Genomic DNA, 72089 nt, shown 5'->3' with positions numbered 1-72089 from the left:
ATGATCTCGGCAAAAGAGCAGATTGGGGACTTATGTGTGTGGATGTGTGCGCGCTGTGTTTGTGTTATGCTAATAGCCAGATGACCTCATTGAGATCAGGGCCTCAGGTACTAGATGCTATGAAAAATGTAATAAAAGCCAATCCCTGCTGAAAGGAGCTTTAAGTCTAAATACACAGCTATTGAGTAAATGTGGGATGCAGAGAGGTTGATTTGCTCAGTGTCAGAAAGTCTGTAGCAGTTTCCAGCAACTGACTCGATCTCTAGTGCCTCAGCCAATGGCCTCAACCACTACAGCATCCTTCTACTCTATCAATTAAAATGTCAGAAGAGCCCAGCTTTTTTAAATTAATAAATGATTTATGTATATTTGAGGTGTAAAATCTATCAGCTGTGGGAAAATGGACATACCTTTTTTTTTTTTTCTCCCTTAATTTCCTCTTCTGGAAACAGTTCTGAATTAGGGAAACACGCACTGTTTCCTTCCCTGCTTGGTTTAAAATAATGTACACACATAAAAGCTCAAAATAGAGCTCACTGTGTCCATCATGGCTGGGCTGATGCCCAGTTCATAAGAGGGAACATGAATCTTTCAAATGGAAAGAGAGAAATTTCACCTGAGATCTCTAACGATGATAATGTAGAGAGACAGATGTGGTAACCAAGGGTTAGAATCCCTCCCTACGCTTGTTACTTCTGTTATGCCACTGCATCATGTACTACTGACTAGGATAAGCCAGATGAAAAACCAGGATGTTGTTCTGAATTTATACCCCAAACTTCTCCAGTTTTGTGTAACTTGTAGAGAGAAATAATTTTCATCATCAAACTGACACAAAGGTCATTTAAATATGTTCGTATGAAGAGCGAATTGTAAAGCACTCCCTGGAGTTTGTTTCAGCTGCATAACTTTTGTTAAAACATTTGCACTGTGAAAAACGAGACAACTGCAGCTCAGAAATCCTGACTCCAGGCAGGGATGCTGTTTCCTTGCCCATAGTGCAGCCATTCACATGTTTGCAAAGCGGCTGCAACGCAGGGCAGTTGTGGCTCAGAGGTGTTTGGGATTCCATTTTCCACAAATGTAAAGGCTATGAGGATTTTGCAAGGGGAAAGGTGGCAGGGGGAGGCGCAGGGAGCCTGCCCGAGTGTGGAGGATCCACAGCAAGCAACACAGAACATTTCACACCTGGCACAGCCTGTGCCAGCTGGTAAGGCAGGAAGCCAAATGGAAGGAGCTCCATGAGAATTATGAGCAGTCCTTTTTGGCCTGGGTTCTTGCCTCTAATTGAGGCGCTCTCCTCTGCTGATCCTTCAGGTGCGATCTCAGTGATTTTTTCCAGGCTTCAAGAGAGAGCCAATGCCCAAAGAGTGGAGGAAACTTTCTCTATATTATAGTGTTATGCTGGAAGAAAGCTACAGATGCAACTCATGAGTATTCTTAATAGTTTTCAAAGAAAGTGAAATTCCTAAGTGAGGTTTTGATTTTAATTTAGAAAGTGATTTTTATCTGTGTGCTATAAAATGAAAAGAAAACCATATGCATGTTTATATATTTACATTATTAGAACATTAAGCTATTAGATACACATACATACATTCAAATATATATTTAAAAATATTGGTATAAAATAGTAGAAAAAATAAGGCGAGGAATAGTAATCTAAAGAGTATTTTCAATCAGTTTGCCAACTTCATCAATTGTAACAATTGGCTATTTCTTTTTCTATTTTTTTAAGCAGCTCTTCATCTACTCAGACAAGAAGTTTTTAATTTTATTTCTGAATAATGAATTTTATCTTTTGTCATCCTAGAGAGCTCCATCTCATCCATAACACTGAGTTTCAAGAAGATGACACCTCCTTCTGAAAATTTCTTTCTGTTTCTCAACTTCTAACCTTGAAACCATTTTCAAAGGATAATCTATACTTAAGAAAATAATCACACTGATAGTTCAAAGAGTAACCTGGCAATCTCATTAAACTGCATATAGTGGTCACCTAACTCTGCTAACTTTCCACATCCTGGCTTATTGCTCTTAGTATTGGCAGGGGCCTTAGGATGGTTGAAGACTACTTTAACTATCCAATCTATTTTTTAATCTACTCATATTATGGTTTAGTATTGACATCTGAGTTCAGAAGCCTCTTTTAGAAATGTGTCCTCACAAAAACTTTTCAAAAAATTTACAAGATAAGGTAAAAAGGTTTGGTAAAGCACTGAATGTGTAACTGACATACCAGAAAAATAAACAAAAAACCCCAAACAAACAATTGAAGAACACAGAGAACATGCAGGATTAGATACAGATAACTAATGTGTAAAAATCATTTGCTGATCTATACATTTAATTTCATTTCTTTTTCCAAGGATTCAGTGATAGACTGTCATGAAAGGCTGGAATGGTTAACTGAATTTGAACAGGAACTGTAAATTCTAAATGGACTTTACCAGACGTGGGAAAACTGTGTGCTTCAGTCACCAAAAACCAGACCTAGCCATTGCCCTCCACTCTCCTGTGCACGTACACAAGGCACAAACTGCTCCCTCTGTTTCTTACTGCAAATGTTGTTCTGAGAAGACACACTTTTTCTAGGTAACATTAGGTGTGTTATTTCTGTCACAGGACACTTGTGAGTCAAAATATAGGATGGATTTCCTTTGCTGTCCCTAACATCACATTGTTCATTTATCTTGTTCATTTATCTGTTTCATCAGTAAGACCGTCTCCAAAGAAAATGAAAAAAAATGACACTGATAGAAAAACAAAAAGAAAACCCACAAGATTTAATACTAAATCTTTTAGCTACTAGTAAAAGTAGTCTAACAGATCTAATATGGAAGAAGTTACCATGTTGAAAAGAATCTTTCTACCTTGTGGTAACAATAAGACCTGATTTTATCTGCATTCTGTTTTCATGCAGAAGCTTTTCCTGAGAAGCCAAAACCCAAATTATAGTCTGATCTGATAGGAGTGTAGCAAAGCAAATCCATCTTTCTCAGAAGAAACAGTGCTAAAGCAAAATAGCTAGCTCTATAAAACATCACTGCTTCTATGAGAGTTCCTAAAATGAAGTTCCACTGGTATATTAAAACTGGAAGTTTCATACTTTGATTTTATTGTATCCACCTAACTCATGAAGAATCTGTATGAACATTAAAGAACTGGGTTTGCACCTGTTATCTTTATACTACGCTTTGCATTTTTAATGCTTAGCAGAAGCAGTTGGTGTTTAAAAATCTTCATTGAATGTATCTATGCAGCATGAAAAAAATGAAGTCATTAAACTGCATGTCATATAGCAGAATCATCTTGCATTTAATTACTAGATTTCAAAAGCAATTACTAAATTTGGCCCAGGTGCTTGCCTAGAGGGAAGCCAAGTTTTTCCTCCATTTTGAGAAAATAATCTCATTTGTTTTCTCTGTGGATAGGGAGCGTGTAGTCAGAATGTGCCTGGCATGGATACATATAGGATGCAGTGCAGGATGTCTCGGTATAGGCAGGTGCTGCCTGTGCTTATGCCACAAGTGAACAGGTACAGATGTGGACTTCACTTTCCCAGAAGGGTTTGTGAAAAATAAAAAGACAGGATAGTCCTTTTTGTAGAAGTGAGGATCGGTTTTCCCTCTTTGACTGCATATAATGATTTCTGTCTTTATAGAGGAGATCATATCCTTGAATTTTTCCTCGATTTTCCTATATATTCCAATGATAATTGACACAGTATGAATGTAAATTTTGTACTACTAATAGGCATTTACTAAATGCTAAAATCCACTGAATCAAAAATTTTTGAAAACTAATAAATAGCACTTGGAATAAAAGTGTGTTAAAGAATCTGCTTTAAAAGAGTAGAATGACCAAGTTCCAGGATTGAATTATCTGGAGTAAAGCCATGACTTCACCTTGGAGACTACTCACGGAGACTATAATAAGTGCATTTTCAACCCCAGGGACGCATCTTCAAAACATCATTCTTGGAGTGCAAAATATTGTGCACCTCCCATTCCTAGAAAAAGGTTCAGTAAGTAATTTATATTTCTGTTTATGATGAAACTCAATTTACTGGTGAGTTATTTTGCTGCCCAAGAACTTTTTAAAATGTTAATTTTAGGCCAATAAAGGCTAGGAGTAACAGAAATTCAGTTCTCATTGAGACTTGCGATTTCCCTACGCACTCTTAAAAGTTCTGTCTCCAGTAATAAACTCCTTAACTTTCTCAGTCTTCAAGCTTTTATTATTTTATTTCTGATACACCGTTAGGTAGTCTTAAACTGACTCAGATCTTTAGTTTTAGCTTTGTCATTATATTTTTCTAAAAAAAATGTTTACCTATAAAAAATCACAAGAGGGAGGAAACATTTTCTGTCACTTAAAGGCATTTGGCTGTTGGGATATATTTGCTTCTCTTTAGAGGATAACAACCGAGGAACATATTTTATCTGCCTGATGTTTAAATGATCAACACTTAGCTTACAGGTAAAAACTACGTGCTAAATAGTAGGTTCAGGATCAGATTCTTCCTTCAAATACACAGGTCACTTCTGTAGCAGTCACCGGAAGTTACGTACACAGACCAGATGCTAAAATAATAGTCACAGCATCCATTTACTGTGGGCACAGAATAGACAGAAAATGAACTGTAATGCAACTCCTTAGCTCTTCGCCATATTCATGGAAAGTAAGAAGATATTTCACTCATGGCATCTAAAGACAGATTTAATAGGAGGAAAAGGTTGGGAAAACATATGAACACTGTATATGCTTTAGCACATATATCTGCTGAGTAAGTTTGTTTCACTTATGTTACCCTTGAGTAATTTCTGCTGGGAAAAGTAGTGGTCATACATTCCAAAGTTTTGAGCAGAATCCCTCCCCAGTGCTTGTTTACATCCTGCATTTGATCTTATGGCTGCTTCAAAATGAGTGTTTGGCATGAGACAGTATGGTGCTTTATAAAAGAATTGAGTTTGAAAACTCATGGTCTTGAAGTAGCTGTATGAGTCAGAGGAGTGTGTGTGTGTGTGTGTGTGTGTGTGTGTGTGCGTGCGCGCGCGCGCACGCGCGAGTGAAATTGTGGGTGTTAGCTAATTTACCCATATAAATTGAGAATATTTTGATTTATGTTATGAAGCAATCATAAATCCATGTGAAGTTCCTTGCAATTTATTTTCATCTTTGGCTACCAGCAGAGGGAGCACAAATGATTAAACTGCACAAATCTTGGAGATTTTGTGCACTGATATACTCCATATCATTCATCAGCCAAATTCTGTCTTCAGATACTGAGACACAGCTCCGAGTGCTGTCAGCAGGAACTGAGGAAAAATATATGAGGGCAGCATTTATCTGAGAAAGGACTCAAATATTCGTATGTTCCTCAGCATCTTATACATGCCTAGTTAAATAAGCAGCATCATATTTACAGCTTTGTGACCAGTACATGTCACAGAGGAGCAAAAGCCTGAAGAAGATCCGACTGTACAAATAAGGCCATCATGTCCAGTAAGCTGAAGATGTGCTCCAAAGACGTTTAGCAAAACATTTCTGATTTTGCAACTTAAAGCAGAGTTTTGTGGGGAAACACAGGCCAAATAGGAAAACTGTAGTTGCTCTAAGATTCTAAAGAGCATGAAATACATTTCAAATTTACAATTTGTTGCAGTTGTCTCGTGTTTCATAGTGACTTTCCGACAAGGGTTAAGTGTCTGAATTATTAAATTGGCACTTACATAAATATTTTAGCATTTCTATTCAACCATCCAACCCACCTGACCTTTCGGACCAGATCTAACAAGACCTTCAGGGCTGCTGCAATGATATGTAACAGAGGATGGGATATTAAACAGCTTGGCTCATCTCCAAAGCTCAATATTTTGCTGGGTGAGAGCAGTATAGAAAAGCTCTGATAGAAAAAACTCTCATTTGAGTCCTATGCAAAGGTGTCTGTTGGGTGGCAGTGAAACATTTTACCCATCTTAGTATTCTTTTTACCAAATACAAAGAACTGTGTTTTTGTCATCTCATGTAAAGTAACATAAAGCTACACAAGAGCTAGCAGGTTAGACTTAAACTTATTGCTGCATGTTTTCTCACAATAACAGGAGCACTGAATAGGAAAGAAGTCACATTGAAGTATCACTTCAGTCAAATAAATCATTACTTTATAGCTCAGATGATTGTCCATAGATTTGATGGACCTAGATAGGCTTGATGGAAAGGCTGGGCACATTAAAACTTTTTCCCCCTCCACCTTATTATAATCAGCTCTAATGGAAGATACTACCTGTCTTTTTAAGCCTTGTATGTGCTTACAGCCACAGCTAAAACAAACCCAATGTCGCATCAAATATACAATCTCAGTTCATCTCTAAGACAGCAGTCAAAGTTGAAAACCTAACTATTATAATCAGTTTTTCATGATTTCTAATAAATGTTTATAATGAATGAGAAACAATGCTGATGGAGGCTTCATATTACAGACAGTAAATATGAAGAGAGCTTTGAAAACATGAAAATACACTGGTGGCTTTGCAAAAAAGGGTCGGGGATGTTGGAAGGTTTCTGGAGCAGCATTCCCCATCGCTGGGGTATCACACACCCAGCTGCTGGAGGAAGGTGCAAGAGCAGCTAAGGAACCATCAGCCCAAGTTACTTTCAGCCTCTTTCAACGGGGCAAAATGAGTACCTGGTTGCTAAATATATGCAAGGGCTGAGTACATCATACTCAGTACATACTGAGTACATCAGTACATGATGGCTAAGTACATCATACTTAGCCACTGAAATCCCTGGCATTTATCCACTCTTCCTGTGTTTCCCTGTCATGGTCATTCCTCTAGTCTTTACTTAATGCAATAACAAAATTAAATCTTACCTTGGGTAGTGTTAGAATAACAGCAAATCACTCTTCAGTGTGGGGCGCAGCATAGTCTTCCTAGGTGCTTATCTGGTCAAGGGCTATGCTTTAATCCAAACTTCTTAATATACTCAAAGAAAGGACTCGAACTTTCACATTTTCTCAGTTCAATTTTTCTTCTGTGAGAAAGGCCAACATTATCGTGTCTGCATGGCTCATTCAGTATGCTACAGTCCCATATAGGCTAAGCAGAAATCATGAGGCTTTATTTTGCTAGACAAGTATCATTTTAGTCAGCTTTGAAGAAAGGGCAGAGGATAGATCACCAATCTAACTGATCATGTCTTCTGCTTAGCATCATTACAATACCTCTCAATTCTCTGGCTAATTAATTAAATCTACACAGCTTTTCCAAAAATTGTATTCTTGAAAACAGCAGTGCAATTTTTGTTTGCACTATATTATCATTAATTCATGCTTGCTAAGTACTCTGTCATTAATCTTTGTCACTGGATACTCCACTCTTTGAAGGGAATTTAGATTCACTGTTTATGTAGCACATCCAGTTTTTCCCTTTTTCTCTCTGCTTTTGAAATACATTTACCATTTTTATCATTTACCAAAATTACGTACCAGACAAGCAAAGATCCAACAATTTCAGAATTCACAAGGCTAATAAAATAAGTTGTTCAATATTTCAGCTACATAATCTTAAAAATAAATATTATTTCTCTTTCAAATAGCTCTTTGATATTGCTTAGAAGGATGTTAATGAATTGCATAATATTTACTACTGTAGCTGAAGTGGGATTCCCTTTACAGTAGTCCATATTATTGTTGGGTGCATAAAGCCCTGATTGTCTGCGTTTAGGAAGGCAATGGTGATCATTTTGCTGAGAACATTTACTGCTCTATAGTATTGCTTTTGTATCACTGGGTATGCCTTTGTCCTCTGCTCAAAACTACTTTTGCTGCTAATACTAAATTATGTTATTATGGTTAATGTTTCTTCATTTTTAAATGCACATCTATTCCTAAACAACGTAACTATTTAGTGTCTTTCAGCTTAATTTGTCCAGGTATAACAGAACCTGCTATAAACGTTTCATTGAAAATTGCAAATACACAATGATACTGTATCTTTTTTTTTTTTTTTTTTTCTTTTTTTTTTTCCTGTGATCTGTGGGCATATGTGCCATTTAACAACCAATTAAAATATGACAGGCATATATTCAATTCTGTCTGAGCAGGAAAAGAAATTTTATTGCTCAGGTTTTAGTCACACATGCCCTACATAAAGTTGTACAGTTAGATCAGTATTTTATTGTTACTTACCATATGTGTTACACCCCTTAGGCATTCAGGAGCGAGCGAGAGAGAAGGCATTATCTGCAGAAGGAGGACTTGCTCCATATGAGTTTGTAGTCAAGACAGCCTTCTTGGAGAACAACACAGAAGGAGTTGGAAACAAAGGTACGTATCTTGTAAGTAACACAGTAGAAAAGTCAATCTGGCAGTTTAGTTTTTCTCTCTTTTACATATGGTATCCTGTCTTACACACTGAAATCCTTGGTGAAGACCACCATTGAGGTCAAGAAATAAACTACTCACTGTCCTAACTAGTACTCTGTATCCTCCAGAAAAGCTCCTGCCTGGTATTTGGGACTTATTGATCTATGTCAGAGAAAACATTTAAAATTTTATGCCATTATGTGCATAAAGTTTATGTTGGCATTTCTCAATATCAGCAGGTAGGTTGTGCAGGGGCAGGCTAGTTGTGAACAGTCAATGTAGAAAGATACTCTTTACACCCTGGTCAGGCATTTCAGCATCCTTCTACCTCAGATTGTGAGAGGACAAAATGAAGGCCAATGGTTTTGCAATGCTTCTACAGCTGGAGAAGAGTTTCACAGAAAATTCCACTGACTTTTTATCTGTTAATACACAGTTACAATTCATTTAATAAATATATGATCCAGAATTTATTTTTAGTGGTGTACTATCTGCATTTGTCTCTGCAAGTCTAAGTATGTTAACAACCTGCAAAGTATTTAGAAGTCAGGACATGATCCTACACAGGATATGAATATATAGATGCCAAAAGGAGTGTAGTAGTAGGTACGCATAAGTCAAAGTTCCTTAACAGCCAGGAAATATCTTTAGATGAACTGATCCAAAGTAGCAAAGTATTCACAGTTTAGGACAAAACCCAATAATTTTTATGGCAACAAACTACGGAATTGAATAATCTGTAGTCAATGTCCTGACAAACATATACACATAATTGAGGAGAAGGACAGAAAATAACCTGTATTGCACATTCCAGCAAGCAGTACATCCAAAAACACTTGAGTAGCTCTCTGAAAGACAATAAGAAGAACTTTTCAGCTTTTTCTATATCGTACTTTGTCTATCAAGACAAATTGAAAAAAGCAAGAGCTACAATACCTTCATTCACAAACTTCCAGGTATTCCTCTGAAATATTTGTAAACTGAAGGAAATAAAGGAGCAATAATGAAATAGCACCAATAAACTTAAAGACATTTATATTGGAAAAAGTGGCAAATCTCACATTCCAGATAAATTAATGCAGTGCCTAAGGAAAACTTTACCACACGTTCTTCAGAAATAGGGAACAGTTCAGTTTTCTTGTCTGTCACACCTTTTCACACAAAGAATGCATACGCAAATAGCACTTGATGGATTTATGGATGATATATGTGTCTGAAGAATCCAGAATTACTGCTTTAAGAGTGAACACTTGAATTTACTGATTTCAGTTGACAATGTTTCTTCTGATTGTTTTCTTAAATCAAAGCAATTTCCAATTCCTGAGCAACAACCTATAATGGGACACAATCTGTTTGAAACACTTGAGAGTAGAAGTGTTAATTATAACTAAAATGTCTAATTGCCCTCCCCCCGGGGCTAAACTTTATATTTTAAGGTTGCATTCATTTTAGTAACCATTTGATCTTTCCCAGGAGAGGATTGGGAACTGTTTCTTTTAATCTTCGCTGCATACAATACAAAACTGGCTCGCTGAACTCAATTTTAAGTTAATATTTGTGTTTATAAGCACGAAATCGCAGTATCTATAACAACGCAAAAATAATGCTTATAAATTTCAAAATTTCAATTAAAGATAATTGTGTCACGTAAAGTGAGATGCATCTGACACTATTACTCTTTCTGTTTACCATATTGTGTCAGAAAATTTGATTTGGAAAGTTTAGGTCTTTCTAAAATACAACGGACTTTTATCATAATCTCTTTTCAACTACTGCAAGTAGCCAAAGCAAGTAATTTTTAACATATGTTAAAATTAAACAGACAAATGTTTCACTATGTGCATATGAGTATCTCTCTTGACTTCAGTCAGATTAACCAGAGAGGAAAAAAGTTAAAAAGAATATAAGCCTTTGCAGAGCCTACATTCCCTCAGAACCACGGGCATCAGTTAGTGTGCCCTGTGCTAAGTCAGTGAAACATTTTCCACTGAGCCTGATTTTGGCAATAAGATCAGTGCCATATAGGTGTATCTTATAGCTTTTTGAAGCTACAAAACAGAAGTTCTCAAAAGGAAAACTTTTAATTAAACGGAATGAGATTTGAGGTAAAGTGGGAAATGGTCATGTAGTTGTCTGAGAAATTGCAAACGTTTTTTACTCACCTCAAAATATTGTCTCATATCTCATTCTATTTGTTAGAATGTCTACAAATTCAAAAGTTTATTATCTGCTTTAATTATCTTAATAAAGCTAGCATTCCAAAGAGACATTAACTTCCTAACTTCCTTCTAGCAGCACAATTTGCCATAGGACAATTTGGTTTCGGACATGATTGACAAATCATCTGCAAGACCTAGCATGGATGAAGTAGAAATTGCAGCAAGACATGACAAGTGCTTACAATATGAGAACACACTAGCAAAATTATTGAATACAAATTTAGGAAAATAAGGATATATGGAAACCAGAAAATTAAAAAGCAGAAGTGAGAAACGTGGCTGAAGGTTTAGTGCTCTGCACTACACGGAGCAAGGACTTCCATTAACTAATGTGCCAAAATAGAATTAGAAATCTCATCTGGACTATCTCTATATTTAAAACTAAGGGAAGTAAATCCTCACTAAAACCCATTAATTTCAAAGTTGCTGAATTTCGGAGCAGTGCACTCTATAACTAAAAGCAAAAGTTAATGTACTGAGTGCTGTGTTTCAGTAAGATGAAATATTATTTCATTTTTATTCTGAAAGTTGATTGAACCGTGAATGTAGAGACAGAAGAGGAGATGTAATGGTTTGTTTCCATATGTCACAACTAACCCAGTTGCTCTTTTAACTGTAAATTCTGGGAGTATTTTTTTTTCTTACGTAGCAATTCAAGCAAGTGATTTAAAATTAAACCATTTTCCCAGCACCTGTAAAAATGTGTAAATGATAGAACTGGCAGTATGATGATTGCTTTACAGATAAGCATTTTCTTCATCATCTTCAAGGACATTCAGATTTACGATCTAATCACTCAGCCCTTTAACAGAATGCATTTGAGTTTGATTAAAAAAGAAAACAAATAGCAGCGTAGATTTATTAATGAAATCTGTGTGACCTTTTCACATATGGAGCTCTCTCCAAATAGTGAGTTTAAAACAGAGTATGCTCCTCTTAACCACTTTAACTGACACTGTCCTGGGATATGAAAAGCTTTTGGTGCGTTTTTCACATTGGCAAGTGCAAATTTTGTAAGTTATCTCTCCCTCCCCCTCCTCAAACTTTAATTGCTGAACCTACATCCTAATCCCAGTTGCTCATAAACCTTCGCCTTTGTTGTAGGTCCGACAGCTGCAGTTTGTCAGTAGCAAGTAAAACGTTCATAAAGTTCCGGAATGCTGCAAGACATTTTATAGGTGCTGCAATAAAAGGCAAATTGAATTTACAAAAATGCATTTGTCACTGATTAAAAACTTACAAAGTTAATTAGAAACACTGTGTAGGTGTTGCCACACAACTCGAGGTGTAACTGGTGGTTTTAATTCAGTCGGAGCACAGAGGACAGTTGCTGTTTGGTTGCTGTTTGAAATCTTATTTGTATTTCTTCTCCTAGAGAACAAACTGAGGAAATTTAGTGAAAGCTCCGGATCAATATGTAGTAGCATTAAAAATTTTAACCAAGGTGTGGCCATTACTTTCCAGTTTAGTTTTCAAGACTGCATGAAAGTTAAAACTGTAGGTACCGTGCAGTGCTCATGAATAACTGCAGTGACCCACTGGAATGTTTTCTGGGCCTTTCCCCCCTGCCTGTCTCACTTTGGCAAGGGTGAGACAACCCTCCCTTGGGTAACGGAGGAGGAAAGAGGGGGGAGCCAAGAGCCACAGCACTCAGCACCCTCCCCCTGGCACCAAGTGAATTATCTCCCCCTAATCCACTTAACCTTTGCCATTACGAGACCTGGGAAGCTGAAGGTATTTTTAAACTTGAGTCTTTTAATTGCCAGTTTATAGTGTCGCTAGTCCAGCTCAGCTGGAAAGAGGATGATTGGAAAATAGTTCCATGAGGCAATAGCTTTTCACCTCGGCTAGGAGTCCTAATTATTATTACTTCTCTGGCTTGTCCTCTGCATTCATGTGGACAGTGATCTACAGGGAAGCCACAGGTGACATGGTTTCTCTAACAATATTACTCCTGGTTTATGCAGCTGAAACGTCACATTCCAAATTACTTACTCCACTGTTCAACTTGGGTGACACAGATACATTGTCATTAATTGTCAATATGCAGAAAACTCCCTACTCAGGAAATATGTTCTTAAAAAATCTGTAATAGCAATAATGAGAAAAGTTTGTAGCCATTTCTATTTTTAGTAGTCTTCATTTGATAAAATGGTTTATTAAACTCACCCTTATGCCTTTGATTACAAACAAAACTAAAAGCTTTAGGTAATGCTGAAAAATATCTGTTGATAATTTTCCAAAGATAAACTATACGAAAGTTGACGAGAAAGTGATTATTTCAGCAGCCACTAGTAGAGATGAGAACATGTGGGTGTCCTACGCTCTTAGTGGCATTTAACACTTACGTGGCATTTCACTGCAGATCTACAACGTTAATTTTCAGCAGTGCAGATAAACAGAGTCCTTCATGTTTAAACTGCAGATACCTACCCAAGAAAAAAAAAGAAAAAAAAAAAGAAAGAAAGAAAAAAGTACCTGTTCCCAAAGAACTCCTCAGGTATTGATTACTTTTTCACCCATCTCCTGATCAATGTTTGTTGGTGGGTACTTAACCAAAATAAAGCCTTCCTATGTGATATGTTGACATCAATACAGAATAGAATTATTCTGGAAAATTGATGCAAAGAGTCTCACCATTTTTCACCGCAGTCTCTTTGTCATGTGCTTTATCTCTTATTAATGATGAAGAAATAAATAGCAGCAGTCAGAAAGCAAAAGCAAAGATGATCCAAATATTCCATTCCTACTTCTACTATTCTGCAATTCAGCATTATATGATGGGAATACCAGATTATGTTATTTTTCACGTGCAGTCTTTGAAAAGAAACAAAGACTAAAAAGAAGGAAAAAAGAGGGGGAGGGCATAGAGGATGTGCCAACCCAGATGGATTATTTTATCCAGGACTACTCAGCTAGAAAGAAAATCTGCTCCACATTGCTGAATATTCCTTCTTGTTTTACAGCTAAGAGTTTGTGACTCATGCAATTCTCATCAGAGAACGCAAAAAAGAGGAATGAAAGAAGATTTCCCGAAAGATTTTAAGGGTCATCATCACATGCCCGGGTCTGCCAGATCCCCTGTTCGGGTCATCCCAGGATGGAATTTGAGCAGATTTTTATGACAATTCATTCATTCCTCTTAGCCGACATAAGATGCTGACACATAAGTGGCAAAGAAGGGCAAAGTGGGATTAAATGAGAGAGAAGGCGCTTGGGTTGCTTTTCTGCTTTCCCCATAATTTCTCTAGTTAAGACATTAATGAAATGATAGGCATTAATATGACATTTCACAATTAAAGGATAACAGAAAGCGGGGTTTATTGGCCCTGGTGCAATATCTAAAGAAGCAAGCAGAGGAGCCACACCTGTAATTTATTCTCCTTTATCAGTTGACTTCTCTTGAAGCTGATGAAATGATCTTCCACTAACACACGATAAGGCTCTCAGGATTTCAGTCATATTTTTCCCCACTGGAGGGAAAAGAACAAAAAAAAAGAAAAAAGAAAGACACCTTGCACTATCAGCATAATGATTGTAACTTCAGATTAAATATAAAGCAAGAGAGCAGAAATAAAGCCTCTATGAAAGAGCACAATATTTTCTTTTCTGTAGTGGGCTGTAGTTGACTGAACTGCAGAAAGACAGCTCCTAAAATTGGCATGTGCATTATACCATAAACTAAATTGAAAGCTACATAACCATATACCCCTCTCTTTTCATCGCTGCCCTGTATGCATTACTGTCTTTCAGTGCAAAAGGAAAAATTGAATTTAGCAATACTGAAAATACCAGAGAGATGTAGCACACTTTGCTGAGCCCTTCAGTCAATATGCTACATTTGGTTGTCCTTGTATGAACATGGACATGTTATTACTATAACAGGCATGTTATTACTACTATTAATTCAATAAATGTACTTTATAAACAGGTAGTCAAATCCTATGATCCTATTTCTTAAACACAGCTTATAGTCAAGTCAGGTTACCAAAGTGATCTACATGGACATGAACTCAATCAGTTTAGAACAACAGACCTATGTTATGAACTACCATCCTCTTTATATTTGCACTGCCACTATAATTATTATAATTCATATGGTTCTTTTATATTTGTGAGTATATATGTGCTGTATCTGCTCATTTAGGTAGGCATTGCCTGTCATATGCAGGATATTTCCCTTGAGAGAGATTGGAAGTTAGTAATAACAGTGATCAGGTCTATTTCTGAGGTAGGGCATAGGCTGACACGTCAGAAAACCTCTATGAGAAAAAAGTGCAGTGGGAACCCAACTTAACGAAGAGATTTCAGCCTACTTAGCTTATCCACAGAAAGTTAAGAGAAAGTTTGATCTTCGTCCATAATTACCTGCAGATGAAGACATTTAAAACTTATAAAACCTTTAAGCTAGCGACACAGACACAGTAAGATCTAATGATTGGAAAAGGGAAAGTGAGACATACTTAGTGAGCATAAAATGCCAATGGCACTTAATCACTAGAACTATTTCCACATGATGGATTCCTCTTCATTTGGAGAGCTTATATAAAGCTTAGTGTTAGACTAAAGAAGCACTCTTAACTCACCAAGAACCTGCAGGCTTGATGCATAGAACACGAGTTGAACCTCAACTATCTATTATATTCAGGAGGCCAGACAGGGTGATATTCGCTCAATATGGGGTTGATGTAGGCTTAATAGCATTTTGAGATCACTGCTGATAAGATTGAGTGATAAGAGAATGAGTTGGTGACTCTCTATTCCCATGAAGATTAATAAAGAGATTTTGGGGATGTTTATTGGCTTGTCTGAATGATCTGTTGGGTCAGTCAGAGCCAATATAGCTTCCTTTTGAATCAGAAAACAAGGCATATGCTTATCTATTCTTAGTGCCAATGTGAAAGTCTGTTGGCAAGAGACATTGCCCATAAAGTGTACCATATCAATTAGTTCGTTTAAAATAGATCTAATTACTTATATACATTAAAAACCTCACCTTCTAGCTGGTTCTCTTGTTCGGCCAGAGCTCCTTCAGATCCTTCATCTGTGAAAGCTGCCTCAATATGCTGGGCTTCTAATAAATGGAATCTAAATAGAAGTATATGTTTTTAGTGAATTGTTTATTTCTAATACATTATCTCATTATTTCATTGTATGTTACCGTAGTCCTCCTGTTATGAGTATTATGAACAACCTTCACTTTATTATATCACTTTATTACTACATTTTTTTTTTTAAAAAAGTTAAGAACTTAAGAAGCCCCAACCTCATCAATTCTTACCTGCACAGAACCGCTCTGTGTCTGATCATACTGTCATACTTCCTTGAACCTTATCTAGTTCTACAGTAACTTTCTCATAAATGCTGACCAGAACAACAAGCTCTATCCACATTGTGGGCACCTCAGACGTTTAATAAGTTCATTGTTTTGTTTGCAATTTCTTTCCCAATTAATCATTACACTGCCTGCTTTTACGGTCATTGAGAAACATTGAGTTTGTGTTCTTATAAAGCAACCCAAGGTAACTCCGAGATGTCTTTCTTGAGCAGTAATACCCTGCTCAGAGCCAATTTCTCCATATGCTTCTTTTTACCATGTTATTTTGCCCTTATTGCCATGCATTTCAGCTACCAGTTTATTGCCCAGACAGTTATTGTGAAAGTCACAGGCAATTTCTACGCATGGATTCTGATTTGACTACTCTGAATAATTTTATACTGTGTTCAAACTTAGTCATTTGACAATATACATTCCTTTTCATCTTTGTGTTTTCTTAAGAGAAAATAAAAGACAAAATAGGAGAAAAATCTCTTCTTTCTGATAGAAGAGAATTGTATGCATTTAAATACCTGATTTCACCTACTATTTCTTCTTTTTATTTCTCACAGATTTTTGCTATTTTGTATTATAAAAAAAGTTTCATTCTATGGGAAAATTTAGTGACAGATTAAGCATATTTCCTTAATCGCAATTCTCAGTGATGGTAACATTATTTCTAGGGTATATGTTATCTGACTAACAAATCTTACATTTTATTGGCTGTCTCATTTTGTTCTCTTTCATATTTCACATTTATGATATGTTCAGACATACTCTTGTTTTGTTAAGTAGGAATCTGTGTGGTCTTTGATGTAAGACATAATTTATTTGACAAGGAAATATGAGATGGTGCCCTGAATCTGTATTTAATTGATGGATTGAGAATTTTTAGCACTGCAACAAGATATTCTCACCCAACATGTCATGGAAGGAACATGTGGTTAATCTGTTCTCTTGGGAATTAAAATATATGTATTTATATTTTGAGGAATAATTTAAAATATTTTTTATTGAAAGTAATGAACAGCATTTTCATACACATACATGATATCCATACACTGACTGATGTTATTATCTGTTCATAAGGATATTTTTATATCTGTAGAGTACTCCATTGGGACAGGACTACAGTAAATACCACTAACGTTGAAAATGCCACTAGTTCTTGGAATTGCATTAAGGTTTGATATAAATTCAACACTTTTCTCATCAATAGAGACTTACTTGTAATTAAGCTTTCCACCATTTAAGCACCAGGCAATCAACTTCTTTTTCTTTCCAGTATTCTTCCACAGCATTTTATGTAAGGAAGTTTAGTACACCAAGAACTCAGGGACTTCACTTGTCACTTTACACACTCTGCTGCTTGTTAGTCTTTCTGTTTATTGTCACAGACCCTCCAAGTATCGCAAAACTATGGGATGCCAAGACAAAAGACAACTGCCCTTTTTTTTAAAATGCCACTGCAGTCCCTTGCTGTTGATAATCCCTGAGAGATATGGAAGGTGCGAACAGATTTTTGGTCACCTTGTCTCCCATGATTTGTGATTCTGAAATATTAAAAAAAAAAGTTATTTTAGAACCAAATGAATGCTCACAAGTGACCAGGCATCTGAACGGCACATTCTGAATACCCGTTGTCTCATTTCCTCCTACCAGAAGGAAGCATTAGGCATGGCTATTAAATGAACACTGGTATTAAGCCTAAACTCCTGCTCCCATAGGTGTCAATAAAATGTTGCCATCAACTTTAGTGGCAAAAGGATTTAGCCACTGTACCAAAGTTCAATTGCTGGCAAGCAGCCCAATCCTCCACCACTGAAATGAGTGGGAATTTTGCCATCCATGTCAGTGGAAAGTGGATTGATGTCTAATATCTTTAAGTTGATGCCCTCTCCATTTCCCAGAAACAATAAAATTGGATTATAAACTAGATATGCATTTTTGTCACATTATTGTAAATTTGGAAAGCTCCATAAAGCAACCCCTAGATATTCCAAATCAGTAAAGTTAATATAGGAGATCCTAGAACATGTTTGTCCCACAAGTATCAAGATACACACATGCATTGGGGTATATCTGAGTATAGGAACACTTTTAAATCATTTAACCTTAAGTCAGGAAATAAATAATAAACTGTTTTTATTTGTTCAGCTCAAATAGATAACCTCAATACCTTGCTTTATGAATTTGATTAATTTTATACTACTAACAATGAAACTGAACTTTTTAATATTTTTTAATTGTTTCATAGTTACAATAAAAAATACAGAGACTAATTGCTGTCATTTCTTGCTGAGAAAAGAGTAAGAAATTGCCAAGCAATTGCTTGTTTTTCACACAATATGAAATGTTAGCTAATAGACCCTCAAAAATGCAAGAAAACATGACAGTTAAATTACGAAGGACTACTATATTCACGTTTTAAAGGTGTTCTTACCTTTTGAAATCCATACGCAAGGCCTGAGGAAAAAAAATGAAAAAGTAGAATTTCTTGAGAAAATATTATCACTGAAGAATACTCAGGTTTTTACATTTATACTTTACATCAGGCTTAGAAGGTCTCAGGGTTACAAGAGCAGCGAATTAGAAAAAAGAGGGCATGGGAAGCAATCATTACTATTCACTAGTCATTGACTTCTCGATCCTTTTCTCTCCTAGTTCAGATTAAAAAAATCTTCTTTTTTTTTCCTTTTCCTTCAGGATTTGAATATAGCACTAGCATGCTGTCATTCCTTTCCTTCATATTTTGTTTCCTCATATTTTTGTTCCTCATGTTTTGCTTATCCTCAGTGCCTGAATTAGGTAAATTTGACTGTTGCTGGGTATCCCCCAGGATGCTCTCCTCTTTCCCTTTTATTCCCCATTCAACTCCTGTGGCAGAATAGACTATTTACTTATTATTAGGATTTGAATCAGAACAAACCTATATATTTAACCAATGGGTTCCCAAATATTTTCTTAATTATATATACTTTCCTTTTCAAGCCTTAATACAATGAAAACAACACACCTACCTTTTTTGTGCCTGTAATGCTAGTAGACTGTCTCAATAATTCAAATGTGTAGCATACATATAACCTACTTCATCTTTGCATATCCTACTGTAATCCTCTCCTCTCACACTACACTGTATTCCTTTTCTGGACTACACCTGACCAGAACTCACTAGGAATTTTCTCTAGGCCCATGAAATGGCTGCAGTAGTTGTCCTAGTAAATTGTACTAGTTTGGGCTTCGTTTTTTTTCCCCCTGAAAGTATGGCTTAGCTGCTTCATAGAAGACCAAGGTTTCTCTCCTGGCTTTGCCACAATTACGGCTTCATTGAACATGAAATTACCAAAAAAAAAAAAAAAAAAAAAAACCCAAAAAATCCATCCCAACAACCACTGTGGCATTGGCATTCCTCCTGGAGTACATCATATGCATCATATCAATGCAAATACATCATATATATCATGAGGACAGCTACACCCACAGCAGCAGCACTAGTCCCACGGCCCGTGGGCAGAGCGGAGAGCTGCTCTGGGGGCCTGGCAGGGCGGCGGGGCTCCGCGCTGGCGCCAACGAGCTCCGCGGGGGCTCGACGCCGTTCCCGCACGGCCGCCAGCGCGGCGGCTGCGCTGCGAAATCCCTCACCGGGCCCTATCAGACAGTGCGGGCTTTGGTTCTGCGCTGGCTCCAGCCCACTGGCCTACAGGAAAATTGCTTGGTATATAAAAAATATATATCAAATTGCTTGGTATATATTGCTTGGAATATTATTAATTTCCTGAGCCATCCCATTCCGACTCTTTGGAAATTTCTCTACGTAGAAATAAGCTCTACGTAGCATTTTTCCGCTGCAGAGACGTGTGGATGCATTTTATTTTTTCAGTTAGAAAATGACACTATCCCATCTAATGCCTACTAGGGCTCTGTGTCTCCCACTACCATCACAAGACACAGGCAGCAGTGAAGAATCACCCTAGAATCACCCTCAAATCTACCCACCAAACACTGCTATTCACTGGTTAAATCCCACTGTCTAAGGACGAGACAGATAATATCTGTTTACTAATTAAACAAGCAGTAATGAACTCTTCTAATTTCCATTACCTTAACAAAGGTAATTTGGCTTACAGCAAGTTATCATAACTACGCTTTTAAAAACTTCCCAAAAAGCGCATTTTATCCATTCTCATGCTGTCTTACAGAGCCCTTTAGGGAGCAGTCTGCAGCCCACAAAAGCCAGTCAGTTTTTGCCGAAGTAAAGGCTGCAAAAATCAGACCCCATATGACAAAATTAAAAGACAAATAAAGCAGAGGTAATAGACAGCAATTGCCTCCTTCAGTTGTAACAACCTCTCTCTCATTTTTACCTTGCCTGCAAATTTGTGCAATAAAATAATCGACATTTTTCATCATTATATCTTTATATCTTTCATAAGAGCAACGCTCTCCTTGTTATCTTTATTCACAGCTGTAAAAAAAAAGAAAAAGAAAAAAAGAAAAAACATCCCTTACTTCATAAACCAGTGCCTCTTTTAAAGCTTTCATTTTAGAGCTAGTGTTAGGCCATGATGAATTGCTGAATGGTTGATTTCCTGACACTCTTTCTTACTAACCTTTCCTGACAGCTTCTGGATTGCTCTACCTGGTAATTTGCACTATAATAATGGCTACAGTGAGATGTCTCCTAACTATTTCCTGTATTTTTAACAAGATTCTTAACACCCTCTGTAGGTGACAAAATGCAATTACAGACATGAAGTGTCCCCCCGAGAACGGTTGCTCACAGATGCCACCAGTACTTTAGTTGTGCAACTGCTAAATGAAACAAAAGCAAAGAATCAGATTCTCTAAACATTCAGTTCAAATAAAAATTTAATTAAAAGTTATGAAGGCATTTTATTGATTAACAATCTTAGTAATTAAATAGTGGAGCTGACATTTTTTTTTGTTGGATTTGTTCTTCCTTGGAGATCTCTAATTGTTGTATGGCTTTGCATTTATTGATAACTCTGTTTGATGAATACAGATGCCACCTTTTATGGTAGTCGTTGACAAAGTAATCATATTGTGAGAAATACCAGGCTTATGCAGTAACAGCTGTTGCAGTTATACATGCTGATATCCATTGGGAAAATGTGTTTGCTGCTATCATGGGTACACAATAAATGGAAGGTGCAATAAAGCACAAGCTAATATTTTGAAAATCCTTACAACTCTAGGAACTTTATTGCAGATTACAAGCACTTTGATCTCTGTCCAGTACTTAAGTCTTAATTATCAGACTAATTGCACAGACTATGTTCATTTTCAGTGGTAATCCTTTTGTGATTAGCTTCTGTGTTCAATAACTGACTTATCCTTTAATTAAAAGGACTATTAACCTTAAGGCTGCTGTTGCATCTTGGGATTAAACCTATACAGAGTTAATATTTAATATCACTGTACAAAAGCCTTTGGTGAAAGGAACAGAATGAAAATGTAGTGATGCCCCCTTTTACTGTAACTTGCGATAAGTGATAACTTCAATAAATATCAGTATAATGTATCTTACCTTGATCTCCTACTAGCTTAAATCCATTAAGGACATGCAATAATATGTATGCATTTTGAGCCCTTTCCTCATCTACAGGCACTGCATACTCACACTGGACATTTCCCAAATCTTCCTATACACTTATGATCAGAGATTGATCTGCAATTAAACAAAGAAAGAGAAGCATATACTTAAGCATTTAAAAAAAATTAAAATGTTTGTGTGTTAATGACCTGGGAATTCACTTTTTATCTGACAGTGAGAAGCTTATTTAGGGAAAAGGAAACACTAGGTGATGTACTGCAGAGGGAAAGGTTCTGTAATTTTGCCCAGGGCCACTGGCTGCTGCAGTTCAGCTGGTTGAAAAACTAAGAAGCAAATCCAGAGTCATCAGTGCTCAAGAGGGCAGACCCTGCCAAAATACCAGATGCTGCTAGAGGAGGCTCTGTGTGTCTTTCTGAGTTTGGCATCTGGGTCCTTCTATGAGCCACAATGCTCAGTGTCTGTCTATGACTTAAAGTTTCTCTAATGCACTAATAATAAACTTTTCCTTTCCTGTTTAAGTATTTTTATATAAAAAGCCCCTGTGTCTCCATAAAGCTAGTCAAGCACTCTCAAACAGATTAAAAGTAGGCTGGGTGCAAAGTCCTAAAATTTGGTCCCTTCAATATCTCCCTGACCTATATGATGATGCTGTATCTATTACTAAATCCAGGTATTTTTTTCCCTTTCCTCTAATTGTGGTGAAGGAACCTGATCCAACTAAACTTGTTAGAGACATTCTTCTCCGCTGATACTGTTTTCCTTCTTTTCAATACAGTTAATTTGGGGTTAAGGCCTGCTCAATTATTGTTACTTGTCATTAATGACAGCTGTAACTACTAAAGAGCTGTTCAAAACCCTTCCAAATCAAAGAGGAAAAGTTATCCTCTCCTCCCCCCTATTCAAAGCTATGACCATATCCCCATCATTTCAATGGGATTACTAGTATAAAAGAAAATAAATAATCCTTCTTTTTTATATGTTCTAACAGTTAATATAAAGTACTGCTGGGGAATTTTCTTTTATTTAACTATGGTATTCTGATGGTTCTTGGCAATTCCCTGTTTGCTGTTACCAGTCTTGTTAACAATAAGACTGCTAATATACTGAGTCCAGATTAGAAGTCTCAGGAATACAAAGGTATTTCAAATGATAGTAAAGAACAGTTTTAAACCAGTATAAAGTACAGTTAAAGCAAAGCAATACTTGCTGTAACTGCAGAAGTGAAGAAAGGAATTAAAATGAGTAGAGAAGTTGTTAAGTGGAAGCCAACCCTGAGAATTCAACTGAAATTCAAGCCAGAAAATAAGCATTGGCTCCACGTTGAGGGTAGGAGACATTTATAGCAAATGTGCTGGTTGTCTTTTGGAGTTGGTAAATACTGGCTTTTTAACAGCTTTAATTCTGTGTTTCAATAGACAGCTATCAGGGAATTTCATCTAGATGCCTCCACACTGGGAAAGGTCTGGGTAACCAGAAGTTACTGCCATTGACTAAATTCTGATTGCTAATTTTAGATGACTGGAATATGGTCTTCTCATCTGAAACACAGCAGAAGTAGTAGAAGCCTCTCGTACCGCTCCAGGTGCTGCCAGCTCTTTGCTAATTTGTACAATGATAAGCACCTATTTCCATCGCTGCTGCTAATCTTGTCATTTTCACGATGTCCTCAGTGCAAATCTGAAGAGAAAAGGTCAGTGGTAAAATGATGTAGCGTATATAAACTGACTAAGAAAGAAAGGTTAGAAATGTAAATGTTGAAGCTCGCCAAGGCACAGTAACAGCTATCCAGACTAGCTCAAAACACCTTTAAATTCTTAACAGAAACAAGTAACTTCTCCCCACTCCATTTAACCACAGTGGCAGCACATATGCTGTGCAAGAGCTCCTAGTCAGGCCCAGCTAGACCAGAAAAAGTTTGCAAAAATGTATGTTTAATGACAGACAATATGTATATTCACTAAATCCTTTGAGGGTTTTTTTTTTTTGCCTTTTGTTTTATACTATAGAAAATACTTAAAATAATAAAAATATAAATACAGAATATTTAAAGATGGTCTATAAATGTTTACTACCTTCACTCGGAAGAAAAAAGTAACTAAAACAACAGAGCAAAAATCTTTGAGTGCCACAAATGAAATTGGAAACAAAGTCAAAATTCAGACCAACATTATGCTATTAAAGCTTCTGAAATGAAGTTAGCCTGGTTATGCCCATGGGGAGGAGGAGGAAGGGAAGAGAAGGGAGACACACGAAATAAGCCTCAGTGGGAGACTCCTCCTAAACAGTGTTGTTCCCTTTCAGCCTGCAAGAAGGATCTAGCACTGTAGCCACTGTTTGAGGAGCACTCTCTAATTCACCTGTTACTCTCTTAGTGGCAAAGCCTGGAGGAGATGATGCCAAGCGCTTGTTTCTGCAGGTCACTGCAGCTAATGCAGAACAGATTTTTTTGCCCAGAAGGAAAGGAAGATATTGAAGAGGGAAACTGAGATTACTGTGCCCTTAGTTGAAGTGACAAGATCCACTGTTAGACTGAGCAACAAACATCACACAACGAGGAGAAACACCCTTGTCATATCCTACGTATTTTTCTTTAGAAAAGGAGTGATCAAGAAAATTCCAATATTGCCATCTATTTTTCCTTATCCTTTTCTCCATCCTCCCTCTTAAAATTATGACCCATATCCTTTAAGCTAAAAGAACACACTAACCTGCTCCAGCAAATCTGTAGTTCTTTCCAAACTGACAGAATTAAAAAGATTTGTTACACTTAGAAGATACAGGCACGTTATCAGCATTTTAATTGTGATAGGCACATTTTTTCAGAACTTCTATCATTATCTCTTAAAATTCTCAGGAAGAGGTAAGAAGAATATGGAATTTAATTGGCCTCCAGTTAATATCAGACTCACTGATTCACTGCAATATTTTTTATATCTACGTTGTGAATAGGAACAGATATTTGTTATCACTGTTATGGTGACACAATGAGGTGGTTCCAAGAACTGTATTGCTTACCTTATAAGCAGATAGTGATCTCTGAGCAGTCAGGTGCTAAAATACACACAACTAAACTGTTTAGCTCAATGAAGACTGGGAAAAGCTGTAAAGTTGAAACAAACTTAACTAAACAAATTGAGAGATGAAAAAGAGCAGTCGGCTGAAATTCAGTGCTGACCAAAGTAATGCATACGGAATAAAGACTGTAAGCTTCCCATAATGTAACACCCATCACTCAAAATAAAAAAAAAAAGAAAAAAAATACAGAAAAAAAAAAAAAAGAAGAGCTTGGGCATGGTCCATGTGGAAGCCCTACCAACAAGCTGGCTCCAGGTGATGAAAGCAAAGGGACTTCTTCTGTATGGGCTTTTTATCATGCATTTCTTTGAAATCTAGATTACAGCAGCACTACGTGCTTAGACCTAAATATAGGTAGTTTTACATCATCATGTATTTTGCCCATCTATAATTTGTTCCCTTTTTAAAATGAGGAAGTCATGTGATTTTTATGAAGACTACACCACCAGTCCATTTGTGTCATATTTTTAGAGACATTGTATTGATTGAAAGAGAATCATCTAACCTGAGATGTAAACAGTGACTGGCATTGGCCTTAACCCATGTGCTTAATATCACTGATTTGTCATGCTGAGTGATGTGAAAAGAGAGCGATTGGTTGTTGATTATCGAACATCTCCACACAGGGCACATTTGGCATGTCAGATGAGAGGTTATTCTAATGAGCTAGAGTTGCTGCCAATTACTTAAGAGCCGGTGCCTCCACAACCTATTTTCTACATCTTCAAGATGTTTAACTAAATTCTAGCTCAGTAACAGACTGCAAATAAGATAGTTACTCCCCAGAATCTGTGCATTTATAAGTACTTCAATGTTGCTTCACAGGCACCTGCCTGCTAAGGGAACCCTTCATTCCGCGGTGATGACTAATTAACATATAGCACAGCAGTCATTGTAAGAAATGTTACGTTCTTCGTATAATCTGACAGACTTGCATAATTGAAACATCCCCTTGAACTTTCTATTTATTTATTGTATTCAGGAATTAAAGTTATATCAGATTTGAAAGTTGTTAAAAGAAAGCATTCTGGAATGAGAAATCTGGGATTTTGCGTGCCCTGTTATCCCTGTCCTTCAGGGAAAAGTTCTAGGCAGTAGAGGAAATATTTATTATTTTTTTATTATTTATTATATTATTTATTTATTATTTATAACTAGTAAGTTATAAATATGGTATTTCTGATCATACATCAGAATAGGACATACTGGTCCTAAGTATTTGTAGTTCAGTATTAGTCCAAACTTTTGTTTTATCTTTTTTCCTGGAGGTGAAATCAAATTGCGCTCTCTTTCTGGTATTGTCAACCATACCATGCTCAGATCTTCTGTGATTCTGTCTCAATACAGGAAAAACATTCTGGCTAGTCTCACTCAATTACTGAACTTCGCTTAAAATATACATGCACCAGGACCAAGTCCTGATCCAGTACTAAAACCATTATCCTCAAATATATTTTAGTCACTACTAAATAGGAATTATTTTAACTGAAAATGAATGACTAATTAGAAAATTTCTATTTCAAATGTGACTAAACCTCTTAAAATTATACAAGTTAATCCAGGCTTTCTAGGGGTCTTGTCTGCTCAAGTAAACATTGGATTCCTGGTGATAACAATCCATAATATATGTGCAGATCATGACAGGTGAAAAGAGCTCCTGCGTAGTTTACTGTGTATTTTATTAAGTGAAAAACAGACCTTATGTTAACTGTCATGGCACACATTAGTTTGTTTTGTTTTTATAGCAAAATTATGATGTCCTTCTGAAAGGAAAGACAGGAAAGAAAATAAAAGCAATTAACTATATTGATATGGCAGGACACATACCTTTTACAATAGGAGTTTGCTTAAAAATAGCTATTCAGGAGTAAAGTTCTGATTATTTGTTTACACCTTATTGAAACACTATCAGGATACTTGTCTTAGAAACTCTAGAAAGTTTCTTTCTCTGTAATTTCATTATGCTGTCTATAAGAAGAGTCTTTCTTTATCTGAGCTATTTTTATCCAAAATTCTTCCTGTGATAGTTGCATTGTTTTCATAAAAGCAGCTTAATGCAATCTGACAGTAAATTGCATATTACTGTTGAAGACACATGAGCTTTTGGGGGCCTTACAGACCTAACTAGGCTCTGTGACCACGCAATAACGTGTGTCTCAGGATTGTTTCTTTGGGGCCACATGAGGCAAAGAGCATGAGACATGGGAATGCAGACAGAAAATACACAGTGAATGCTTCCCTCTACTTTGATGAAAGCAAATCCTTAGTCTACAATAGAAAATCTATTTCAGTGACCCCTCAGCACATATTCAGTATATTCTTAAGTGCACTAACATAATTCAGAGGTATTCAAATTAATCATTTTCTTCTACATTTCTTTACATTCATACAACATCAAAAGCTCTTTTAAAAACGGATTTTGTAATCATTTGTTGTGGGTTCTGCAGCTGAAGCACCTATATATTTTTCCTCATGAAATATTTGCTGCCTCCAATCACCTGGGGAACATTACCTTGATGAAGCCACTGAAATATGCTCCATCCGTCCCAAAGGGTTTTCCTAGCCTACTTTTCACCCTCTTCTTGCCAATTAAGCTGCCACATTATGTATGATAGTGAGGGTCACTTGTTTTTTCCAAGTGTTATTCTGAATTGGTGAAGATGACAGAAGTATACTGGGGTAGTGAATAATTAGAGTGGATCTTAGAGTTCCAAACCCCCATCTCACACAGCCACATGCTAACTATTTTTAACCTGAGCTCTTTTCTTCTAGCAAGCTATATGCATTTTGCTAGGAAAAACTACTGTGGTATTCTGCCCTGAGTGTCTATATTTTATATGAAAAAGTTACCAAATAAAATAAGCAGAGAGATGATACTGAAAAATATAAAGCATTTGAAGACAATAAATATGCCATTTGGGACTTGCTTCAACCGAGTAAAACACAACGTTGCTCTAGCATCACATAACATCAATTATACCATATTCGGTAAATATCTATAGCCAATCCTTCAGCTTTTGAATTTACATACATCAGGTTATAAGCAAGGTAGAAAACATAGTTCTTGAGGATGCTTTAAAACCATGAATTGCTTTTCTAATAATTTAGTCTCCACTGAAGTCAATGAGAGTTTTATTTCTGATGATGATTTCTTTTTAAAAAATAGACCAGAATTGCTGTAAAACTTTGATAGTGCACAATCTCAAAATAGTGTAGCACATTGCAGGGTCAAACTTGAGTAATTTCATGCTCTATAATAAACATTTGTGATTCTCAAATAGCCTTTCCAAAAGGAAGACAAGCATCTTAATGCATCATGACTAATCTGCTGCCTAAGACATTTAACAAAAGACCTTGGCAAATAGAAGATCATTGATGCTGGGTGAAGTTTATTGATGCTGGGTGAAGTTTTTAAATGAAAGAGCAGAGATGTCTCAGCTTGGCAATTTTTCTTCAAAACCTATTAACAAGTCTTACTGTAATGATCACTTGAAACTAAGGAGCAAACTCAACAATAATAGAAGTCTGCATAGTGACTTTTCTCCTTCCCCTCCAAAATGGGGATGGTGCATGTTGTAATGAAATTCCTTAATTTACCTCCAGTGTCACAGAGTGTCCAAGAACTGGAAGATTTGCAAAACAGATTGAATTTATAAAAACAAATAAGATCAGTCTTCAGGAAGTACTTTAATCCTAGTTAACATCTTCTACTTAATAGTAATGACACAGTTATACAACTTCTCTTAACTTCATCCTGTCCTTTCTTACACTTCTTTCCCTCATCTCAACTCAAGGAAAGTTACTTCAAGGCTATTGAGTGCTCCTAATTTACACAGGCATAATACAATCCCTTGTACTGAAAGGGATGCCAGACTCTGCTCTTAAATATAAGTAAACACCAGTAATTAAACAGAGTTGTTCCTCTGAAACAGCTGCAGCCTTTAATTTGTGAATCAAGAGACAGGCTCCATGTGCTGAGGCAGAGGACTACAAGTTGCCCATATAATATGGGCATATAATATGTCTCGGGTCACCTTGCTCTTCCACCTACATAAAAGTGTCTTCTCAACTGCACTGGAAATAGTGCTACGCATTACTTACTAAAGGGGCTTTCTATCTTCAGAAAAAGATGGAGATTTAGGGCAGTTGACAACAGAAGTGCAAATCAGACCATAGCCCATGCCTGTTTGAAGCTACTGAGGGCTGCAATGCCTCCTCCAGCCCCCAAATACTGGTAAAAAGGTAAAACCATCCTCTCAGCCTTAAGGGTAGAACAAATATTCTGGTATTTTGCTGGGTTTACCCTTTCCTCTAGGAGCATGCATTTTTCTGGGGGTAGCATCCTTCTAATAAGGATGGTATTAGTTTCCATGTGGCAGGTTGCCTTCTCTACTTAGGACTTCAGTTGACAATTTTGTTTTCCCATTTCTCTCCCTTTAACTTCACTCATTTCAACAAAGAGCAGCAGCAACAGAAAAGTCACGTGCAGACAAAAAAATCCCAGAAAACCCCCATCATTGTTCATATATAGATTCTTTAAGATATTCTGAAATACCATAGTAAGGGCAATCGCAAGCAGGTGACTTGGATATAATGTTTATTTTAGAGTTAGTGATAAATCACTGTGAGATAATAATGGGAGCATATGTCTCCAACAGCTTTTCAGAAAAGGTGTTCTATTCTAAATGTAAACTAGTGGACCAAAGAGATAGTGAAGATTTATTTCCTCTTTCCTGGCAGAAATAGATTTCTTTCCTTAGCATATTAATGATGATACATTAAAAATGTTTACAAAATACTATCACTTGAAATTACAAAATGAATGTAATTAAATTGCCTACAAGCCCTTAGGGCTGTGAACACCAGCTTACGCATTAGTGAGACAGATTGCAAGCTAGGATTCTAGTTGCTTCTCTCATGCTGGGGAGAAATGGAAGTAGCACTGCCATAGAGAGCTGGACCACTGCACAAAAGCAGCACTGCAGCATGGCAGAGAGGAAAATTCCAGTGACAGTGAGGACCAACTGGGAATGTGGGCGACGTGAACAGCACTGCCAGTTTATCTCTCTGACCAAGGTTATCTGGGAGAATATTTACTATAATCTCTATATATTTTTTTTAGCAGTTTGGAGTTGCTATGCTTATTCTGAAAATGGTCTTATGTTAAAAAGTCTAGGAGATCTAAAGGGATCTTGGCCAGAAAAACTAGATTTCTTTAGGAGTGTCTTCATTCTTTTGCTAGACAGTTACTCTGTGGATAGAACAGAGCTCTTAACTAAGCTGAACCAAAGTATATCTGCATTTGTAGGCTCTAAAGTCACTGCTATTGCCACTACCTGGTCCTCCTCCTGGTGTTAATAACCACCAATAATATCCACTGGGACTTCTGTACAATTCTGTATTCTTTCGAGTTACTGGTTTCCTCAAAGTGACTTCTTGCTGTGCTAGAACATAAGGGCATCCTTCATCCACTGCCTGTCAAACTCCACCAATAGAATGGAACACTGAAAGTCAGCAGAAGAGATGGGCATGAGGATGAGGTTCTTGAGAAAAGGATTTAACACTTAATACCTTATTAACAAGCCAACTCCATCACCTACAAACCCAAATCCTTTGCAGCTTTCTGAAGGAGATTTTGCTCATCCTTGTTATCCTTACTAAAACCTGCCTGTTGGTCCTAGCAGAGCAGATCACCTAGTGAAAACGAGGGCATGGACCTTCCTCCTCTGGAGATGGCCCTCTGCTTTGAATGTCCATCATTTCCGGGCCTGCCTGGAGCTACCTGAATTCCGAAGGGGATGTTGAGTGGCTATTCTATGATCATCCTTCATGCTTCCTCACACCTAGGGAGTCTGGACTCTTCCCGTTGCAATCTCTCTCAAGTACAGCAAACTGACCTACCGGATACCTCCTATGTTGAATCTGGATGTGGCAATTCTGGGCTCAATCCAGACCCTCATGAGCTAAGAACTTACGGAAACCAGGAGAGAGGTGGGAGAAGCACAATTTTAACATGCTATACCTACTCCTGCACATGTTACAGGGAGAATCAGATTGACACCACTGACAGCTTTCTCTGAATCTTACCATATCTGCTATTTTCATCTGAGAAACATCCACCTCAAACTGCTTACTGTGTTCAGTAGGATTACTTCTGTTGCTCTGCTTTCAGTTCTCACTCAGACATCTATTATTGGTCACTGGCAAAGACAGGCTCCTGGATTTGACAGGAATTAATTTGGAAATGCCTGTGTTATTTTCCTCCAGCTTCTATTTAGATGGTTTTGAGAAATATCAAAAGTCATGCTATATTTATTCTTAAAAACATATCCTATGCTAAGGTATCTCTGCAAATCTGCACACTAGACAACACTCAGAAAATAATTAATTACAAAATCTGAACACAAGGTACAATAGACAATTGTACCTGAATTGTATATTATGCCTTGTGTTCAGATTCTGTAATCCTTTGTTGTACAAGGTACAATATATTATTCATACATGGTATGTAACAGTGAGGGTAATGTATCAACATACAATTGTATATTAACTCAGTATAACAGTTATTCTGTTAGATATACTACCACAGAAAGCTCAGAGACAAGCACAGAGCATTTTATCAGTGTCTACAGACAACTCAATGGATTTGAAACTCTCTCAAAGAACCTGTCTCACCTTGCACTGCTGTTCTTGGATTTGCCAGAAGGCCCTCCAGTACGTATGAGAAGGTTAGTCCAGCTTAATGGCAAAGTCCAGAACATAAATGCTTTTAGCTACTTACTACCATTTTCCTGAAACATTTTTACACTTGATCAAAGGCTGCCTCAAAACCGGAGCTCTCGTTTTCACTGAAGGTAGCCAGCTGCAGTTTGGAGAGCTAGTCCCAAAGGTTCTTTTCAATTAACACAGATACTGGATACTTGCCACAGGACTCCAAAGGAAATTGCTTTTGTTTAGTCACAAATGCATCGTCAGTGTAAAGCTAGTGAAAAGAAAGCTAGATTAATGCTAGTAAAATATATACATTTCTCATATTAATATTGAAACAACATAAAGTCATTTTGCTACTTTATCATTTCAGTGCTCTCCTTTACTTAGCATTTAAAATTCAACTTGTTTTGTACCTTTATGGACTGCAGGAATGCTACATGCTGTTAATAATGGCACTACATTTATTTTCCGTGTTACAGAAAATACTACTCTCTCCTTAGATGTTCTCTTAAAAGACACAATAAAATGAGTAAATTTCTGTTACCGCTGCTTTGTAAATTTCTGTCCATAGTAATTAAAACTTTCACACTACCAGATGTTAGAAACACTTGAAAACATCTTACAGATATCTAAGAACTGCACATTGTTTTCTATAAACTCAGTACTATACAGACTAAGCAGAAGAGACTTAATATTACATTTTTAATCACCGTTTTCTAACTTTTCTAACAGGAATAACAGCTCTACCTCCTATAAGTTCTAAGTTCTAGAAGTTCTAAGTTCTCCTATATGAGCTTTTTGGGGTACTATTTCCTATTTGGCCTCCTTTCAAGGAATAAATCCAAGTGTCTAGGCTTCAAAACAGGTAGTGTTTTTTACCTCTAATTAAGACAGCATCTTCTAAGGCCAGGTTTTACTTGCATCTCTGTGGAACCAGTATAAAACTTCAATTTATTGGATTTCATAGAGTGACCCATGCTTGTCACCTATCCATAGGTGTGTGACAAACTTGATATCGACCCTAAGTCTGGATGCTAATCGGTCTAAGAAGGGAGGTAGATAAGGGAGGTCATGGTTTTCCTGCTCTCTACTGATAAGCTGATCTAGCTGAGTAGGTGAGGAGAAAGTCACAAAATTGCAACCTCAGAGACAGGGTTGTTGAACACTTTGTCTTGCACAAACTGGGAATCTTAGCAACTCCAAAATGGAAAGGGACCCCAAAGCAACACCGAAGAAGGTGGTTTCAAATCAAACTCCTGGGTCAGGCTCTTGGCAGGAAGGTAGCCCACCCCTTCAACATGCAGCCTCTGACTTAGAGCTCCCTGAGGTGACTGGTTTTCCACGATTGCTGTTCCCTAGGTCTCTGTGATTCAACTTGGCAAGCTCTAGAGTTTCAGGAATCAACCCCAAAGGTACCACAGATGTCTACATAGATACCCTAGTGCTATCTACGGTTGCTCAGTCCACTATAGACTGTTACTCCCTTTCTGTACATCACAGAGCAGGAAACATGCAGCTGTTTTTTGTCTCCTCTAAAAAGGACAGTGGGCAGATATGCTCCAGGAACCCCACTAGGACCATGTTCCTCAGAGCATTCTGCAGCTCAGCTCTTCTTAAACCTCTTCTGCTTTGAAAGTCTTTTTTTAATTATTATTATTTGGAGTGAGATGAGATGTCTCATCTCCAGATAATCACTCTCTTGCTGAGTATATAAATATGCCATTTAGAGTAGACAAGCAGCAGTATTCATTCAGAGTTCATTCAGTTCAGCTTAGAGCACCCATGGTGGTTAGGTATTTTCCTAGGAAATATTTCATCCCAGAATGCTTACAAGGGAACCTATATTAATCTCAAGTGGGTACTTCACCTATCAATCTACTTGCTGGTTTGAGAGAGAAGCTCCTCCTTCATTCTATAAGCTGCAAATGAAAAGCATGCCCTCTCAGAAGTACAAGAATAATCAAAAACAATCCACAAAGTGTTTCAGGTCAGCTGCAAGAGCTATTTTAAAAAAATAAAATGATTTTCAAAAGTATTAAAAAGTATCCTAACCCAAAGGAATGACTGGAAGCCAACTGATGGCATATCTATATCAAGCTTTTTGTATTTTCTTAACCTTTGGATATATCTTTTTTGATCAGAGTTGTATCCTTTTTTTATTTTGTGTTCCAGTGCTCCTCTGAGGCTACCTATGTGCCATACTGGCTTAAAGTGGTACATCTGTTCCTTCATTATGCTTTGTTCAGGTCTTTAAATACCTGGACCAAACCCCAAACTCCAGATTTACCTGCTATTTTAATGCAGCTGAACTCTCTCTTCTCTACTTGGCAGTCAGCATTATTGCACAGACTGTAGAGTTGAAGACCATAAATTTTTCTTTGTGTCCAATAAATGTGCTCTTTGAGTAGGTTAATGCTTGTATCCTGCAATTATTTCAAACAGGTGGACACTCTGACACTTGCCATTAGCCAGTCCACAACACACAAATGTATTGATCAAGTCAGGGATGCACTTCTGACTTGTGCTAATCAATATATTAGTCCTCCAAGGGATTTTGCAGTGTAATAAGCAGGAAATGTATATACCACTGCTAAATTTCTGTCTCTTCAGGGAGCAACTTGGGGCACTTACAGAAGAGCTGATGTACTGATTCACAATAAAGTGAAATGACATCGCCAAATAAAATTCTAATCTTAAGTGCGTAGGTAAAGTTTTGAGGAAGACTGATGGGTGCACTTGCAAAGCTTGCAGGATTATGGAGCTACTGTGCAGTCGCACCTTTTCTTGTAAGTTCTCCAAGACTAGCTAAAGCTAGACCTTCTTTGGGCCCCCCACTCCAGGGAAGCCAAGTGATGGCACAGGTTGAGTTTTTGATGAGGAATTAGCAGCTTCTCTTCCCACTGATCTAGTGCCAAACATATCCTTCAGTAGGCTCTTGGGCTTTTTGCTTCTGAAGGTGGCAATCTGAAGGAGCATATCAGTGAGTCATCTTTCATTTACCATACCTCATTTATCAGCATTGGATTGGTAGCTCTACAATAACAGTGGCAAGGCATGCATTTTCTGTCAGTCTGACTACAAAAAAAAAAAAAAAGAAAACCTCTTCTCCACATGCAGTTGAAGTAAAGCTTGCTGTCTGACACTGTGAATGCATTGGACCCTTTGAATCTAGAGGTAAGGTTAGAGACCTTTCTTCACATGAAATTTGTTCAGTCACTCTCCAATGGATCTTTTATTAAATAAGAGAATAATACATCTAATCTCTAGTCAGTGGTGTCATCTGCCACCTTCAGTAAAGTTTTGTGTTCTCTCTTATAAAGTGGCAGAAAGAGGGTGTTAATAGGTTGCAGCTAAGATTTTGAGTCCTTGCAAAGCAATGTTGACCACAGAGATGTCATAAAGAGTAGTTCTGTTATCTAAAGTTTTCAGTAGCAAAAATGATGTAGGGAAAAAGCCATCCAAAAACATCAAGTTTTGTTTACAGAAAAATGGTTCAACTGAAATAGGTAATAAAAATACATATTATTATAAATTTCTAACTTCTGTTTCTACTCTATTCCCATAGTTATATTTGCTTCATAACAATGAGTAAAACACTCAATAATTCTCCCTTTTCTCTGGATCTCAATATGTATATACCAAACCTAGATGTCTGTCCCTTCCCTTTCTGTAAATTCTCTGAAGATACTTGAATCAGACATTTCCATAAATTTTTTTGATCCATCTTTGATACCCAAAACATATACAAGCTGTATGTAAAACTACTGTTAAGCACTACCACCATTTGACCCATTTCTCAGTGCCCTACTCTATTCAGGGGACAAAACTCCTTCTGAGAGGCACAAATGGAACCTAGGAATTCTTAATCTCAAAATTCAACGTGTAATCCACTAGCACAGCGTGGGACATATATTTTAATGGGCAGTGTACATAGATATAAGTGTACTACTGCAAGCAGCTAATTGATTTATTCTTTTAATGGAAGAAGTCTGGTCTGTTAATCTGAAGGCACTGTGTTCAAACCCTACTGATGATCCAACATAAATTGTTGTTTTATTAAGTAAAGACTTAAATATGATTGATATAATTTAAGCTATTTAATCTTCCATTGTAGAATGATTAAGATTCATCCATCTGTTCTATAATCAAAGAAGTTTTGAAGCTAATAGTATAACAAGTGTTTTTACTAATCCCAAATTGTTGGGATAGTTCTCATCTGGGAGCAGTGTGGGACACAGCAGGAGGAACAGCCCGACTCTATTAGCAGTGATTAGTATAACTTTAAGCTATAATTACTTGGATACATTCACACAAGAGCTGCTACCCAGCCATTAAGCATCCTGAAGAGGATGATCTGTTGTACCACAAGGTCCAGCAGTTTTTCTGACAATTGAGAAGTTTATCTCCACCAAGTGCCTGAAGAGTGACTCAAGCACAGACAGTGTCTTTGAGGGACTTCAACTTTCTTTAGAGGCTGACAATTAAAAAAAAAAAAAAAATCATATTTCCAAGCTTGCTTGCTTAAGGGGATACCTAGCAATTAAATAGTATGACAGTGTAATGAAGCTGAAGGCATCTCATACTTACCAAAACTTTATTGAACTGACAGTTCAATAAATTTTCAACTATGAAGTCCACTTTGAGTAGAAGATAAGCATTTGTTGAAAGGAGTTTTGCTGAAGCACTCCAAGAGACAGGATTTTTACTCACAGTTCCATCACATTCCACACTGCTCCACTTTTTAGGTGTTTTATCTTCTCTCTACCTTCTACCTTCTGCATTTTTACCTTCTTAGGGCTGTGTTCTACTTTTTCTGGAGTAGTTACTGGAACTTCTGTCTGCCACCAGTTACTTAAGTTGTCTTGCTTCTCTATTTTATTTTCACAAACCTTCATAAAAAGTAGCCAGCAAAATTCCAACCAGCTCTGCTTTTTCAGTAACAACACGTACCCGTGTTTCCGTGGCAAGAGCTATTGTCTGTAAGTTGGACTTTTAAAGGAGCTAAATAGTCCCTGTTTTTGCACTAAGGAATTATTTTTATCATTACAAGTCATTATATATTGGAGAAAATGCTTTGGGGACATACTAGGAGAACAGAATGATTTCAGCGGCTTATTCCAGCAGACAGCATTGGCCCCTGAGTGAAGCCCAACACTGCATACATTCCCAGGGAAAAAACTTTCAGTTTTCTTCAAGTACACAACAAAATTCTTTGATTCGTAAGGGTCATGCATAAAAGGACAAGTTGTAAGGTCTTTATCTTGGGACTGTGGGAGAAAGAAGAGTATCTGCCTAATTTGTGTAACAGCATTTACAGTATTTCTAGCTCAGAAAATTGTCTTACCTGCCTCAATAATCTGGTGAAACCTCTGTCAAGGCTCTAGGTATGGAAATTTACTGACTGTATGGAATTCTTTTGTTTTAATTTCAGGAAAAAAAACCCAAAACATTTTCATTCACTATGGCAGAGAAGAGTCACAAGATGACAACTCACATGAAAAAATAAAATGCAAGATGTATAAAACAGAACTCAGATTTGATTGTTCAAGCAAGAATTGTGGAAATAAGAACTAAATGTAACAATACAGATAAGAAATGAAGAAACATAAAATATAAAGAGAGTCAACTAGAAATTTCTCCAATATCTTCCCAAGCTTGCTGACCTCTGACAGCTTAAAGAACTGTTCACATCCTCAGAGTCCTTATTTCATTTCAAATTTTTATTCATGTTGCCTGAGAAAGGACTGAACAAAATCTGACCTCAGACAACAGTTATTTTTGGTGTCTTATTTACTCAATAGTGTGTTATGGTCAAAGATAAAATATCTACTTTAGCTCTCCTTCTGAATAGTAATCTTTCATATTTTTCCTGTTTACCTTGCTCTCTTCCTGCAGGCTTCATCCATTATTGCCACGAAGGTTTATCTCGTGAGCAAAGAATGAACAGTCACCTAGGAAGAGAAACAAATGGGAAAATTGTTATGCCCTTTCCTACTTACAGGAGTCAGTAAATGGTACCTTCATTTTATCACAAATTAAGTAAATTTAAAATGTAAAAAAAAAAATTAGCATTCTAACTCACTAATTTTACTGTTTTTTAATATTTGAAAAATACTTCTAGGTTGCAAAGTTCCTTGTGTAACTGCTGAAATGAATGAGAATTAATTAGACATTTTTAAACAGGTAAAACCAGATAATTGTAACTTAGGCAACCCATCACTCATCAGCCTTTTTCTCTTCCTCTACGATAAGTAGCCAGAGGCTCTTTTACAATATTGTACAAGAGCTGAGACTTGCAAGTGCATCAGAGAAACAAACATTCCCCTTTTGCAAGCCAGTGGCAAACTGCTATGTCTCTATCAGGAATCTATTATACATTTTTTTCATAGTTTGATTTTGTTATTTTAGAAAAACTAAAATTTGGATCAGGATACTGCAAACTTGCTACATAAGGTCAAATTTAATCACTGCATTTCCTATAAGAAATAGCTTTTTATGGAGAGTATCCCCTATATGCCATCATTTTCCTAACACCTTATTTACCTGAAAGGAAAACCATGAAAGGATTCCCTGCCCCTTTGGGCCCTGCGTTATGGTCTGGATGAGACCCTTAACCCTCCAGGTGGCAACTAGTCTGGTCACTACTCTGCTTAGAGGGAGACTGTAGCCTTTTGTTCCAGCCTTCCTCTAGGAAATAGTTTTATTCTGCCAAGGTCTTGATTCCCTTGTGCTTTCAGCAGAATTCCCAGCGGTAGGTTTAACAGATCTCCCTGCTCTGACATCCCCTGACTCGTCTTTTAGCTATACAGGTTAGGGCTGAGCTAGAGCAGTTAAGGCTCATAGTCCCGCTCAGTGTTTGTGATTCAGCAAAGCTGACAACTTAATATGGGCTCTAAAAAACCAACCAGTCAGCTTTGGTATTCATACACTGAGAAACATCTGAGAACTGTGGCCTCCTAAATACCAAAGCATGTGCTAAACAGAGATCCAGAACATTCAGTTCATTAATAAACTTCAGGCTCATAAAGTAGTTAGCAGTAGATACTGGTAGTAAGAATCTTATTTTCATTTAATCAGATGGAAACAGAAAGACCTCCTATTGCAATGCATTACAATAAAGAAACAAAAGTTATTTATGTATAACCACAGCTTCAGGAATATATGCCAGAGCCATTTGGAACAGAAAAACTGCTGATCAGCACACGTTACAAAAACTAAATATTCAACCAAATCACTGACCACTTGGCAAACTTGTCACTTTATTTCCAAGAAGAGATTAACTGGATTCAAGGTGGGCTCACAGACAAACTATTCTAAATTGGACTAGAAATCATCAGCCACCTAGAGTCTGAATTTGACCCCATTATATTAAACAAAGAGCCCTGAGAAATAATTGAGCTGGGAGCTGCAGAGCAGCCTAAACCCCTGCTGGCTGACAGTGTCCAGCAGAGAACAAATGAACCCACTACTAATGCTAGTCAACAGCTTCTTCAGAGGATTGAACTTAACCTCTAAAGAAAAAACTATATTCTGCCTGGTCCTTATCAGCCAACACAATGTAGAAAAGTGTCCAAATTCTCAGCTAGTGTAAGCTGTTAAAGCTCTTCTGAAACCAAAATCCAAGGACATTGACTATGATCTTCCCATGTTCTCCTTGCAAACCTGAACAAGTGACAAGGGTGACAAACAAGCTCAAAAACGTCAGAGGATTCTGCTTACTGACGTAGGTTCTGGAGAAGGCACTATTCTTTGGCAGTGTCTAGGGCCAAGACAGAGTCCCTGAAAGCACAGACTTGCAAATTTTTTTTTTCACATTTACGTCTTTAACATAATGGAGCACTATGTACTTCCTGCTTTAGAATAAATTGCAGATCCTCTTGCATATTTTTTTTTTAATTTAGAATGTCATGGTGAAAAAAAAATTGTGGAACCCAGTGGTTAGTTCAGCCTTTCCACATTCTTTCAAGTGGCCTTCTGAGTAAAGGAACTTGCAGCGAGTCTGATGCAAGGACAGTACATCATCTACAACGCACACGACCATACACCGATAATGCTGGTACCACGCAGCAGGTCAGTCTGATTAGGACTCTTTTGCCATACATTGTGTTTCATCTTTTTTCTGCAACTGATCAGGGAATCTCAGAATTAATTAAATCTCTTGATGCCCTGGACAGCTCATGGAATAAGTAATACTGGCGACGTTGAACTTGTTCATTTGATTTCATCTCTGTAACCTGAGCTCCAATTTAATGCTGAATCTTCTACCTTCCTGAAGATTAATTACTGCACCAGTTAACAAGTCATCTCACCTTCTTTCATATGTGAAAAGTGTAAGTCATTAGAAATTTAACTCAGGTACTATTTGAACTTATACATGTGACCAGTGAAAATTTAGTTAAAGATTTAATACTTAAATATATGTAGCACTACAACACTTTTCTTACAACTACCTCTGAGGCCAAGTCAAGCCAAGTGATGTTATAGGTAGAGGAATGTGACTGACTTTTAAATTCTGCTTTCAGCTGTCCCAGTTGAGACACAGATACCTGACACCTCCCAATATCAACAGTCTTTTGGATTTACACTTGTGTTTGAGAACAAATGTTAATTCTTTGGCTTTTCTTTTTAATATATTACAGTGCTACAGAAACGAGATGCTCACTATCAGCATGGCATTGCCAAACTTATTCTGTAATTATACCATGCAAGTCCCTTCTACTGGTTTTGCAGTAGTCTAACAGCGAAGGATGCACGAGTAGCTGAGAGAAACTGCACTATTATACGACAGCACTTGGACACAAACACCACTGCTCTGGATCTTGCATGTGTTTAAATAAGGCAAGGCACAAGCAGAACTTCAGCAGGCTCCCTATTATGATAACTTTGTCATGACGAAGGGCTAAGTGCTGGCAGCAGATGTCTGCTTGTGCTAGAAACAGGATTCTGGCAGAGAAAGTGAGTGAGTATAACAAGTAGAAAACATAACAGAGAGAGACACTGGAATGCAAAGCAGTATACACACTTTTTAGTCTAGGCATGATACGTTGAAGAGACTTTAGTTTGTGCACTAGAGAGTAACTTCTTAAAGAGTTAGTCACCAGAATAATATTAATTTCTCAGATACCAAACCAAGCATGCTTTCCTGGGAACATCAAATCTTTTAAACTCTATGCCTTCTCAGAAGTCCATAAGAGGTGACCTTAAATACAGCTCAGGTTAAAGAATATTCTAGTTAATGTATTTGAGTCCAGCAAACCCAAACACTATCTACAGAGAGAAAAGTACTCATGGTGCCCAAGGTGCCAAACTTAGTTCTGCTTCATAATTTCTTCACAATCATTTCCTTGCACCCACAAAGTAGAGCCAGCTTTGCAGACACTTATAATCTTGACGCTTACCGCTCAACACAATTAAAAACAACAATGAAAAACTGAAGAAATAGCATTTCCTTCTGTGTAGAAAAAGCCCCCAAAAGCCAAATCTGACTGAACTAAACACTTAATAATCCCTACAATCACCATAGTTCTGAGCATGTCTATTAACATTGCAAGTGCCTTTGGCAGTGCCCACTGCACTTGCTCTGCTGCGTAACAGTATAAACATTCCTTTTTTTGCAGTACCTATAATATGTTACTTACACCATAACTCTGAAACCAGTGAGTCTTTCCATGAACACATTGTGTGAAAAAAGCTAAAGGTGGCTCTGGATTTGTCCACTTTGGGTTAATAGATTTTTACAACAGTGGCTTCAGAAATCAAAATCCTACATTGCTTCTCCATACAGCTCCTAAAGGACTAACAGCACCATCCTGAAGCAGCAGCAGTTGCCCCCAAGAATGCTCTCAAGACTAGTATTTGTTTTCTCAAGTTTCTTCGGAGCCTTCAGTTATACCCCCTAGGAAGGCACCCAAGCACTGCTGTTGCTTTAGCAGGGCACCAGGTTGCTTGTTAGAAACAAGAAGCAACAAGTCTTGCATTAATTCCAATGTCCATCCCTTATCTTGACATCTGAAAATGGCATCTTCTGGCCGCTTCCCCTTCGGTGTTGTCTCTCCCTTAAGGATGATGTATAGTGCCCATTTCTTTTTTTTTCTTTCTTTTTTTTTTTTTTTTTTAAACCTGCAAGGACCACCAGCAAAGTGGCAATACTGTTTTGTTTTTTTCCCCCTCCATTGACAGCATTTTTGATAAGTGATTTGGGACTTTTGCATTGCACAATAATATGTCTGAAAAAACTATGTCTGTCTGAAGAAAAAGGATATTACATTTGCGTAACTTGTGTGCATTTGTGAGCTTTACATTGCAGAAATGATACTATTTGGGGATATAGTAAAAACAGTCTTTATCCTAGCACTATTTTACATCCAACACCTTAGCTATCTAACATGCCAACAGATACTGATTTTGACATTCAGCTCAGCAGCACCTGTGACTGAAGGAATTTTTAGTTGCAACAGGAACCTTGGAAGAAGCCCTCGCTGAGGCTAAGGACATTTTTTTTTTTTTTTGGACAAATTTTTTTTTTTAACATGAACAACCATTTCAGAATATTTATTTATTTATTCAGAATTTACCATATCATACTTTTTTTCTTTCTGCTACACTTATAGACTGAGATTTTTTTTCCCCACATATCACATGATACTGAACGTTTCCAAAATACCTTCAAAAGGCTAAAGTTGTGAATCTACTAATTAAGGCATCCAAGAACAATGGTCATTCAGATGTTTTAGAAAGCAGACAGGAAACTATGTGCTACCTGCATTGTCACAGGAAGCACCTTGCTACAGGAACCCAGGAGGAAGCAAGCAGTGGGAAGCATTTTTATCTGCCCTCAGCTCTAAGGCAGACAGAGGTTCCGAGCAGCTGCTCTGCCGGGGTCTGGTTGTCATCTTTAACAGGAGGAGCAGAAGAGCTGCAGCTCTCAGAACTTTCCCTCCCTGGGGTAAATGGTAGAGGCTAATTAGGCAGCATATCTAGTTAACGGCTATACTAGAGTAGCTAAGGAAGAGTCTTGTCATTCCTTACCATCTTAATAATGAACCTTCCTATTTTACTTTTCCCCAATATCCCTCCATTATTGTAAATGTAGGCTTTTAAATGAAACAGTTCTTTTACCAAGAAATCTCTTCAGGTGACTAAACCGACAAGGTATGTCACTGATAGGCTGAAAAAGTCACCACAAACTGTTTTATACAACTTTTTCCTGTAGGTAGGTCTAATCCACCTTTGGATTTTAAATCCCTAAAGGATGAGAAATTACTTTTCTGAATACAAATCTAACAATAAATGCTGGTGTGCAGAGACTTATAAGTTAAAGCTTTTGATGGCAAAAGCTTTTACTTTCCATCACCTCATGCTGCAATACCACATTTTTTTCTTTCTGGAATGCCGTGTCCTTCCTGAGATAGGATAGATGACATGTTTTAATTCTTCCCTTTCTTACGAAGCACCTCGCCCACAAGAAACACATCCTTGCCAATTTAACACTCCCAATTTAACAGATCCTTTGGGTTTTGGTTTAGTACAAGGTAAACTGATGACAGATTTTTTGTTTGCTGCATGCTAAAAGGATTGGAATGCTTTCATCCAAGATCCCATCTAGTCTTGCTCAGTGTTGTAAATGGAAGTGTTAGTAAATGGAAGTATCACAGAATCCTTAAGGCTGCAAGGGACCTTTAGAGATCATCTAGTGACCCTGCTGCACATGCATGGTCATGTAGAGACACAAAATATCATAGTAAAAATACATATATATAATAGAGCTACTGAAGAAAAATCAGTGGAAGCAATTTTTCTAGAGAATAATATTGATAAATATATTTTGTCTTCCTGTCTTTTCATCCCAGGACAGAATCGTAAAAGCCTGAATCTTGCACAGAATTAAAATTCTGGCTCCTCACAGGCACTTTGCATGAGCACTCACACTCACGTTCTATTAGCAAAGTGGCTTCTGATTTCTTTAGGTTTTGTTTTTAACATTTTTGTGTCATTCAAGTTGGTAAAATCAGCAGGCATCATCATTAGACACGGGCACACCTACCTTTTTCAGAAATTCCTATTGGAATATCAGAACAAAAGTTTGAACCTGAGACACACAGTTGTGGATGAGAGCAGGTCTTGGAAGATAAAATTGTGACGTGACGATGCCATCAGATTTGGTCCCTGACTTCAGCTCATTTAGAGATGTGAAGTTCTCCAGCACAAAAGCCAACACCAAAGCAGTCTCCAGCCCTGCTCCACCTGAGCACAGCCAGGGTCTGTGCTGGGTCCCAGCCCTGGAAATCAGGTCCCCGGCCAGCAGGCACATCAGCCACACAGGTGACATTCTAGCCAAGCCTTCTAAGATAAGAAAAACAGAGGTGAGCAAAGAGGTGCAGAGGAGACTATGCAAAAGCTAAGAGCAGCCAGGGATGGCAGGGGGTGGGACCCCCCTCTCAGCCCCAAATGAGGCAGTATTCCAAAGGCTGGGAGCGAGTACAGAACACAGCCTGTAAATTACTGCTCTGTTCAGTCCTGAGGTCCTTTGTCAGGCAATAAGCCCCGTTTCCCAAGGTTTCAGATCCAAACCAATCCACAGAAGGGTCTTGTCAACTGCCACGGGCGTTTGGCCAGCAAGTTTGCAGCAACTCTTGTAAGGGCACTAGACTACCAAGCAGGAAGGGCTTGAGGGCTCTATCATCGCAATACTATATACCTGCTATATACAGGTAGGTGGTTATGGTTGAAAATCATTCCTGTTTTAATAAGGGAACGACTACATAGACTGGCCCAGTGGGAGTTTTCCCTGCAGTTGGAGCGAGCCGGGCTCCTCAGAGCCCCAGGGAATTAAAGCACAGAGCACCACGAGCGGGTGCAGTTGGGAAAGCCCTCAGGCGCCTTTTCCCCTACGAGCAAATATCAGCACTGCCCCCCTCTTAAGCAACGCAGTGCATGGTTGTTTTTATTATGGTTCTGTCACTTCACACAGCCCAGTTTATTTCAATAATAAAAATATAGAAATATAATTAGCATCTTTGTTTTAAGGCTCTGAGTTTTTAAATTACCACGTGTGACAACTGTTATGGCAGTGAAATCGTTAAAATCATGTAAATGCTTAAACCATGTAGGCCTGGGAGATTATAGTTTCATTAGAGAAAAGGCTATAAAGTTAGACCTAGGTAATTACCTTTCCCATTAATGCTAGAAAATTCTTTGCTCCACTGAGAAGTGATTGTGGTGCATCATGCCTTCTGTGCTTTTACATTCAAGCTGCAGGAGCTTTATTTCATCAGCACAAACTGCAAGGAAACAGCGGCAGCCTTCCAGGTGTACTTTGCAAATTGGGGTTTAAATGTGGAACACATCAAATTAAAATTCAATATTAATTATTTTGTCTTGCTAGGAGCTTGAGTAGTTTAAAGCAGCAAGGGTAATTGTCTAACTCATTGTATGTGTCTACAGCGAACTTAATCATTATGTCAGCTTCCTAATAAAAGGTTATTACAGAAACAAAGATCCCAATTTTACATATGGTAGGCAAGGGAGAATTCGAGGAGCTAGTCTCCAAGGTAGACTTGAGGTTCTTGACAAATGATGCCCATGCTGTGATCAGATACTTAACAAGAAATCTCGTTATTAACTAGGCCTGTACAGATAATTAGCACTTGAGCTTCAAATTTTAAATCTGGCTTGAGATGTATAATTTATCAAAAGCCCTAGCTCGCTGTCAAAGTCCTATAATAAGGCAGCGTTATTGATGAATTGAGATTAAGAGCAGATTGAAGAGAAAATTAGGCCACTGGTTAGTCTGAAAGGTCTGATTTCAATATTTACTGTACTAATTTGGTATTATTTTGGTAAATGGATGTGGTCCCCAAGTGCTGCACAGTATAAAAGAATAAACTGAACATCATTATTCTAACAAAAAAGTACTGTTTACTGTACGCCAAATTTTGCAGCACTAGCAGTCTGCTTAATAAGCTTCTTTACGGGGTAAGTGTACTTGTTTTATTGCATTAATTTATTATAACACATAGGGAACACTGGGCTTTTAGGCGGGGTTAGAAAACATAGCTTCTTTGCATTAAAAAATACATTACTTTAGACTAATTACCGTGGAGTATGCCCGTGCCTAATTTAGCTCAGTTTCATTTATATCTTTGAATTGTCTCTCAAGCGCTCTTTACCAGTGGAATGCAGATAAGTCCCATTTTATACATTCGAGCTACATAAAAAGAGCAATCTTTGGTTAATGACTGTCGGTAGCACTTCAGTGCAAGTGGTTCCAAGAAGAAATGAAAGAGTTACTGTATGCACTCTATCTACAGTAAAGTGCAGCTGCAAAGGTGTTAGAGACACATTCACAACCCCTGGTAAGCTAAATCTTTTGGATACGCACAAGAAAATGCCGTTTAGGGCAACATCTGATTTCCAGAATTATATTAGGCGGAACATAAGGTTGGAATAAATTCTATTTGTAATTTTTCAGGGTTTAATTCTTATCCCAGGCATATCCAAAAGGCCCCAAACGGCACTGTGTTTTACCACGCATCCCATCACGTACGTAACACGCGCAACTGCATATCATCATATATTTCTCATACGTCGCATCAATATCCCCTGGCAAAATAACTGTGGCAGTTGCTGCCTGTTTCCAGGAAACTTTGCGTTGAAAATCCCTTATAACATGTTATTGGCAGCAGCTCCCTTCCTCTCAGTTTCCAGCTGTCCAATGGGGTCTGCCAAGTCGCAGCAGGACCTGAGGAGTGTTTGTATTCAACTGTGGCCCTGCGCTTTATGGAGATTTGCCTTGTATATTGTGCACTTGCAGACAGGCGGGATTTCCAGGCCCCAGCAGGGCTCCCCGGTGTTTATGCCGAGGTGGTTAGCTGCTTGGCAAATTGCTCGGGGCCAGCAACGGGTGACAGCGCAGAATGTATTGCATTAGCTTCTCCAGCAACCGCACCTTCGCGCCGGCTCACAGCCCAGCCGCTCTCGTGCTGGCCCTGGCTCCTCATTTTCACTTTAGGATTGACCAAATTTTGCTTTTTTTTTTTTTTTTTGTTGAGATACTGGAAATTAAAAAAGGCTTTTCTTCCTCCCTTGTAAATAATACACTACTAAAAATATAAGCAACAAAATATAAACAGTTTTGGCTCCTCTAATAAGCCACTGACTAATACATACTTAAACTAATTTGGGAGGCATGCAATCCTTTCGATATATACATTGTAATCATTCTTAGAAGACTTTAAAATAATTCCTTTTTAGTCTTGTGCACACAGCAGAGTAGCGTTTTGCAGGACCATGTGGGTTTTGCAGGATTTTCAGTAGATTTGTAAGAGATCCAAAAAAGGAGGTCCTGCAATTCCCAGGAGGCAGAAATGCTAATTTATACCTCAGTGGTGGTTTTCATCCAGTGACTTCTAAGTGTTATTCACATATTGTGGAAAGATTCTGATTTTGTTTCAATTCTGAAATTAATTCTGCTACACTTTTATGCCGTTTCAAATCAGGAGACACTTCTAGTTGAATTAAGACTCAACTCAGTGTAAGAGGTGAATTTAAGGTCTTTTAGAGTGATCTAAAATGGAAGTGATCTATAGGCTACAGTTTTTAACTTGGCTTATTTAGGAAAATAATGTAGGGTTTTTTTTTTTTTTTTTTTTAAAGACTTTAAATAACATTTTCAGGTGTACCAAAAGCTAAAAAATATTAACCTGATTCATAATTTGAATAGAAAAGCATCTTAGAGATACACATTCAGCAGAAGCGTGGGACACAGAAAAAACTCTGTCAATTTAGGACACTTTCTAGGTGCTTTCTAATAAGCTTAGCAATGCAATAGCCCAATTTTGAGCTCCTTTCACATGAGGCATTCCCACAGCTTGTGAGTGGAGCCACACGCACACAAGCCATCTGCAGAACACCCTTCTCCACGTCTCAACAGCAACTAAATTAATAATTAAACACTTACCATGAACTGGGGGAAGAAATGAAGCAACCACTGATCACTGCGCAAAAACATAAAAAGAACAGAAACACTTACTAAGCAATGCGGGGCGCATAACACTGCTGGTCAGGGAAGGGGTCTGGTGCTCGGGTGCTTAGTACAGTCGTTTCCATGTCTGTTTTTAAGTGACTTGGTGGTGCTGACACGAGTGGCCACACGTGGGTTAAATGAGTTAGATCACAGAACAGACACAGGCTTGAGAGTTCCCCTGGATACAGCTAGTGACTACTCACCACAGTCTGGGAAACTAAAGCAGCATTTTACAGATATAGATTAGTTTAGATACTCGAGACTCATCTCAGTGCCGCGCTACAGCTATTACTGTAACTTACGTGCTTTTCAGCGAGCAGCCTTGCAAATTCCAGGAGGTGCTTCCTGGTGCCAGGCTGCTGCTCGGGAAAAGCCGCGGTGCTGCTCGGACTGTCCCCCCGGCAGCTGCAAGGAGAGGGGCTTCGCTTCACGAGTGCGGTACCAGGGCAGGAACTTCAGCACTGCACCGCAGGAATTACAGGCACACATGAGGGGAAATATATATATATATATGTGTTAAAATATATATATAAATATATATATATATATATATATGTTGTCGAGACACCGACAGGGGTCTCCAGTGCACCACAGAAGCAGTGGGACACAGAGCGGAGCGGCCGCACAGGTTAGAAGGGATGGAGACAGGATGGAGACCCCACGCACCTCCACGGGATGACCGATTCCCAACAGAAAAGTGATAAAATCACCCATGGATTTTCCCTAGTAGCCCAAAGCCTTTCTGTTCCATCCCGCATTAACAAAATACTTGCCACAGACCCAGTACTTACTAGTGCTTTAGCATCCAGGCAATGGAAGAAGGCAGAAAAGCTCACTGGGTTAAACACAATATTAAATAATAGTCTCACACTGCTACAAGCACTCACAGTTAATTAGTTAATTTTTAAAGCACACGAGGACTTTGGGTCCTTCTCTTTGTTTCTCACCTAGATGATGCAAAACGGCAACTGTCCTGAAAGCTCAGGGCGTTTTGCAACTGCAACGTAGCTCTGTGGCGTGTGACAATGTACGGCGGTTGATGAGTTAGTTCTAGAGGCTTCTGAATTTTAATGATGTTGGAGATGATATTGTGTGTCCTTCAGCTTGTTAGAGTGACACTAGCACTCCATAAATCATAATACCTGTGTATTGTAAAATCAATACAAAAGTGCTATCTCAGCACTAAACCTTAATAAGTTTTTCAGTGCTCTAACAGCTTAAACTTTGCTGTAATGCCATTGGACCTGGAGGTTAGGATCAGAGCATGCTTAATTTGTTTTGTAATAGAGACTTTTCTTTAATGAAGGACCGATTAGTAAAGCTTTGGTTGCCACTCTGGTGATCAGTTGGCAGAACAGCCTCTACAATTAAACCCGTGTATCTCTGTCCCGAAGCAAAAAAGCAGGCTTAAACAGTCAATAAATGTTAATCCAGTCAGAACCCGTGTGTGCCTTTGAAGGCTGCCCATGAGGGGCTTTTCAAATCACATTTTTTCATCTTGTTTTAAATATGGAGGTCCCCATAGAGCTGGTACGTAGCGTACAAGGCCTCCCACTGCTCTTTAATAAGATCTGGCATACTAACAATGCTCTGCACAGATCTGTCATCTTTGGATTTTTTTGTCCCTCCCTGTCCCTGCATCCATATATTTTTGCTGGTTTAAGGTAAAAAAAATCATCATGTCTTAAGTTCCATGCACATGACAATAAAAAGATTATGTTTTAAATCTTTGCACAGAACACATTACGACAGACATAGAGAATTTTTATTATCTACAAATACCTCTCCCAAACTTTTCCATTCGCATTTGCTTCTTTGTGGGGTAGTTCTCAAGGGAGGAAGTTTACAGATATAAACATAAACTGCAAGGCAGACATGGGAAGTGTGGAGCTGCCAAACAACTGTCCTTAAAGCAAGCAAAGAAAAAAGTTGAACCTAATCTAGATTGTTGCTGTTCTCCCTAGGATGGGCTTCTCATGAAACACTGCCAGATATTCATCTAATTCTGTTTTTCATTCTTGTCTACTTAGTTTTTTTTTTTTTTTCTTTTTTTCTCATATGAATAGGATAAAAAAATAGCAAGTTGATAACTAAAAGCAGAGTGAGGGTTAGCAGAAAGTTGGCTGATGGAGTTAGGAGGGAGACACGGGTGAAAGAAAGATGCAATATCCAATCCTTAAATGCTTCTATTTGATGAAATGCAGCCTCTCCTATGAACTTAGTTTCCATCTATTTTCCAGACTATTTTTCATCTATGCCTTTAGCTGCACATGTAGCTGTACATAAAACATTAACATATGTGAGAGGGCATGTTTAATTTAGCCTAATCATAACTGGCATCCCTTTATGTTGCTTTGTATAATTTAGCTTTTACTCATGATTGGCAGGGTGGCATTTCAGATAAAAAGATGAAGAAACTTGTATGAACCATTGGACTGGAAATGAAAATATCTGACTAGTGGTAGCAAGAGAAGAGGTATATCAGTTCCTTTTTACAAAGGGTTAAACTCAACCCTACATCATGCTGGATTCAGAGGACGGAAACAGTTGAGGGGCACTTGTAATGACCCTCTGGGCAATGCAATTGGATTGCTGCAATCAAGCAAAATTTCAGCCAACGCAGACAAGAGCACTAATATCTATGATGTAGCATTTTCTGCTATTTCCTGTTGGCTGTCAGAGTAGCACAAATTACCAAGCTAGCTTTATTGTAGCACATGCCAAGAAAGCAGTGGATAAGCGTAGCACTGTAGGTATCATCATTAACCGCCCTCTTACTACTTATAGATAGGAAAGGACACATTTTCTCTATACTTTATGTTTTAAAATGATTAAGTTCTTATGAAAAATAATATGAGATTTTAGAATACCAATTTTTAAATCTCCTCCTCACTCTTCCAGTTATTCCAAGTCCTCCTCTGTGATGAGACCGCTGACAGACAACAGCAGAAGTCATAGTGAAAGGCTGTAACTATCCAGGGTAAGTCAGCTTGGTTTGAGTTCAGTCTGAGGAACACATTTCTCAGTCTGAAGCTGAGAAACAAGCAACAAAATGTTTTATCCTATCCTTTACCGTTTCCATTATACCAGCTCCGATCTTCAATTTTGATCATTCAACTCAGACTAGTTTATGACACACTTCCTTGCCCTGACTTACCTCACATGTCACCTCTGATTTCAGCCTGACATATATGTATTTCCTCCTGTAACTTGCATTATGTAGGTAAAATCCGCCTTGATTTTTCCTTCCTTTTTTGCTTTGCTATTATTGCAACAAAGTCACTAGCAGCAGTCGAGGTTCCTGTTCAGGAAGTTCATGTACAATCTTGTAGAAATCACAGAGAATATTCCTGCAGAAGCACAGAAATCAAAACCACAGCCTGTGGTAAAAACTTGAGCAGGGCCTGGGAAGAGGCAAGAGAGTCAGATAACATCCTTCAGATAAAACAGCACAAATGAAAGTATTCCAAATGGAAAAAGAGACATCTTCAAAGATTTGGATGTGCTTGTTCAGTGCATGGAACTATGAAGGCCACACAGCCGTAGGAGAAGACAACATAGTAGTATGGCTATTGAATAGTCCCAGTAATTTACACACACACACACAAAATCATATTCCTGAATTATACTGAATTATAATACATTAATTGTTGCATTTTTGTCACATTTTTACATTTATTTCACTTTCCTGCCACAAAGATTAGTAAAGAGTTGAATTGTGTGTACCCGAGTACATGCAGTGTAGTCAGGGTAGCTATGGATTTAAGAATACAAGACTATCCCATAAACTGAGGGATAAGAAAAAAAATGGAAGAAGCCCAATGTAAACCACCACATTCTGGGCAGCTTCTATAACTGAGAGACTTGGAGAATCTGCCAAAAATTTAGAAGCTTTTCCTTGCCTGTTGGGTCAACCCTGTTCCCAGAGTCAACCTTGGGTGGCTGCACGAGCCAAAACTTCAAGCAGGCGACAGCCTTATAAAATATCAGCAGATATATACTTGAAAGACTAATGATCAGCTTACCTTAGCTTAATGGGGTTTATAATGTTCAAGCACATCCTGTCAGGAAAAGAGACTAGCTACTGCTTAAGAAAATTAAAACTAGAACCAGTTTGTCCATCCAACTGAAGGTCTGAATCTACCTCTATCTTGAGCAGCAGCTTTCTTAGCTGACCCCTTGTACACAAAAGATGGGCTGAGCACAGAGCTGTTCTTGCTGGCTCAGCCACCAGTCACCAACCTATTTTCTGAGGTTGTGCTGAAGAAGCTGGGGAGCTGGCTCGGTGCTGCTACACTCAGTCCCTTTCCTTCCCTCTCAAGTCCCATTCACCTCTAGCAAAAATGAATATATGATGAATAGATTTTTGAATTGGCTTGTAATTGGTTATTCTACTATACAATATTAATTTTCATCTTCAGCTGCTCATTGATTGAAGAATACTGGATGTGGATTGTTAGTTTTCTTCATGACACTTATACTGAAGAATTATACTGAATATATTATACTGAAAAAAAGCAACAAACCATTTAAACTACATTAAAATGAGGAAAACTCAGTTAACTCAGTTCTTTTTCCTAATGATGTCCATCTTACCCATCTTTCTGATTACCTTTTAAATACATCTCCGTATTGAAGCATTTCCAGGTGCATGGTCATAGATGCCCTGACTCCCTGGGCATATCTGCAAAGCTTCCAACAAAGCTGAAACAGAAATGTTTGCACTGAAACAACCGATGATATTCACTTCCAAATTTGTAGATATGGACGACTACATCTATATTACACAAGTTTAATAAATGAATGTTTACCATCAATCACTAGGAGACCCCTCAGCTTATCTGTGGTACAAGCCCAGGGAAGGCTGATGCTGACACTGCCAGGTACAATGGGGAGAAGGGCATCGATAGCTTCTTCACCTCAGCACGCAGTGGCCTGCACACTCCTGCAGCTCTGGCAGACACTCATCTTCCTTTTTGCACTTTGTTCCAAGGGCTTCCAGACTATTTGGCTGAATGGTCTTTGGTTATTTCACTGAATCTTGTGGGGCCAATACTGTTCCTTTTCCTGTCAAAATCAGTGCTTTCCCCCTCACCCCCTCCTTAAAAGCTGCTTGACATCTTCTAGGGAGTCAGGATTCTAGCATGCAAAGGAAGGAGTCAGGATTACACCACATGTGCAAATGGAGCACCCTTACTTTCCAACTCTGATTGAGAAACGTTTATACAAAAGAGTCACAAGGCTTAATATGCTGCACATCTGAAGCCTTCAGGTTTTCACGATTAATGTGTTGCAAGAACCTGACACACAACACAACTACGCTCATTTAAAAATTGGTTTATTTGATTATTGTCTTTTGAGAAGTAGCAAAACTAATTTTAATGAGAATTGGTATTTTGGAAACAATCAACAAGCCGCACACAGCCACATGCACAGCTCGACTTGCTGCTGGGGTGAACCCTGGCACGCCAAGCTTCAGCCTGAAGCTAATTTTTTACAGCCAAGTTATAAAGCCCTGAAAAGAGGGTTTTATTGTGGAAATGCTGACAGAACCATAGTGGTGCTACTGGCTGCCTCTCTAATTAGTCTAAAGAATGGAAAGTTATATTTTGCAATATGTGGTAAACACTATTGTCCTGATGTTGTTAGTTTATACCAGAACTACAGGCTTAATTTGGTGTTACATGCTCTGTTACAAGTTTGAAAAGGAGACTTTGACTCTTTTACTGTCATGAAATGTTAGCACTTTCAGGCAACAATTGTGATTTGTACTTTCAATTATATAAATATTAAAAGGTGCAGTTTGGATTTGTTTTTGGTGACAGTAGCAGATCCCTGCTGTGTTCAGTCTACTTTGAAGATGATGTGGAGCCCACATGGCGTTTCTTGCGTGTTTTCCAGAGACTACTTTTAAATTCTTTCAATAAAAGTTACTTTTATTCCTGTTTAAGTGTTTTGTGGTAATGTTTACAGAGAAACATCCTGCCAGCAGACTAAAGTAAATAAAAGGCAGGACACCAGTAACATAAAACACATCATTTTACTACTGTTCTCCCACCACCTGCACACCCCAATCTCCGCCAGATCTCCCTACTTATAATTACACCTACCTGGTCTGGCTTCCACTGGCTTCTACTTTTTGTTGTGGAGCACAACAAAAGTGGTGGAGGCTCTTTGCCCTCTTGCCCTGTCATTTTCTACTGCAAGGCTGCAGTAGCATCGCTGTGGTCTAACGACTTCCAAACTTCACCATCTCTTCAGCATTATTTTTAAGCTAAGACTCTGTTACTCAGCATATTATCCCTGTGTTTATGATTGCCTGTAAGAAGCCTGCATCCTGCTATACTCCTGATTGTACAACACTTAACCAAAAACCAGACCTTTCACCAAAAAGATACATAAGGGATTTGGATAGCTACAATTACAAGATTATAAAGTTTAGTGACATACAACACATATCTGAAAAACATGCATAATCATATGAAAATAGGTAGACCCATCAATTTTAATGAGACAGCTATGTGATTAATCACTGTGCTATGCTAATTTAGCTTTTTTTTCTCCTAATACTGTATCTGTGGTGTGTTGAAATATGTTATTCACTTATAGAACCGTTATGTAATTATTGTTGCTACTCTGCTATAGCAAAGCAGAACTGTGCATGAGAGGAGGACTACATCAAAGTTCTCAACACAGTTGCATATTTGTTTTAAATGCACTACTATTCCTTAAAGTGTTTATTAATTATTATCATGTCAGAATAAATTTTTATGTTTACACTTGGAATTAAGCCCTTGCAATCCCTCTCTCCTTTCAGGAGGAAGCAGTGTGTTTGTAACCATTTGCCTGCTACTTGATAGTACCTGCAAACAAAATTATGCTACGTGCAATAGCAGATTTTCTAAATGCTAATCCTTAATGCAGAGTTTTATGTTTGTTCAGCAATGCAAGTTCTTTATTTCCTTTTTTTTTTTTTTTTTCTGTATTTTTTGTACTTTTTATTCCACCTACTATGCAAGAGGCAACATCTCAGGAATAACCTGATGGGGTGGTTAATAAAGGGAAAACAAAAATCCTGCCAATGCATTATGGAGTGGTCAGTAATGCATATCTAGCATCAGCTCCAGCATCTGGATGTGATGTACCTCAAAATCTAGTAAGAAGCACATTAATTCCAAATACTTTTCATTTAGACAAACACACACAGTCTGGCCACTATTGAATTATGATAATGTTCTTTAGAGCTTGGAGGGGACAGGAGTGGAATCTGAATCAATTTCCTCAAAGGGAGAGGTAATTGCAGCAAGGGGAATAATTCTTTTCTGTCTTAATCAATCTGAACTTCAGATGCAAAGCAGATATTCTCAACAATAACCACTTCTAGGGTAGTTATGACATCTCAGAGAAAGAATAAAACCTCTTGTTTCTGAAAACTAAATTACTTGTTTTACCACCAATTGATTTTAAGTAACATTTGCTAATGTAATAAAAGAATTCTGTGAAATAAACTGGATTATTTTACATCTGTTTACACCAGGCTGAAATTTGGCTCTGCGTTTCCTGAGCAAAATATCCAAAAGACCAGCTTTTGAAAACAATTGGTCTAAAGATTTCCTTGCACACAAGTGATACAAAACATAATTATATCATACTATATGCAAAAGCTTGAACCAAGCAACATCCGTTTCCCTGAGAGAACTGCTCACAAAAATAAGTAACATTTCTGTGTTAAATTATTCTTCCTGAAATCCAAGATGAAAGGTGTAAAAACAATTAGCCAAGCTCTATTGCAGAAGGGGGAAAAAAAACAGCAATAATATTAAAATTGAATTGAAAGGACTGGTAAAAGTAAAGATAAAATGTACAGACATGAAAATAAGTTTTGGGTTGTATTACCATGAAGCTGATAATTTGATCTTATTTATTAAACATTTTCATTATTAGAACTAAAATATATTGTTCTTTTTCATGAGAATTGGCAAGTGCTTTTATTGCTTTGTAAAATATTATTTAATTGTACTCTATAAATCTGATCTTTGTATAGATCTTGAGGGTGTTCACCCACACAAACTTATAAGCATGTAAAATAATTCTGAATTCTATCATTTTTTTTTCCCTTCACAACCTACTGAAGAAAAACATCTCAAACTTCAGCAGATCTGTTTTTGTTAATATAGGAATAAGTTCTAATTTAATATATCTAAACCTCCCTGGTCTGAAAATCCCATAAGAGCAGACCTTCTTGTGAGATTTCTAGTAATTCCTTGTTTCAGTCATGTGGAAATGTGCAATAAGCAGCCTTCCCATGCTATTTACTCTTCCCAGTAAAACTAGTAGGAATAATAATTAGCATTTTTACTATAGTATATTGTAAAATAGATGAAAAACATGATTAATTAAGCACTAAGAACTGCTTGAAACAATTTAACATATCAAGAAACAGCTCATGAAACTTTATTAAACAAGGAAAAAGGATCCAGTTCCGATTCTTTCATTTTCAGCAAAGGTTTCAGCTTGACTTTTAGCTGATCCCAGCTCATCACAGATAACCTGTGAGGAAGGCACAGACAGCACATATTTAAGTTTTCCTGTGCTTGCCTCTTAGGTGTGAACATTTATGTGGTAAAATCCCTAAGAGGAAGTTTTTTATGGAAGTGAAACCCAAGTCCCTCCAAGAATCCTGCACTTTAGCTGTCCCAGCATGGGTACTGGTCCGGAGGTGACACTCAGCTGGGCTTTGCAACAGGGTTGCCCATACAACACTCATCATAATCTCTGCGAAAGGTCTTGTGCCAACAAACACACGGTACCAAGAGGGACAGCAGAGAAGAAGGATTGGCTTCAACGTACCTTACCCCCGCTGGCTGTCTTGCTGGCAGCCACGAGCACTGCATGAGCGAAGGACCTTCTGGCAAACTGGACAGCACGGAAATAAGGCGCCTTTTGAAATGCTCTACTGCTTTCTTCTCGGAGATGTATTTTCTGTTTTCACTGATATCAAATACACATAACAAGAGACTTTTTTTGACCCAAAATTAAAACACAGCAGCACTGTTGAATGCCTTTTTTTTCCTCTCTTGAAAAATCGTTTTATACCTAAGACGTCTCAGCAAGACAGAGCAGCAGAAAAATTTTTATGCGTGTATTAGAATGTCAAAAGCACCGCAATAACAAGGTCTGTGTTTTAAATAAAATATAAATACTGAATTAGGAGTGATATAATAGAGCCTCAAAGGTACTATCTAGAAATTAAGGACCACTAGACTCTAAACCCAAACAAATTCGAGGGAGCCAGAAATACTAGAGGGATTCGCAGCAATGGCATTGCATGCACAATGAGTTCAGGTGATCATGGATGAGATTTACTCATTCAGCAGAATGGATTTGGAATCTGAACATAGGAGCAGGAGCCAGTGAAATTGCCTGGATTGAATTACTGTCCCCATCCCTAAATGAAGACACTCCACGGAGATGCAGACCCTCGCTCCCTGTGCCATCTTCCCACTATCTTTGCGCTGACCTGCTTAGCCCCAGCCTTCTGCTCCTCCATCCTACAGAAACCTAGAATCTCTGGAAGACTCTGCCTATGTCCACCTGGGCAATCTGTACCCTCTGTACTTTTAAATTACAAACTTTTAAAGAGCCATAATTACATGGTACAAGTATTTAGTGCTACACAGGTCACTTTTACTGACATGTACTGTAATTGTTCTAACTCTGCCACTAATCAAACAACAACAGACAATACATTCCAATAAGTGAAAAATTTGCTCCCCAAAAATCAGTAAAAAAAGAAATATTTAGTACTGTGCTTTCTTTCTGTTCCTGTTTTAAAATTTTCATGACATGTTCCAAATGTCTTAAACATTCACTGTAAACATGGAAGGCCATAATCTGCATATTTTTCTAATAGGGCTATTTAACAATTCTTCAAAGAACTCCCCAAAACGTTAGTCAACCCATTTTATGTAATGAAACTAGGCATAAAAGAGCAGCAGAGCAGCAGCTCCGCATGAGACAGTGTGTACAATAGCTTATCTCAAATGCAAACTAAATTCCCCTTGTTTTTCATGTATATAAAGCACCACTGCTCGAGATTCCCTCCAGAAGTGCTGGACTGCGTGTAATATTACTCACAGCATAACAAGGTCTTGTTCTGTCATCGCAATTGCATTTTTCCTGAGATGATGAAGTGCAGACATGTGGAGATAGGAAGGCTGTCCAAAGAAATAAAAATATCAACAGGTTTAACAAAAAGTCTGGGGCAACTGAGTGCCACACAAGCACTCTTTGAAGTATTTAATTAAGTCACCAAGCCTGATTGAAGTTCTTAGCTGGTGCAACTCAGCATAGCCCTGCTCACCCTGCTGAGAATGTGTTGATTAAGAATAACTCAAGATAAGAATATAGCAGAGAATGTACAAAACCTGCCATCTACTTGGAAATCTATTTACACCACAAGCAGCGCCAATTTGTACCAATATTCAGAAATCTGTGCTTCAAGAAATATCCATGTGCCTGTATCTGCAACACTGCCAAATCAAACTCTGAAAATGGCCCATTTTAGCACAGTCCTTTCTGATACAGCTATGCAGAAACTGTTCCATTGGGCATTTGAAGGAGAATCGAAACATCTAGACGTCAGAATATAGACTCAGAAATTACAGAAAAGCAATAGCAGAGAGATTATCGATGGAAGAACCTCCTCCTTCAATCCCATAGACACAGATTTCTAAGTAGACATTGCGGACAGGGAGCTCAGCCAGAAGTTGATCTATTTTTGTAAATGTATTTACTTATGATGAGGTACCTACGTATTTATGTGTTGCATTTGCATATTAAATATTAACAACCTCTGAACAGTATTATTTTTGATTTTATTTCAGCAACCCCACGTTTCTCTGTTGTTTTAGACAGTATGCTTGGAAAACTCACAATTGGAGGGATTATTGTCCGTAGGCTGAGGTACAAGTTTATGCAGCCACAGACAGAAATCACACACACTGGTTTCCAGTGTGATTGTGAGGTAGAGCTCATGCAGCTCAAAATGAGTTAGACTCCCCAGAAATGAGATGAAACCAGAATTATTTGTGCTGCCCTGAAATGCTCAGTTGGACACATTGCCTATCTGATGACCCAAGAGCTGAGACACCCTGGATGTGAAACCCATCATCAGTCCTGGCGGCTCCTCTGGAAACAAGAGCCATGCTACATGCAAAACAGACACATTCCTCTGGTGGATTAAGTGAGAAAATGAGGAGGTTGGAAATGTTGAGAACAGTTTCTAGAGAGTAAAAGATCAGCAGATGGAGAGAAGAACAGTTGCTCAAAGGCGTAGAGCATCTTTTGCAGGTTTCGGCAACATACCATATCTGCAAATAGGGTCATAAAGCACATGAATTTGTGTATTTGTTTACAGAAAAATCATCTGACCTTTGTGTGCATTTATATTTCCACCTCGTAGTATTTGGCACATATACATGTATATATACTGGTACCTACATTGAAATTTTATTCACAGAACAAGTTAACTTACCTCAACCTGACTGACTGTGCAAATCCCACAACGAGGCAAGGCTCCCGTCCTTAACTGTATGTGATATGAAGCTACCTGTTTTCAGAAAAAAAAATCTGTTATAACTTAATTACATCAGATTTTTCACATTCTCTCCAACATTTTATATTCTCTCTGCATAATTGCACACTATATATGACATATTTATTGTGACTAATTCCCTTGTATGGCCTTTGCAAACCATTAAAAATACCACCACAGAACAACCCTATGAAGCAGAGGAAGCAAAAAGGAACACAGAAAATTTAAAGTATTTCCACAAGACCTATGTCTCTTGGATATTTGTTACCTCTTGTAGTTGAAAGATTCTGCTATAATTTGTGTACAAGTTGTGTTGGTTTTCTGTGGCATGTTTTGCACATAACAGCAAGTTTCTGGATCTTGTTAGCTGAGGGCAAAAAGTCATGCTTTGGAGCAGTTGCCCCAGCAGGAGGATAAAAGATGATGGCTGGTAATTACATCAGCTTTGCACTGTTGAGCAGATGTTCTTGCAGATAGATTTTGGCTGGCATTTACAGAACATCAGTAGTGAATCTCATGATAGTGTTGGAGGGCTGCTGCTACAAGTGGATGGAGCTGTGCACTTGCAGTAAAAAGATTCTGAGTAGTGGAAACAAATGAAAAGAGTCCTTGTAGTTAACCTATTTCAAAAAGCTGGTATTTTGTAAAACATGTATTAAATTGAATCTTGAGTAAGATATAGATCTATTTAGAATTTAGATTAACAAAGGGATTAAGTACTATGTGGTACCAGTTTCCAATTTCTGTAAAGAAAAAAAAGTCTATTCTATAAGGTCAAAATCAGAAAAAATGGGAGGAGATCCACGGCTGGAGAGGACAGCAAAGTGATACAAAGCTGCAAATATTTCTCATTGCCACATAACTAAAGGAGGCTCAAGAAAATGGGACAGCAACAAGAAATACACTGCAAACTGTTAAAACTTGAACCCAGCTCAGTTTCTGCTATGATTGACTAGATGGTGATGGATGCAATGTAGTGAGGGGAAAAAAAAACACAACCCACACAACATTATTTATGTCATTATAGAGAATTTCAAACATTTTAAAATATTAATCACTTATGAACTTGCACCTGGGATGTAAGGGCATTAGGCCCTTCAAAGTATTAATGGACAACGACTTGCTTGAGTCCATGCAGGAACACAGTGGTAAAAACATGCTTAAAACCAAAGACCTCAGGCTCTCAAACCTGTCCTCAGCCTCCGAAAGGTTTTTGGATAGAAACTTTTAAAAACATCAGGATGTGAAAGGCGGAATGGCGAAAATATGTTACAATATGGCAAATTTTTGCAAAACAAGCTCCTTTTGAAGGCTGACCACATTTCTAAATCAGGCCATTTGATGTATAAGTTCCTACAAATTCTGGTATGTCAGGCTGAAAACACGATTCCACAACTGGAGCTAGACTTCTGATTTGACCGCATTTGGGGCTGTCAGCAAGTCTGTTAATGAAAGGATTTATTGACGAGAAGTGTCCTAAAAACAAGGCATTTACAATTACATTAGAATCCATTCCCCTTCATTTTACCTATGTGCAGGAATGCTGACTTTAAAAAAAAATTCATTTTGTTGTGCTGGGCGAATGGTTCTAAAAAAAGCTACAAATCCATCTGTATTGGCAGGCGCCAGTTTGCAGGATCAGACCCGAGTGCTCCACTTGCCCGATCCCAGAACAGCGAAGCAAACGCTCACAGTGTCCGATGGCGTTTCCCGAGCAATGCCAAGGATGCTCGCAGTCATAAAAGAGACTACGTTGTTACCATATGCTTTGCTTTTAGATCTTGGTTCCAAGGGGGAAATTTAGCGGAATGGCCAAATTATAAAAGATCGTAGAGCTCTCCTTAAGATGTTTAGGTTTAGTGCATGCCTTGACTCCCACTAGGGGTATTTTTTTTATGCTTATTCCAGGGCTGAATTTTCCTGCAATATTTCAAAACAAAGCTAGTAATAGCCTTGTTATGCAAAAGAGCTACGTAAAAAGACTGAAGTGAAGTTGCTAGGAACAGATAACATCCAGATAGGGATGGCCAAACTGAAATTTGTGTGCATTTAAAAAATAAGAGATTTAAAACAAATGTCCCTCTCAAATGACCTATGTCTCCTTTGCCCCAAATATGACCTGACCTAGAAAACAGAATGGCATAAACAAGGGTATTGCCAGTCAGCATTCCTGCAGTGACATGCAGCTCAGGAGAGTTTCAAGTTCAGCTCCAGGGACCACATATTTGGCAGAAGGACTATGCTGATGGTCAATATATATTTCTAGTCAGAGAAAGAAAAGAGCTTATAAGAGTCTGCAGACTGACACTATTATCTCAGATGGCCATTGGTATCTGCTGCCTCTGACATGTTTGGAGCTCCTTTCTCTTGGACTCACAGAGAGATGTGGGCATCTCCTGCGGTATTCAGCCATCTAAGGACTTCAGTGTGCATCTCAAGGCACCAGGAAGCTTGTGCAGTCTTTCTGTAAAATACTTCCAAAAATGGATTTCTAAGTGCAGCCGTGGGAGAAAGGGCTCTTTCCCATCACTTCCCATTCTACATATTTATCCAAACACCTGGAAGAACAGAGAAAACACTGGCATACTTGTGTAATAAACATTCTGCTTTCTAATAGTTGGACTCCCCAACCTACGGTATAATTTAGTCACTCATTTAGTCATTCGGAGAGCATAAGCTAAGCTCTGGTGATGCAAAACACAGAGGAAAGTAGCATTTAGCACTGGGACTTCCTAATGCTGCTGTGATTTTCTCATGGTCTGTCCTATAAGCTGACAATCTGAGTTCTTTCTGTCTTGCTTCTTCTCAATCCTTTCTGGGTGCCTTGAGAAAAGAGGGAGAATTGATATCTGTTCAGTTTTCCTGGGAATCTATAGTGTGAAGAGGAAGAAACACAGTCACAGGCAATACTGAAAGGCAGCACAAAAGAATAAAAAAAGATAAAAATTCCAAAGCAAAACATGGTAAAGGGAAGGAGGAAGACACCTTGTTTTTGAAAAGATAAAGTAAGTTAGTAATTACTTCTGATGCAATCCACAGAAATACCTTGAGTATGTTCATGTTTTTTTCTGAAGAAACAATGCTTGGTATACCATACCTTAGCCTATATTTCTAATAAATTAAATGACAGAAAAACAAATGTCACTTATTAGAACATTGAGGTTTACTGTTCAAGTGATTAACGGAGAATCATTTGTATGATTAAATGCTGGAAAATAATTTGCTTTCATTGTGAACCTATAGCATAGATCTCATTACGCAGAAGTGCTGCATATTAGTTGAAGCAAATTAACATTCAAAGGCTTTCTACAGTGGCTGCTAATCACAGACTGTTAATTACTGTCATTACATTCGACTGCTGAGAAGACTAACCAAGGAATCATTCTCATGATCTTGGTATTTGAAAGTGATCTTCCCCAATAAAAACATGTCAGACATACAGAAATTGCAAATTGCCGAATTTGCTGACGCAGTTGAAAATTCCGCTGACTATAAGTACCCATCTAGTGATAGATGCATTCTTGACACAGTTTCAGTGTTTGGACTCAGGAAATAATGAGTATCAATGTCCTAGCAAGGGAATATGCAAAGATGAAGGAGCCCTTTGTATCCTTAATTAAGGAAGAGAGTAGCTGAGCTCGTTCACAGATAAGTGACTGTACATAATAATCATGTATTTATATGAGGGACTGTTATGCTATATTACTATAGTAGCAATTAGATTTTCATAAAGTCGTTTTAATAAAAGGCATACTTACATAATAAATAAACAACTAATTTCCATAGCATATTAATTATACACTATTTAGCTGCCACTATGCTAAGTTAAACATACATAGAGAGAATTTTACAAATGCACAGCTTTTTTCTTTGTATATTTTACAAATACACAAATTGCACAGCTACATACTTACAAGCAAATATATTCTTTCCTTGTAAAAAAAGGGACACATATGAATTTCAAGATAAATGAGTTTGTAAAAAGCAGACTCAAACATTTTTGTTAGAGAATGATCCAGACTTACTTTACTTGACAGAGTTGCTAGACCAGGCCAGAAACATTCTCATATAACAGACTGGACCGAGTCCTTTTGAAACGTCACCCCCAACTCAGACACTGGTAAACTGGAGATGGGAGAAATCTTTCCTGTGGGGTCTTCTAATGCTTCTTTTAGCTTGATCATTAGCAGATAAAACAAAGTATTTACTGTAAAAAAGAACTAGGAATCTCTAATACTGTTTCCATCTATATAGAAAAAATACAGCAACATATTTTGTATGATAATCTTTCTATAGAATTTAAGGTATTGTCTCTCCAATTTTTTCACATTGTACTATGAATTATGTTCAAAACATTACTACTCCATAGCAAAGTCAGATATTAATATTTCTTAACAAAAAATAGTTTAACTTCATTTCATGAATTATTTGTGAAGAGAAACATTTTCTTGAGTAAATTCATTATTAGAAGTGTTTGTGCCATAATATAGGGAAATAATTCTTAATTCGGTAATTGTTCAGGAAATTATTTGTTGCAGGTATTCAAGATTCCTGCTGATGGCATACTGGAAAAGCCAAAACACTTTTCCAGAGCAAAGGGGAATTACTGCTACTCTGAGAGCCTTGGGAAGATGGTCACCCCTAGACAACTTACTGGGAAAGCTTTGCATGCTACAAATACTGAGAATTCAAAAATTCAATTACATCAAGAAATGCAATTTCTTATCAATGCTATCAGTAACCTACAAAGGAAGGGGTATAATGGAAACAAAGGCTTAAAAAATGCATGATAGGAGCATATGAATTCAGTAAGTCCTTGCTCAGAGTAAATGAATATTCTGCATTGCTCATGTCTTATTGAGTGACAAATACGGACTAAGACCCAAATCCTGCCCTTGGATGTACATATACAGCTTCTGTTGTGCCCCTCATTAAAGAGCATTTCTTTCCTATAATTGATTAGGATCAATTCAAAGAGATGAAATGAACTTTCTGTTCTCCTGGTGGAAGGAAAACCTACTACTTCACTCACAAAACGTGCTCCAGGACATAACGGGAGCTGAGACTAAGAGTTGAGGTGCTCAGCAGTTTGTCTTTCCTTCACACTTTTTTTCTTCCCCCCTCTACAGCCTTGAAGCAGTAGCTAAGGACTAACTTTCAACTGATCTCAGCAGAGAAGGGTCAGGTGATATTGGCAGGATTTGACACCACACCTGAGGTACTTTATTATCTAGTCTTTCTGCTCTGCAAGCAATATTCATCCTGGCAAATTAATGAAATCTGGGGAGTCTACATAATGCAATTATACTTGACATCTTTTATTTATGATATTTCTATAAGGTGTTGTAAGCCTTGCTGTATGACATATGTAACAGGACCCTTACAAAAGCTATTGCAACCTAGTCAAAGGTACAAGATTATTTTGGGATCACATGCATTTAGTTTGGCCTATAGAATGACACTATCTACGTTGTTTAAAAATAGTGCATCACCAAAGTAATGTTATTAAAGCACAAAAAAAACACCTCCTGAAAAGAACATTAGATAGATATGGATAGACCTTCTTTTCAACTGTCATAAAAGCTGAGGGTTAGCTGTGACTCCTTGATTCCTATTGAGTCATTGATTAGAAAGCAAAGTAAGTGCATGGCAAAAACAGCCATTATCTTCATATGAAATACTGTGCAAAATAATGTTGCTTTTTTCCACTTTTGAAGCCCACTACCAGAGAGGCAAAAAAGAAAAACACTGATGCTACCTTCTTACAGAGAAATATTTTTAAGCCACACACCAAGCAGCTAAGTTTCTTTTTAAAGATTTGTCTTTGTACACACCTCATGTTCCAATGTGGATTAAAAAGGGGTAAATAAGTGTCCAAGTGATGGAGTTTTTACATTTCCAACCCTACTTCTTTAGAATTCCACGAGAAATCAAAAGCAGTAAAAGCAACCTCTGCCACTCTCCTTCCCTCTTCTTGAGACCTTCCACAAACCTAATTTTAAATGATAGTGGAAAGAAAAATCCTTCTACCTTCAGTGTTCCCTCCCCGTTTACCACACAGGTAACAAGAGATAACAGAGAAAAAAAGCCTTTTTTATTGATATATTCTATCAATATATCAATATGAAGTTATATTCACTCCATCAGGTTCACATCCCAATCAGGTGATGATTTCATTGTAAGAGTAACTCTATCATTTACTGAGGGATTCCATTAGATTCTCCTGTTCTGAGGCTGCACTTTTGTTGCTTTGTTTTATTTTCATTATTGGCAGATATAACATCAAGCTGCGTTGGCTAATACTTGCTGTGGGCTCAAGTAACTGAAATAATTCTGAAAAAATCAAGTACTCACCTTATTTTATATTCAGCTCTGACACAGACTGCCTATGCTGCAGAGAGCCTCATCCTTACTAAACACCTGGCAAGCAGAAATAATCCTCTTAAAATTAAAGCACAATCAGGCCAGAACGTGATATTCAGCCTGATATATGCCTGGTCATCAAGGCATTTGATATTTAGAAGACAGAAATCTTTTCTTACCTTTTGATCCATTCTTTATCTGGAATGGATCCAAACTACAGAAACTTTGCCCACTTAACTTATCTTGTGCCTTAAATGAATAAACTACACAATAACACTTAAAAATCTGAAATTTTCTTCTTAAACACACAAAAAAATGTTATTTAAATGCCCAGCAGACTAACTGAAAATTAAAATGAAAGGTTCCAAGCTTTAGAAAGGTCTAAAATATGAAATATATTTGCACGTGTTGGATGGTTTCTTGATTGCACTGAAGTCTCCATTGGAGCAGTCTCCTCACAGAGTTCAAGCAATTAAACACTATTTCTCTCTGAATAACAGTAAGTTATATATCCTTTTAGTTAAATGTGATTTTTACTGTTATCTAATTATCCAGATTGTTCTCAGTAATAAATCTGTTCCCACATAATTGATTAAATAACTGTTTGCCAGTTCATCTTCCTAAAATATGTTAATACTTCTTATAAATGTGAATGACCTTGCAGAATGGAAGCCAGAATGTGTAATAACATGGCTAGTGAACAGGCATGCAGAAGGAATCTGCCTTGTATATTCTTCATATTCTAAGCAAAAGTTCTCTTAGAAAGCAAGGAGATCTTGCCCAAGAAAAAGCTCTAGCCTTTGCCCAAGAAGTGCTTTAGCAAGGACTCCAAATGAAGTTGTTCACACACAGAAGAGGTCAACTGCAAACACAGACAAAATGCTTTGGTCAGCTCAGGGCACTTTCTGAACATACAAATCAATAACAATTAAAGTGGATTATGAAAAAGCAATACGGGTAGTTAAGTCTTTAAATGATTTAAGCTGAGCTAAAGATACAGGGCCAAATTCTCCCCCATATGCTCATGCGTTTCAGCTTAGTATAGCTCTAATCAGGCTTATCCCCCTGTTTCCTGGGCACCTTTGAATCTGTTGCTAATGGAAGATCAACGTAACGACTGGGAGGGATCTTCCGATGCACAGACTCCTCTGTTGGTAAAGCCGCCATGGGGCTCAGCTGACCCACTCCTCCGGCAGGTACATTTTGTTGTAGCAACTTTGGCTTTTCAGGATACTTTGGGTCAGATTTCCTGCTTCTTTCATTAGCCTGAAAATTACCTCATAAAAATCTGACAACCACAAGAGCTGTCTGATATTTGTGAATTAGAAATAACACCATTCTACGTCACTATCTCCTTTCCAACTGCTCTAGCTTCTTGGAAAAGGGAGTATAAGACACATGATACCTTCAGAATAATCTTTCCTCAGATGTATTAATCCTGGTTCCAGTCCTCAACTGCATACAGACTTGTTGAATCGCAGGTTCTCTGGATCAGTGTGCTTAACACTTAGCAATTTAACCAATTACAGATGAATTTGACCAATCACTTAGAACTCATTTATAATTTTGGCCTCCAGCATATCCTGTGGCAAGGGGTTCCTCAGAACCTTTGCAGTCCAGATATGAGGGGGCTCAGCCAGCCCAAAGAATATGATCTACTGCTTTGAAGTAATTTGGCTTGAAATCAAACCATAAGAATTAAGAACAGTAAGAATCTTAGAAAACCTTTCACATGACGACTGTGTATTTAAAGGAGGAAAGTTACATTCAAGAGCTAAAAATATCAAAACCATTTGCATGGGGTTTCCACGGTGAGAATTATATGTACCCTTTAGAATGTAGATGTGAACAGAACTATGTATAGCCACGTATAAATACAAATACAGTTAAAGGTTCCCTACTGCAATATGGCAAAATTATGAATGTGCTCTGTGCTCTTGGCTGTAGGGAGAATTCGGGTATTAGAGTTCTGCACAAGCCAAAAAGGCTTGAAGAATATCATAGGGGAAAATAATTTGCAATTAATCAACTAGATTTTAAAGCAAATAAAAAAGGTCTAAGCAAAAAAAATAAAATATTCAAAGAAAGTCTGAGGATGACAGAGTAGGTGACTATCTGAAAAGATTTCTACTGTAAGATACTAAAAAGAATTTCACCATAAATTAAATTCTCAATTGGATACTTGGACTTAATCACTGTTTTAACATAACTTCTGGAAATAGAAATAACCTATCAGTCAAACAGATGGGAAGAAAGGGGTTATTGGTCCTTGTTACAGTCAATAACTACTCTTTTACATCAATGATCAGATAACAAGGATTTCTAGAAACTGGTAATCTCCTATGCTTGGATTTGCAACAGTTTTGATCTTCTAAGATTTTATATTGAGCAAAGGGAGCAAAAATATGCCTACGTATGGAAACAAAAACATGCCCATGTATGGAAAGAAATGAAAGATTTAATTGCCAGTGTGCAGGACTTTAAATTATCCCGACACCAGAGCTAAGTAACAACACTTGTTTGTAGCAGCAGCTTGCAATGGCATGAGTTAAAAAGGCCGAAGCAGGAGACAAAGGCAAACGCAAGTTTAAAGGATACAGCAACAGTTTGTCAACATCTCCGTCAACTTTTCAAGATGCAATTCCTCATCTTCATAATGAGAAGCAACCTCAGCGCGTGGCATTTTCTCCGTGGTGGGCTCACTCTTCCTCCTCAAATACTTCAATGACTGTTACTTTGTCACTGGAAAGCTACCAATCTGTCAGTCACAACTTCTGATGCCTCACTGATAATTCCTTCTCCTGCCTTCCAAAGGCAATTGCAGAATTCACTCCACCAACAGCAAATCAATCTCAGCATCTGAGAGGTTCACCAAGTGCTTTCAGTGCCTCCCAGCTGAACTTCTCCCTCGGGCAACTACTCGATTCACTGGTGACAGTGCCCAGGAGCCCTCTGCTACTCCTGCTTTGCTGTTAGCCTCCCAGATGGAACTTAGCAAGGAGTCCAGCTATCACCCTGCTCCTTAAGCAGACTCTTTCACATTTATTCTGGCCTAAATAAATAAATAAATAAAATGAGCAAGTTGGAAGGTAGGGTAAAGAATAAAATTCCAAAGGCAGCTACAGGAAATATTTGCATGGCAGATCACTCACAGCTGTTTAGAAATCCTGTTTCTTTTCAGAAATCTCCCTTAGTATCACAATAGCAATTTTATGTAATTATTTCAAGCAATTCTGTATAGTTTTGCTGCCTGCGGAGCACTCCAAGAACCCCACTGTCTGAATATGAGCTGGCTTAGTCCTTGCTCACTTTCATAATTAGCGGACACCTCAAGCAGGGCAAGGAACCTGGCTCATCCCTTTCTGCCAGCTGATTCCCTTCCCTTTAACTCACTTTTGCAAGATGATGTGCTAGAAGCAGCAGCAATCCCCACCCACCTACAGAGCAGTGAGAATGACTTAATTCAACACCGGCATCAATCTACCTTGCAAAGAAGGGATGCATAACTGGATGGGTCCAAAATCACACAGTGCAAAGCACAGAAAACGGAGGAAACTTGCCCAGAGCCACACAGGTGACAGTGTCAGGGCAAAACACCAGCCCCCAGCTCCAAGCCTTGTAGGACAAGGTGCAGTGCTGGGCTTGTTCTTTCACCTCCCTAATGCAAGTCCATTAATAAGCAAGGGGGAAGCACAAGGGAGTTGCTAACTGCTTATTAGCCTTGACACACACATAGAGGGAATAAGCCTGTCGATGTGTTTGCAAAATCCAGAAGGCATATAACTAGCAAATTCAAGACAATGAAAACAGTACAAACAGCTTTTTCTTAAAACAGGCCACATTTTACCTAGCAGGAATACTTTGGACTTTTTTTTTTCCCCACATAACTTTTTCCCGTGCTCTCTTTTTGCCCCAGTAACGCTAATCAATACGTGTGTGCATGTGTAGTGTGTGCATATTTCATTCTTCTTCTTACTACAATAGACTGTCATAAATATACGCCGCTCCAAAATTAGAAAATGCGTGTGATGCCTCTTCTGCTTTGAGCTACTGGCCTGCAGTACCGAGCAGGTAAATGTCTTGTGGTAGAAGCAGTATTTTTCTCTGTGGCTGTGCACTGCTGAAATGTTTATCTTAGCTCCATTTGCCTGGCTATTGCAAAGCTACTTGAAATGATTCATGGGTCTGACAGATGTCTGGTACAGCTGGATCTGTCCTTGATTATCCCAAAAGTCCGGACAACACTGTCATTCACCATTGCCCAAATTATCTCTGTATTGACTGCAGAAGCCTCTGTGACAGTGCTGTAATGGCTAATTACCCAGGATACCTTTGATACTTACTTTATCATGGCTTAGAAGAGTTAAAAAACAACAAAAAAAGAAAAAACAACAACAAAAATATCATTTGAAGTTATACTCTGTTCTTCTAGAACAATATATGCTTTAGCCAACATGAGACCATGCTGCACAGGCTAATTAGATCTGGGCTGTCCTTTTAAAAGGGACAGATTTTCAGCAAAATAGATAAAAGGAAAATGTAAAGAATCCTGACAATGATAAATCATGGACAATAGAAGGGGCTATTAGCCAGGAGAGAATTGTATGCACAACATACTTAAAAAAAAAAAATCATCATGAGCAGCCATTTGCTTGCTTTATATGTTAAAGGAAAACAAGGACAAGTTCTGCTTAGCAAATAGAGGCAGGCATGGGTAGCGATGCTAAATACGTGTATGTCTATCTTGTAAACTGTCTATAAACAGGTTTAAAAAAAGAGGTTTCCTTTTCCTCCATGCCATCACTTAGCACATTTTTAAAACCATGGTTTCTGCAAAATAGAAATATATTAGGAAAAGTAGCAAGGAAGATAGGATTCAAAAAGCTCATTTTGAATTTTAGTGAAGATGAGATGTTCCCAAGAGAGCAGACAAAACACCATAAGAAAAGCTGCTTTTTACAACAAAGAACACAGTAATTTGCCACATCCTGCCCAAACAGGCTGAAATGCCACTCCTGTCTTAATTAATAGCCTAACAAAGCTATTCTGTATTATTCAGGACTTCCTCCTCCTTAATTTCGCTGATGCCAGAAAACAGCCTTTCCATCCTACCAAGTGCTTGAAGTTGCACTACTGACTGACTTGGAGTCCGGCCAGCTTTGCCATGGTAATTCTCCACTGTATTATGGAGGAAAAGTTTACAAGAGAAGTGCCATGGCCTCCAGATCATCTCGAGGGGCAGGGAAAGGGGAGACGTGATGTTTGAAGACTCTGTTCAAGACTCATCAAGGGGAAATTTAGGTGAGCATATAATTTAGGCTCACTTAGCAAGCTCTTAATGACAGCTCAGATGAAAAACTGCAACAAACCTCTGATTTTAGTGGTTGCCTCTCTACATGTCTTTAAACTAGACAGGATCTACACGGGAAAAGTTTGTCACCATTTTCTACCCAAGTTTCAAGCAATTCAGAAATTATCACAATGACAGGTTGTCGCCATGAAGTTAGTGATAAAATTCCTCCCGTTTGGCTTTAATGGACGGATTTACTTGCTAGAACCTCATCCTCCCATGTCAGTCTGCACTGTATATTGAACAGGAACAGGGCATCCTTGGGGAACCCAGGGAACCCTTGATAACATCCAGATTTAAAATTAAATTTTGGTGACCCAATAATTTGGTAGAAGAAAAGAAAAAGAAAAACCACATTTCTGATTAGGCATTCTTCTTGTGTATTATTTATCCTTGTTGCATCTTGATACAAATGATTTATTTGTAAACTGCAATGAATTAAGCAGAACATTTGGATATCACATAAGACAAAATTTTTAGGCAATTTGGTCTCTTGTTAACCAGAAATGGATGGTTGAACTCCAGCAACTAAAATACTCAGAGATATTGTCCTTTTTGCCAAGCTCTTCAAAAAGCTTACAAGCTTTCCAAGCACTGTTATTTGAAGCCCCTCCCTAAAACCTATCTATTCATGAAAAAATAACATTTGGAATGCTTGCAGGTTAAAATACAAGACTTATTGGGTTCATTTCTTTCTACAATAACATATTTTAGAGTTCTGCTACTATCACTTGACAAAAAAAATTTTTGAATAAAAAACTTGGTATTTTTACCAAAGTAAATGCAAGCATTCATAGGAAACTGCTCTACCTCTTTGCGTATTCATAGCATTGCAAGTGAAAACATATTAAAATAGTAAAATATAATAAAGAATATTAAAACTGAAATATAATTTCTAATTTCATAAGTCTTTCGGAGGTTCAGATAAAACTGTGGGCAAATCAAAGGTGAACTAAACTGCAACGTGAACTAAACCCTGAGTGCTATAAAACTTTGCACCACTAAGTTAGCTGCAATGCAGGACAAATGTCTAGGCAGCACAGCCCAACCGACTGAGTGCAGCAAAACTGATGCGTATCACCTAAGGACCTAAGGATATTTGACAACAAATATCTGAATATAAATCTAAGCCAAAGAACATGCTTTGAATAAGCAGCCCAATTCAAATGTTGATTTCTTCCTACCAAAACCAAAGCGGGCATGCGCCTGCAGTGAAATAACGGCGATGGCAAGAAGTATCTTTATTTCATATCCACTAGTTCTGTTTTTAATTTTACAGCTCGTCAAAGTGTCTAAGACATCCAGAGAGGCTGAGTGGAGAAATGAAAATTGACAGTGAGATGGCAAATGAAAATTCTGATTCTTCTGGTAAAAATACAGAATCTTTCTCATGCACTCTTTCAAGCTGAGTGGTCAGGAACAGATTAGTTTTTGGTACCTTTTCTGTCATTTCACTGAAGTGGATGCTGAGAATACCCAATAACA

The sequence above is a fragment of the Nothoprocta perdicaria genome, unplaced genomic scaffold (genome assembly GCF_003342845.1).
Source record: "Nothoprocta perdicaria isolate Ctin4 unplaced genomic scaffold, notPer1 scaffold_83, whole genome shotgun sequence".
Lineage (NCBI taxonomy): Eukaryota > Metazoa > Chordata > Aves > Tinamiformes > Tinamidae > Nothoprocta > Nothoprocta perdicaria.
The sequence above is the reverse complement of the archived record's forward strand: the minus strand, read 5'-3'. Positions refer to the sequence as shown.